The sequence below is a fragment of the Buteo buteo genome, chromosome 4 (assembly GCF_964188355.1).
Source record: "Buteo buteo chromosome 4, bButBut1.hap1.1, whole genome shotgun sequence".
Lineage (NCBI taxonomy): Eukaryota > Metazoa > Chordata > Aves > Accipitriformes > Accipitridae > Buteo > Buteo buteo.
Genome location: NC_134174.1, coordinates 40,027,911 through 40,098,901, shown reverse-complemented (window position 1 = coordinate 40,098,901; position 70,991 = coordinate 40,027,911). Strand labels below are relative to the sequence as shown.

Here is a 70,991-nt window from a genome sequence, read left to right as displayed (position 1 = left end):
GATTTATTTTCTTTAGCTACAGCATGAAGATTCCATTTAGCTTTGCTTCATGTTTAACAAAATCAGCATTTCTGAAAAAAGCTGTATTAGGCTTCATTGTGTAGTAGTTCCTCACATGCATATAGAGGAAATGCTGTCCTAAGAAGGATAAGCTGTCAGTCCATTTTAGTATGTGAATAGTTTGCTGCTGTTCTTTTGAAAGAGAGCCTTGGAGTAATGGAAGGGAAATTATTGATGCCTGCTTCCTGTGGGAGAAGAATTTGACTGTATGTACCCAATGAACTGCACTGGAGCTGTTTAAGCAGTTATTTAGATCTGTGATGGTTTTGGTTCTTAATAAGCTGAATAGTTTGATAGCAATAGTTAAATGAAATTTGAAAAAATGGACTAATTAGAGTAAGCCTGAATACTGTCTACAAAATTCTTCCTATTCTGTATTTCATCCAAAGTTCAGCCTGTAGTATTTGATGATGCGGTTTTCTTTGGCATCTCTCTAATTTAGAAATTGCTTCAACTCAGAGCCATTCCTCTGAGTCATCTTTAATATGCTTACCTAGGGCTTCCCCAGATTCAATAAAAACACAACTCTAATGGTTTCCATGTGAGTCTAATGGCTACAATCCAGAATTCTTTCTGGGTTTCACTGGCCTCCGTATTTAGTGTTTAGGATATTGCTTATCTGGCTTGGTAGATCTTTAGTCATCTTTTTTTTCACCTGTCTTCTCCCAGCTGAAGTAACTTTCATTCACATCCCATAAATCTTTTAGGCATATAACGTTTCTCTTACTACACCTGAAAAGCTGTAACTTAATAAGGATTTCACTAATGCTGCTCTTCTCCAGTGTTTTTTCAACTTTAGTTAACTAGAGGCCCTGCAGGTTGTCTGTTGTTAGAACAATAGCTGGCATAAGCAGAAAAGCACTTGCCAAATCATCTCAGGGTGCTAGCTTCATTTTCTGTGAATGTTCTTGGATCGTAATAGTAAAACCACAGGAATGGGGAATGACATGGATCATTTCCTGAAGAGTTGTGGCTTGAAATGCAATTAGCCTTACCACTCCCCCTTTTACTTGTCTAAGCAGCCTCCCTTCCCTCCCTAAAGTCTTGAGTTTTAAGCCTCACCTGCAAGATATGTGAACAATCCCTGATTTAAAAATGCTGTTTTGGTAGTGCAGCATAGCAAATGGTGAAAGTTTTCAACATCATCAGTGCCCCATTTCACACCACCCATTATTCTGTCCTATTGTCAACTGCTTATCACCCAAGTAGAACCTTGATTAAATCAAGAGCAGGGAACAAAATGCATTAAAGCTATGCCTGTGTTTAATACACAATCATTTTAAGTATGTACTACACTTAAGTTTGACACCTTATGCAGTGGCAAAAATGACAGCGGATGCGAGTAAAACAGGTGTGGGGAAAAATGCTTGAAAACAAATACATTTAAACACATTACTAAAAGAAGGCAGTATTGGTGTTTTGGTTTCTTTTTAACTGGAGAAAAGAAAACTCTCTACGTTCCTTAACCAATTACTAGCTTTGACAAGCTTTATCTAATGAACAAAATGTTCAGGCAAAATCTATATGATGTCCTTGTGAACTTTTAGTTCTGGCTCAGTGACTAAACCAGTATTATCAAAAAGAGCGACATAGAATATAACTTAGTTCTAGGAAGAAAGACTGATCATGAGTGAATGAAGTCCTTCCCATTCCCATTAGAAGCACATAAACACATTTCAGGAAATGGAACTTGCAGAAGTGATGCTGTGGACTTGAAATGTACCTTGATTAGTAGAATGTCTTTCTGTTGCATTTGTGTGATGTTTGCCCTTGTCAGTTTAAGTCATTATTTAGTCATTCATTTCAGATACTCAGTAATTGTGCATTGGGTTGCTTTGTTACATTGCTTTTCATTCAAGTTGTGATGAAAGTTAAAAAGTAAAGATTGTAGATGTCAACACGGACACAGTCCTTATCCCCAGAGATGAGCATGACCCCTTAAAAAGAAAGTTTACAAAGAATTAAATGGAAACCGTACATTGAAAATATGAAATATGTAGTTTGTGGCCCTTCCTAGGTTGATGTGTTGTATAAAGACCAAGAATAAATGCCAACAAAGTACAGATATGCAGTGTTGAAATTGTGTGATAGTAAAACATTAGTATTTTGCTCTAGCAGAAGAAAGTTGCACAGACAAATAGTTCAATGTAGTAAGAGGATTAAGAGCTTAACTGTGAGGTTATGGTTAGAGCGTGGCTGTAAATCTGCTAGATTAGAAGTTTACTGTGCCCAACTACTTATTACCACCTTACCACTGGAAGTTGCAACTGAGGTTTGCTGGCATGTGTATTTGATTCCTAGCCAGGTTCTGTCAAAATGACCCACATTGGCATCAACACTTTTAATAGCAGGGTTATTTTGTTTTTCTAACCCAAATGTTCTTCTAGCAGAAGAGGTCATGGAATTTTTCTCTTGGATTTTAAATATTAAGAGCAGCTCATCTACTGGAGAAGCTCAAATTTGTTAGAGAAAGCCCAGTTTTCTTAATGCTTGAGCAAATGATTCTGAGTAACAGCTAAATCAACCGGTAAATCAACATGTTATTTTAAACCTTACAAATTGGTCATCTCCAAGCTTTACATACTTACATTAAAAAATATTTACACTGTTTTTTCTAGCTACATACAATCAACTTGGTGAGATATGTTGAGTATAGAAAGTAGCTGTCTTAAGGACAATGTAGGACACTTTATTTGTATTAGTAACACAAGCAGCCTTGTGCTTACTAATGACTTGTATAGATTGCAAGATGCATAACTACTATTGAAGCCTATAGTAAGGAATTAAACATGTAAATTTTGTCCCAACAACTTGAAAGAGAAACAGAAACACTAGAAAAGTGTTGGCTGCCTGGATTTTAATAGAAACTATGTAGTACCTGTGGGTGGTTAACCAGGACTGCTGCAGAATGACTTTTCCTCTGATGTCCTGATCTTGCAGAGGTGCAGTTACTGCCTTTTTGATGCTGTCAATATGGGTATTTTGGGATGTTCAAGAGCCTGTTTCTGCTTATAGAGCCTGAAGCTTGACCACTATTCTAGTGGCTTCAATAGTAATTAAAAATAACTCTTTACTAGGCCTCAGTGACCGACCTAGTATAAGAAAAGCTAAAAAACTGGAATAAAATAGCAGGATAGGTAGCACTGCAGTAAACGGGACAAATAAAAAAACTATAGGCAACCAAGAGATTCAATTTTGCTTTAATTACGCTTACCTGACCTAAAGATATTAAAGACTGACAGACAGAAGGACTACTGACCTCATCCACTGTTTCCAAAGGCCTTGGTTATCTGTCCTATTGTAAATGGTAGGCTTTTCTGTGATTCAGTGTTTATTAGGCTATTGCCAAAAGACATTTGTGTAAGCATCTGTATACCCGTTAAAAAGACTTGCTAATTCTTTCTTCCTGTTCTTGTCCAGATGGAGGGTGTTGCACCAATCTCTTCTTGGTGTTCCACTGTGAACTACTCATGTGGGTGAAACTGATTTCAAAAGGCCTGTAGGTCCTTTGGTTTATTTCGTGACTACTGCACCCTGATCTTACTTTTAAGATAAATCTAAGATCCTGTGTCCAGGCTGGCTGTAGAAAGAATAGTGCTTTTATTTCCTGAGAATCAGGATGAGGTTGCAAGCACCACCACCTGAGTACATATCCCTGTACAGTCTCCAAACAATACATGGCTTTTGCCTGGTCTAGTTGAAACCTATGTCAGTCTGCATCTGGGTGCATATGCCTTTAGAAACACATGGGTGAAAAGTTCAAGCTGTATTTTTGTGTATCTGCATCTACTCTTATTGGCTCAGTATCGAAAATCTTAATTAGTCTGGAAATCCTTCTACGGACATAGCATCTAGATCTTGCCTTAGCCCACCGCGGTCTGTTTCCTTGTCGCTTTTGAGATCTCCTGTTTCCTGATATATTAGACAAACTGACTTTTCTAAGCCATTTGTCTAACAACGCCCTTGGTCTAAAGCTGATCTACAGAAGCATGATCCAACAAGAAACAGAAATAATTAACTTCTGAAATAACACACAGCTTTGTCATTCTGTATGTGAATTGAAAGTTTCGTAATGCTAAATCATGTTTTAGCATAGATACTGATACAGTGCATGCTGGGTGACTTATGCACAGGCATGCTAGGGAAATTTAATTAACTGATATACAAACGGTTTGCAGACTGATACTCTTCATTCAGTTTAACCGCTATAAAAGTGAATTATGAAAGCAGGAAGAGAAGGGCTCAATGTGCTTTTTAAGAACACTATTCAAAACCTGAGAACTAGAAGATTAGATGTTGTTGCCTGTTGCTCTGTGAAATATTCTTTCTGTGTGTGTTAGGGACTTTATTAGTCTCTTTTCTTTAACAGGAAAAATGTGTGAATAACATCTGAATAGGTGTATGGAAAAGCAAAACTATTGCAGATCAATCATAATACGATTTTATCAAGAGGGAAAAACAGAAAGCCAAAGTCGTCAAATTCCTATTCAGCTTTCCTGCCAAAATCTCCCTACCTTTCTAAAGCAATCAAGGCAAAGGTAGTCTAATAAGGAAGTCTAGTAAGGACAAAGTAGTCCTTGCTGCAACTCCACTTAAGCAACACAGCAGCTTTTCATGGAAAGCAAGCCTTTCTAGAGAGGTAGGCAGAGAAGGTTAGATTCCAGTATTTTCATGACACCATTTTTCTTTGGGTTCTGTGTCTATTGGAAGTGTGCATGCATTCAAGGGATTTCATGGCTTTGTAAAGTAGGAAGACATTCTTGGGTGGAATCCAGATGCGCGGGCTCAGATTTTTCTGCATTTTTCTTTTTAACAGTAGGGACAAATGAAGTCAGAGTCACTTCTGTGATTAACTGCTTATTGTTCTTGCCTGATGCCTTGTCATGGACTCCTACGCAGAGCAAACAATAAATAAAAAGAAGTTTTCATCTTGTGATAGGTGGTGGTTTTCCCCCGCAGGAACACTGGCTACCTTTGAATTGTGAAGGCCAACTGCCAGATTGTTAGAGGTGTAACGTGCAAAAGTATCATTAAGAGAAAAGTTTTTTTGTTTTGTGTGCTTACCATGGCAACAAAAAAATAGAACTGCAATTCTACCATTGCCAAATGTTGACAGCTGGACCCACAACCGTTATAAAATTCAGAAGAAAGGAATGTTGACAGCCTGCAGAAATGAGGGTTTTAATTACATGCTGATGGCTGACAATTTGTCAATCATGTTTTTGTCATAATGTTTTTCTGAAGATTGCTGTGTCACAGTAGCAAAGATACATTCTAATGCTGACTGCATTTCAAAAACAGCGAGAAAGCCACTTGAGCATACGACATTTGGTGTTGACAGAGAACCTTCGCACACTGGTTAAGGAGGAAAAGTACAGATATTACTAGGTTTTGTGTATTTCCAAGGAAAAAAAAGCAGCCTCAAACCCTGCAGTCCTCCCAGATGCCCCAGCTTTTTCAGGTAGTCTGGTAATGCTGTTTCTGCCATGAACTTTCCTTAGGTTATTTTTTGATTGCTTCTGAGTGTGAGTGACTTCAGTGCTTTTTATAATCCATTTGATTTCTAAAAGCATGTGCATGGATAAAAGCATAGCTACCACAATTTCGGGCAAAAAGACCCAAAATCTTTTCCCTGCAACTGCCTGAGACCGTGCCATTCTGACATGTGCTAGGCAACATGATGCAATGGGATGTGCTCTTGCAAAACGGCTGTTTGGCATTGCCGTCCCGCAGCGCAGGGCTGCGGGGCTCTCCTGCGGAAGCAGGGCAGCCTGGTCAGGGAGCAGCCAGCCTCTGGGAAGCCCCTGTGGTCTTCTGCTCCGAGGGGTCTGCCGGGGTTCCCGGGCAGGCTGCCCGGTGATAGTTTCTGGTGCATCCCAGCACAGGGGCACATTGCCTCCAGTTTGATCTGCGCTAGAGCAGAACCGGGACGCTGTTGTTGCTTCCAATTAGCAGGGAAATTGTTTTGTGGTGAGGTTACTCAAAAAAACAAGCTCTGCGCTATAGATAAACAAACTGCCAATAAGGGGTAAACTGAGCAGGTCTAACCAGAGTGGCTGGTGACTCCCAGTTGAGAGAGAGATAAGAAAAGGCCATTCATTTGGTCTAGCTAAGTTTGGGACACGCTGAAAACCAGTGGCTCTAGGTGGTTTGGAATGTAGACTCTCTGGTAACATCGAAGAGGTTATGTTCCTTCTCCCCAGCTGCTCTTGTGTAACTGAGCAGACAGCGCTGTCGCTGCTGCTACTTTTTGTTTGTTTTTTGGTATTTTAAGTGCCAGCTTAACAGGAGACCCCAGGGAATAGTCCCAAGGTGGTGAAGATGAGTCTTCTCTGCGTTTCTGGCTGGAGCGGTGCCTCATGACCACAAGGAGCTGAAGAGCGCGTTCTTCAGTGGTGTTGTGACACGTTATTGGCTGGCTTATCTGAGCAAGTATATTCTTGAATGTAATATATATGTAAGTATTTTAAGTGCCCCATTAATCAGATTACTTGAGCGATAAGCTCCCTACGTTCTCGGACTTCAGTCCTTACGGTTTGTTTGGTTTTTTTTTTTTTTCCTTAAATATATTTAAGCACCGTAGCTTACAAAACAGTTCGTTCCTTTCCTGGCTTAGCCAGAAGCTGAGGAAGGTCCTGGTGAGGGGAGCGCGGGCCGCGGCAGGGAACGGAAGGTTTTTATTCACTCCAGTCCCTGAGGGCGGGCTAAACCGCCTCAGCGCCGCGGCTCAGCTGCCCCCCGGCGGCGCGGAGCCCCGCCGACGCCGCTCCGAAGGGCACCCGCGGCGGGCGGTCGCGGCGCCTGCGCGGAGGGCGCGGGGCCGGGAGCGGCGAGGCGCCGCGGCAGCGTGAGTGCGGGGTCGCGGGGCGGCGGGGGCGGGCGCCCGGCGGGGAGGGAAGGGCGGCGGCGGGGATGGGTGGGTGGGCTGCCCCCGCAGTGCCGCCGCGCCCGCGCCGGCCCCCCGCCGGCCTGCTGCCCCGGCCCCGCTAGCGCGGCGGGGAAGAGGCGCGCAGCCCTGAGACGAGACGTGAAGGAGAAGGGGGGGTGGGGGGGCCGTGCGAGCAGCGGGACGGCGGCGGGCTGCGCGGGCCCGCCTGAGGGGCGCCGCGGGCGGAGCTGCCCGCCCGCCCCCCGCAGGAGCGCCGTGGTGGCCTTTGGCCTGCCGCTCTCGCCGTCGGGGCTCTGCCGCTTCCCCCGGCGTTTTGCGGTCCGGCATCCTGCTTACGCCTGTCCTCGTGATCGAATATGTCGATTGATCCCTGCGCTCTTACGTGACTTAACCAGGGTGTAAGCAGGCGCAGCGAGACGGGCCAGGGGCAGCGACACGCTGCGCTTCGTTCCTCGTGTTGTTCCCAGCCTGTTGGTTTGGTCTGGGGTGCGATGGCGGTGCTGAAGAAATCCACTGACTGAATGCTCCTTCAGGCTGCTTCAAGTTCCAGTTCGGAGCCCTCCCAGCCTTCCCTTCTGGAAGCACAGGGACAATTTCCCCATCAGACAATTTCCACGCCAGACCTGGTTCGTAGCAGACAACAGAAAGGGTAGACCAGGTTGTGGGGAAATTGTTCTCAGCCGGGTGTATCTACTGAGACTAACGCTTTAGTCTCATTTATGCACAGAGCTGCCCCTGCCCTATGGGTCGCAGTTGAAACCTATATTGATTATTTTGTGGTTTTGCCTTTTGTAACAAATAATTTTGCTGTTAGGATTTCGGTGACACGAGGAACGTGAAAGTTAAAATACAGGCAAGGCCTAAGAATCCAAAAAGGTGGGAAAATAATTTAAGCTTGAATCTGCAGGAGTTATGGCTGCATTGGAACAGGAGGGACCACTTGCTGCCTAGCAGGTCGCTGGGTTTTTGGTGAACACTGGTTTGCGTCATTGCATTATCTGTTGGTATTCCCCTTCTTCCCCCACCTGTGCGGACTGCCACAGCGTGCGGCTTTCCTGCTCTGGATCCCAAGCAGACCCAGCAGTGAGTTTAGCCTGTATTATCTTCACATAAGTCCTTTTGGCAGTTCTGTGCTCCAGGGACTTCCTCCCATCTCCATGGTATCTCCATTTTGCGGATTGAGCAGAGATTTGAATTTACGCATACATGGTATCTAGCTGCCTCTTCCCTCTGAATACACCTAGAGAGCTGGAAGATTTCCAAAGTGGTGTACCAGAGCTCTTTGCTCGCCCTTGCTCAAAAGGAAAGGGTTGCTGAGATGTTTCTTGGGTTTCTTTAAAACAGTCTCAGAATGGGGGAGATTATTTGGTCTAACAACTAACTTCCTTTCACAGGAAGGAGTATGGTTTGCTTGTTTGACACAGCAACTTTAACTAGGGCCAAACACAGTGTTGTACTGAATTCAGTAATGAAATATGCGCAGACTGGGAAGAAATCTGAAAAGATGACTTACTCTTGACGCAAGGAATGGTTTGTTACAGGATCTTTACAATAGCGAGAAGAAAAGAAAAAAATCCCTCATGTTGTGAGAATTACCTATATTCATGCCATCAGAAACGTTAGGAGGCTTCTTTTTGCGTTGATTTTGGCATTTAAAGGACAATTTAGGTTGGAAGGGACCTCTGAAGTTTCTCCAGTCAAATCCACACTTGAAGCAGGGCTAATTTTGAAGATCAGTCAGGGTGCTGTATTTTATAATACTTAATGGTATTTAAAAGCTCATGAAATCTTGATGAGCATGTTACCAGGTTATTGTGAATTGTAAATTTTCTTTATAGGAGTTAGATTACAAAGATATTTGTAATCATATGACTCATTTTTGGGGGGAATGTCTCATAAAAAAATAATCAGCTCAACTTGTTTGGGATATGCAAGTTGTGACAAAGCTCTGAAATATTTTTAGGCTCGATATGGAATCTCTTGGGTTAGTTGGGAGGGAAGGAAAGAATAAGAAGTGGTCAAAGCCATTTTAGACTAGGGTCTATGTGCTAGTGCAGTCCAGCTTGTGAGAGTGCCCACTGAGTGTTTCCACTTTTGCTCAGCTGTCTTCTTAGGAAAATTATGTAAGTAAATCTGTGTGGTATCCCGAGTTTTACTGACAACTTGAAAGCACAGACTTTCCAGGTTTTTTTGACACAGCTGCAATGGTCCTGTTTACACTGCTAAAATAAATGTTTAAGGATAGCTATCCTCCTGATGACAATTTTCTCTGATTGTGGGTGGGAGGGAAATGAGACATCTAGAAAACCACATTTTAGCTGGTCTTCTTGACACAAAGTGAAGACCATCAGCTGGCACTTAAAACAGGATTAAGACTAAGCTTGTTTAAATTCTGGTTAGCTGAGTACTAACAGACCACAAAATAACTCACTGTTATCTTGGAGATCTCTTGTGGTCGCCACAAAAAACACACAAAAAGATGTTTTTTTCCTTTTTACTTTGGCCTCTGCTCTCTGTAAAGAGAAGTGCTCATTCTTTTCTGGAGGTTTTAGCAGAGTTGAGAGCTTGCAGATCTGATAGTTCCAGACAAAATGATGCTCTTTAGCAAAGGGATGTTGCCACTAAAGCAGGTAACTGAGCATAGAAATGTTGGGTTAATTCACCAGTACAGCGTCTATATTGAAACTATTTTCTAACGCTATGCATTGTGATGGCTTTTTAATTGTTTCCAGGGTTGTTTGTATTGTTTTGCCATGCAGTGTGCCTGGGGGGGGAGGGAGGGTAGAAGTAGAATAGGCTGAAACATAGAGAAAATATTGTAAAAATGCAGTTCTACAGAAGAGCACAGTTTAGCATGCAGATCTTAAAGTTTAGTGCTGTGATCCCAGCTTCAGAAAAGCTTTCTCTTAATTGCTGTTCCCTGTACCCACCCACCCCATAAAGAGGGTAATGATGTGTTCAGTTAAAAAAAAAAAAAAAAAAGTTGAATGATTAAGATACCTTTAAAACAATCTTGCTGTGGATTGGACAGCTGTTCTTTCGTAACTGCCGCAGGGTGGCTGTGGCAACGTATTTCTCAAAGACTCTTGAGAGCCAGGTCCTGGCGGAAAGGCAAAGGCTCCAGCACTGGACTCCTGCCTAGTCCTGCCCACTTGCCACCCGTGGCAGCACAGTTTGTCTCTTCTCCTGCCCACGCTTGCATTCAGGGGGAGCTGGTGGTGGCTGATGCTTGTGCTGGCTGCATGGGTTCTGGTGAGTGCGTGCACCTAAATTTAAAGGTTTACGGGATGCTCTGTTTTGTCTTCTTCTCCTGGATTATCGCTTACGGGATTCATTTGTTGTATCTTCTTACTGTGGATTGTGTTTGATGTTTAAAAACTCACAGAGTTTGATCACAAGGCAGTAGCATTTGTATTTTAAGGTGGGGTGAAGGGTTGTGAAGTTATTTTGAGCTTCAGATCTCCTTAATAAAAAGCAGCTAAATAGAACTGAAGCTGCTAGTTGCAAATGGTCAGCTGTTTTCTGTTTAGTCTCTTCACTTGGGGTTCAATGACATAGATGTGTCAGGGCTCAGCCTGTCTCGTTAGCGAATGTTTTAATAATCCTGGCTGCTGTTTCCTATACATATTTTTCAGAGTGGCTCACTGGTGTTTGCTCAGCAGGGGAGGAATTTCAGTACCACCATGTAGAGCTGCTTCTTCCATTCCCCTATTTTTTAAATAGCAAAAGATTCGCATATTTGAATAGGGTTTTTTTGTCACTGACTGGAAACCAAAGAGTCCCAACTAAACTAAAGAGATGTGTTGACTAAGCTTAATGATATCCTCTCTATCAACTACCACTGGCTGGAAGCTGGCTTTTAGTTGTGCTAATGATGCTAACAATAATAATAATGCTAATAAAAATAAAAAGCTATGTGAGAACTACTCATTAAGCAGTTAGTTGCCACAAATTCGGCAACATTTTTGTACACAAATGACGTGCACAAGGGATAAATACTTGGATTTTACCCCCCCCTCCTCTTGTAACTAAGAATTAAGAGAAAAACAGTTCTTGACCAGACAAGATTAAAGTCTAAAGAATAGTTGGATAATCAAACTCTGGGAAGGGAGCAGCGCTATAGCCTTTTGGGTATGCCACAGAGATTTTAAGTCTTAACACAAGGATATTGCTGCATTACAGCAAAACATTTTGAGTTACATTTTGGTCATTCCAAAGGCTGGGGTCAGGATGGTCTCTGATATGAGTCAGAGGCAGATATCAAAAAATTGTCATTACGGTATGAGTTTATGTTTGAAAAAACTATCTAGAGAAAGCAGATATGGTCAAGGAAGGTTTCCCTTGGTTAGAAATCAGTGGTGAAATGGGGGAGAATCTGTTCTCTTATCTGTGTTATGTTTGTGTAAACTAGCCTTGTTTCCTGCTTGGGATCATGGATTACTCATGTTTCTAGATACTGTGATACTGTATTCCTTGGAACCAAGCACGCTGTTAGAAGAACAGAGCGATCTTTTTTTCAAAATTTCTATTTATTTCTATCTAGCTATTTCTGCAGGTAGGCAGTTGGTTGTATTTGTTTGTCAGTATTCTGGAGCTAGTTTTAAGGATGGAAAGGGATTTTTTTCCCAGAAAATTCTGGGCAGAAAAGCAAGGAGCTGCTTCTGGTTCTTACTTTATGAATTCTGGCAACAGCTAGCTGTAGGGTTAAAGATAATGTGTGTCTCTGGTTTATTGCCAGTCACAGTTCAAAACAGTAATATTTTCCTATATTTATGAGGGGAAAAAAACCCCTCTCCCATACAAAAGTATATACAGAGGGCAACATTTACCAAAACAGTCTATCAGGGAATAGGGTTTTGCAGATGGCTCTGGAAAAAATTCAGTTCTTCATATTGTATAATACTAAAGTTGGGTGAATGCAAACCTACACCCCTTTGTAACACATAACTGTTGTGATGTAAGTGTACACTGACTTCTTATACTGCCAAAACTCCAATGACTCTTGTACCAGTTATTGCTCAGAGCTGGATCTTGAATTTTGTCCATGAGGCAGGGCTAAGTGTGCTTTCCTGCATCCTCATAACTGATAGTGCCTCACTGGAAGGTCGCTGTCAGCCCTTCCCACGCTTGTGAAACATGTGCAAGTGTCAGGATTGGGCTGTGGGGGATATGTGGATGGATGGTGGTTAAATAAAATTGCCACCGAACCAGAGTCACTGGTAACAACAAGCAGTGTTTGTATAAGTCTTGAGCATGCATATGTAATGGCTTCCATTGCAATGTTATCTATCAGTTCTGATGGGTGTGAGTTTAAGTTGTTTGTTCCTGATGTCATTTCTGCTTTAGCCAGAGTGGAAATTGGTTAGCATATAGAAGGTCCTGTCCAGGGCATGTTTGTAATGTTGGATCACTGTGTCTAATAAAATGGTTGCAAATCTATATATTTCTGCCTACAGGCATGACTGATGAGCTCTAATTTTGGCTTGGTGCCTGCTTTGGTTCTAGTGTGGAACTGTAAGGAACAGGAAAGGTTACCAGTTATGGTGAACCAGATACAGATTTATATTTTTTTTTTAAAAAGTCTTCTGTGGTATATTTATGAAGTTCACTGTTTAATATAGATTAGTGGGGGAAAAAAAACATTTAATCTACAAACGCTTCTTTCTTTGAAAGAAACCACTGTCTTACTGTAATAATTTAAGTTACTGGCTAACATAGAGATCATCTTGTTAGAGGCTTTTTATTACGCACATATACTTCAATCATCTTTCTCCCCATTGCATCTGAGCACTTTGATCATGAATATTTTTGTCAGTCTGGTAGCAGGAAAAGGTAAGAATATCTTGTTAAAAGTTTTGATGTGAGTCAGGCACAGAACTGGAATGTAATCTAGATCTTCTAAAACCCAGTTCAGTACAGTAATAAATATACAGATCATCTCCAGTTAAACCAAAAATATCTGTGTGAGCTTTTAGTTGTTGTTTCAATCCAGTTCCTCCTTGTCTGGCATCATTGATGTCCAGTGTTAGATCTGCTTTCTTCTTTCTCTTTCCAGAAATGTCCTTCCTGCCTGACTTTGGGATCTTCACCATGGGCATGTGGTCTGTTGGTCTTGGAGCCATTGGTGCAGCTGTGACAGGGATCGTCCTTGCTAACACTGACTTATTTTTGTCCAAGCCAGAAAAGGCTACGTTGGAGTTTTTAGAGGAGATAGAGCTAAAAACTTTGGGATCAGGTAAGATTCTGGGTGTTTCGGCCCACATTCTTCAATAATTGGGCTTTTACAAGAAACTTTGTAAAGCCAGGGTTGGAAGAGTTTTTCTTAGTCTTTCCTAGTTATAACACGTAGTTGGGTGTCATCGATAGCCGATAATTCTGGTGAAGGAAGAGCAACCAAAGCTGGTATTTCTGGATGAAACATGACACACTTCTAAAAATCAATAAAGCAATAATAACCTGTTAGGCATATAGATTTTTTTTTTCTGATGAAACTGTATTTGAATGTGGAATTCTCTGCAGTGCTTTATGTTGGTCCTTAAAGCATTAATCGATATAAACAAGAATGGCTGATACTATTGTTGATGCTGTTTCTCCTGTATAAACAGAACAAAGAACATTCAAAGCAGGTGAACTATGGGAGAAGAATGGTGCAGTGATCATGGCTGTGCGAAGACCTGGATGATTTTTGTGCAGAGAGGTACTTACTGGGCTTGGGGATTAATAAGGAAGAGTTGAGCTCTACTTGCATAGATTCCCTTTAAATAAATTATTTTTTACATCTACCAGGGACCTAGCCTATGGTATCTAGAAAGGGAGATTACACAAAATCCAATTGGTAATGAGTTATGAGCTAGTCATACTCCATATGTCCAAAATAAATCTCTGTGATCGGGTAGTCTCTGGTCAAAAGCAGCCCAAGACTGGACTGGCAGAAAGCCATCAGATAAAGCTTATCAGCAAAAAAGAGGTGTGCATAAAGGGGAATCTCTTGCTGTTCTAGATGCTGAACGTGAGTCAGGAAGGTAAGGAGTCTGAAGACAAGGAGTTACTGTTCCATAACAAGGCGGGTGAGGAAACAAAATTTGATCCTTAAGTTGGCATTAGGCTCCTTGGACGGAGGTGGGAGTAGATACTTAAAATAAGATTTGAATGTACTGTGTGCCTGGGAATGGCCATAACTTACACCTTGGCCATTATTTTTCTCATAGCTATGGGGAAAAATAGCTATTATGTTGTTACTCACTACTTTATAACATGGAGTAATTAATATTGCAACCACTTCATTAAGGGATCTGTTCCCATCAGTAGTAACTGCTTAAGTATGTGTAGAATTCATGGAAGGTTAAAGATTAAAGTACTTTGCTTTCTGAACAGGTGTAGCATAGGCAGGAGGAGATAGCGCTGCATGCCTGACTCTGTGCCTTTCCAATACAGTCAGACAGGAATTCATTAATGATTTTTTTTTTTTTTAATGCTGACTTCCTAAGTAGAAATAAAGAACCCAATTCAAAAAATTGTGGTTTTGAGGAGAGAGAAATTTAATTTTCTAATTCTTATTTTTGGTTCAAAACTTCAAATTTTTAACAGAGGCAGTCACACTACGGATCAGCTAATTAGGACAAAGAATTGTTTTGTATTTTAATTGTGAAAGTGTTTGAAAAAGCTTTTAAATTGTCTGAACTGAAGTTATTTTTGATTGTTGTACACTCAAAGCATTTTTGTGAGTTCTCCTAAGAACACTTCAGTTGCCCCCCTTTTTTTTTTTCCCATTAATGTTTCTTTGTAGTATGAAAGCTGCTTCTTTCCCCAGTGTTGCTGACTGTGAGCTGGTGGAATGGTTCAATACAGGTGACTTGCCATATCTGTTAACTTGCAGGCAGTAGTTTTTTGTTTGGGTTTTTTTTTTTTTTTGCAAGAGACAAAATACACTTGGTTCCCACTATCTTACACCTTGGAAAGGATGTTGAATTTTGTCCTCGTTGACAGCATCGAGAAGGAATATATACTTCCAGGAATATATACTTCCCTGGACACAGTGGTGGTGTTGAAAAGTGGCCATTCTGCCTTATGGATCACTGACCTGATATCAGTGGTGGGGACACACTTCTATTATCCACTGCAGAGGATGTCACAAATCCTACTGGAATGATGCCTTTGGATCCTTGAGAATTGAGGCCTGTAGACTTAAGAAATATGGACTTTTTTATCTTTATCATCTGCATCCTAAATCATCAGTTTCCCTTTTTGTTATTTAAGATAGACTATCTTTAACAGGACTGCACTTCTACATCTCACAGTCTGGATCTGGCCAGGTAATGATCCAATGCTCCAGTCATTGTGAAAGTGCCATGGGCTTGCTAGATGTTGTAGGTATCAACTCAAGCAGTCTAAAATAGCAGAAGAGCCATAGTATCAGAGGGACAAACTGAAATGGGAATTGTTCTTTTGGGTTGTCCCTGCCTTGGTGGAGAGAGGAAGTATTCTGCTAGGGTGTGCTTGTCTGCTTTTTACAAAAACAAGAAAACAGTTTCACAGACTAGATGAAATGGTCACAGCCCTATGGTAAAGCTATACAGCTGTTGTGTGATATGATTTGCCCACAAAAATAAACTTTTTTGTTTTCTCTTGTATAATTTTTAACTAGCAGTAAAGCAAAGCAAATCAGGTCTAGTGCCAAGATGCTGCTTGAAGTCTAAACTCTTGAGAATTTTAAAACTTAACTATGCTCTTACATCATTCCTGCTCTCTCCCCTCCCAAAAGCTGAGCAAGAAGACACGAAATAAACCCCACCAAACTGCTGAAGTGCCTTTCTCCAAAAGGCTAATCAAGGTTTGATGGTATTGCTGTCTCTCCAGAGACAGTGATTTCTGGCTTTACAGGGGACCCCACTGCACTAGCATCAGTTCTTAGATGTGCTAGGTCACAATACAGATCTTTTTTGTTTTGTTTTTGTTGGTTATGAGAGTTTTGAACTATATAGAAAATCCCAGATAAAATTGTTATTAACCCCCCTTTTAGGAAGATAATAAGGCATTTTGTTGAGGGAAAGCAGAAAATAATTACCAGATCTTTAAGAACAGAAAAGAGGGGAAAAATCTAACAAGTGTAAGCTATGATCCTTTAACTCTCTGTCATAGTTTAACCCCAGCCAGCAACTAAGCACCATGCAGCTACTTGTTCACTTCCCCTTACCCAGTGGGATGGGGGAGAGAACCGGAGGGAAAAAGGTAAAACTCGTGGATTGAGATAAGAACAGTTTAATAGAACAGAAAGGAAGAAAATAATAATAATAATAACAATAATAAAATTACAATAATAATAAAAGGATTGGAATATACAAAACAAGTGATGGACAGTGCAATTGCTCACCACTTGCTGACTGATGCCCACTTAGTTCCCGAGCAGCGATCTGCACCCCCAGGCCAACTCCCCCCAGTTTATATACTGGTCATATGGTATGGAATATCCCTTTGGCCACTTTGGGTCAGCTGTCCTGGCTGTGTCCCCTCCCAACTTCTTGTGCCCCTCCAGCCTTCTTGCTGGCTGGGCATGAGAAGCTGAAAAAAAATCCTTGACTTAGTATAAACACCGCTTAGCAACAACTGAAAACATCAGTGTGTTATCAACATTCTTCTCATACTGAATCCAAGACATAATGCTATACCAGCTACTGGAAAGAAAATTAACTCTATCCCAGCCGAAACCAGGACACTCTCACTGCTTACTACTCTGTGTTTGCTTGTGATGCTGATTCATCCTTTTTCATTTCCTCTGAAAAAGATGGAGTAGTGAACTGGAAAGCTGCCCTTACCCTTTCACCTACTGATGTGTTTCTCTAATGTCTATTCTCCTGTCTGTTCACTCCTATCTGTCTGCTACTTGATACTCGGTAAACTCTAGATGTCCTGCAAGCCTTTGAGTTAAGGCATTTTGGTTAGGTGGCTGAGGGTGTTCATGTAGACTGTGTCCATTTTTTAAAGCATGGAGTTCTTTGTAGGAGTTTTGTCCAGTAAAAATTACCTTTCTCCATCAGAGATGAGAAGAAACATGTTTCAGTGTGCACTCTGATCTGTTGGAAAACTCAGAGGTCTTTGCACAGACTGTGGGAGCTGGGATTCCTTCAGCAGAACAAAAAACCCAGCTGATGAGTGGTGACACCTTACACTCTTACACACCAGCAAAAGCAGTATTGCTTCTGGGATACTGAAGGTGTATGAAGAAATTCCATGATTATTTTCACTGGGGGATCTAGGAAGGAGAATGCATCTTCAGTCCATTACTTGTTCTGGACTTGTATAGCCTGCTGCTGCACAGAGCTCTCAAAATACTTTGCAAAAGGGCTGATAATGATGTATTTCTAATTGGAAAAAAGGATTAGAAATTCTGGCCTGGGAACGTTAAGTGATGTGCAGGCAGTATCTTTGTACTGTTCCATAAACACTTTAAAAGATAGTTGAAGCCCTAGCACAGACAAGGTATATCTACAGCTCTGAGTTAAGAATATGTTTTCTCCAGGATTGTAATATTTTATCCAGTAAATGCTCAAAAAAATCTCCTTCCTCTGTGCTTAATGAAGAAAATTCTAGTAAATCCAGTGAATACCTGCCTAGGAGTAGAGCTAGCTTAAATGTCTGATTCACAGATCTGTTTCTGTTTTGTGGCTCAAGCTAGAATTTATGTATGTTTCTGATGCTCTTGAAATTCAAGGTGAAGCTTTCCAACCTCCATTTACTGCCTGAAATGTTTGGGTTTTTTTCCTTTCTTAGGAGGCTTCTGAGCTCTCCTCTCTGAAACCTCAGCTGTCCAAGCTGGGTGTCCCTCTCTATGCTGTTGTGAAAGAGAAGATAGGGACTGAAGTGGAGGATTTTCAGCATTATTTCAAAGGAGAAATCTTTCTGGATGAAAAGGTATAGTGAAGTCAGTGTTCTTTTGTTTAAAAACAAGCTTATGAATGTCCTCTTTGGAGAGCTTGTATAAATAATACAGATAGAAAGTGGTCTGAATGAAAAAGGTTTTAGCAGCATTGTAGTTTAAGAAGTTAATTAGCTTTGCGTTTCTATATATATCTATCTCTCCTGCTCAGCTTACAAACTGCTCTGTAGCTATGCACTGATAACATGCTGTTGCAGGATTATTCCTCCCCTCCCCTTTAACAGGTAAACCATATGGCCTATTAATTTTTATTCCTTTCTTCCACTGGCTGTGTGACTTACTGATGTTTATGATGTATGAATCAAAGTCTGAAGGTGACAGACATAATTAATTCATGATGTACAGGCCAAATTGCAGTAATGTGGCTTGTCCCAGTACATTGTCACATGCTGTATTGCCAGTCTCATGTCTTACAAAACCACGGCCCTGGCTTACTTCTTAACCCAGAAGATGCCTTTAGAAATCATTTGGCTTCTGAAGGAAAAAGAATACGTAATACTCAAAATCAACTAGAAGATACCTTTATTTTCCTTCATCACTCTGCCTGTGTGAAAGAATCGGGCCGATTTAGAAAAAAACGCAAACCAGCCCCCCCCCCAAAAAAAAACCAAAACAGATTGCTGATAAAGTTTCAGGACTTGGCACCGCTGTTACCTCTTTACCAGCATTTTTATTGCCATACTTCAAAAATAAGAAAAAAGATCTTTATCACAAAGGACCCTTGTTGTCAGCAATAGGGATGTAGATATATATGGGGCTTAAATACCTGTGGATCAGCTTAAAGTCCACATGAATGGTGGCAGTACCACTAGTTGGCTGCGTGGATATAAGTGGTTAGGTAATGCCTTAAAGAAGTTATTTCAGGCACAATTTCTTTTTAGTTCTGCCTGGTTAGCTTTTGTGTGTTGTGACCTTTCTTGGATACAGGGTTGGCTGGTTTCCTAAATTTCATTTGGGAGGAAAAGTCCTTTTCACTTTGTTTGCTGAGATATTTTGTTTCCCTGCAGAAGGGCTTCTATGGACCACGTAGACGAAAAATGATGATGTCAGGCTTCTTCCGCTTTGGAGTCTGGCAAAATTTCTTCCGTGCCTGGAAGAGTGGATATAGTGGTAACCTCGAAGGAGAAGGATTCACCCTGGGAGGAGTCTACGTGATTGGGGCAGGAACACAGGTACTGCAGGCCATCCAGGAGGCTTTTATGTCTCCTGTGAGACCAAAAGTTTCTTTTCTGGAATTGTTCAGTTGCTGGTCAGTTGATCTCCTGTAGGGGAGACTAGTGTATGAATTTCTCTCTTGTGTCTTTGACTAGGGTGTTTTACTGGAGCATCGTGAGAAAGAATTTGGAGACAAAGTCAGCCTTCCATCTGTCCTTGAAGCTGCTGAGAAGATAAAACCACAAGCTTCATAAGCGGAAAAATAGTTGCGCATATATCTGATCACAGCTTGAAATGTAGAATGCATCTGTTTCTTGAACATGCATTTTAATTGCTTCTTAACTATTTAGTGATCAATGCAGAAGAAAGATTCTCTATTTAAACATAGAAAATGATTAAAATCCTCCTGCAGGCTTTGCAGCCTTTCAGGTGGTCAGGATTTCAACTGCTCTTTTGTGTCTGACTGTATTAATGAAAGGCTGGGTCTAAAATCTGACCTAGCCTAGATGTTTCCAGTCAGAGACAGTCAGCTGAAAACTTGTCTACCTAGGGGAGCAAAACTCTAAGGCTGGAGTAATGGAGTACCAGCTGAGGTTGAAGGTTAATAAAACTTTATGTAAATGAAATGCCTTCGCTTTTTGCTTTTTCATTAACATGTAAACACATCTGTGTTTCTAGAAGACTAAATCCTGTCTGTCTAGATTATTCTGAGATTCTGCATTCAAGATGTGCCACTATGTCTACCTACTAAGTTTTTTGTTAGTTAACTACTGGCTCTTGATCTTCCAGCTCTTTGGGTGATTCCCTGCAATGAAGATTGAAGGCATCTAATGTTCACTTCAGAAGATAATTGTAGCATGAGGGCAAGTTCCTTCTCGTGTTTAAGATTCTAAGAGAAAAGGGAACAATATCAGAGAGCGGATTGGGTAAAGTTTCCACCCTGGCTTGTGTTCTGCAGTAGAATGGCTGGGCTGTTACTCCTAAAAATAGAGGTAGTGTTGCACAATATGATCCGTGAGACCCAGTACCATACGTAGCCAAATATATGTGCCTAGACTGAAGTATGAGCAAGACAGTATGAATTTTCCAAATGTGCTGATGTTTCAAAGTCTAAACAAAATTTTAACATTGCATCTAGAGAGGATTATCAAGTGTTGCGTATCCTTCGTTAGCTGGTGTATATAAAAGGTTAGGTGACTTCGGAAAAATGCGCAGGCTAGAATGTACTAAGCCAGCAGAAGAATTAAAGGGAAGGATTCTTTTGTCCTGGCAGCATGTCAGTCTGAACTGTCATTCTGCTTTCTTTTGACCTTAAAATCAATGAAACCTTCATGTATCATTGCTACTGAGGGCAGGGATGCTTTGCACCTCTGAAACTTTGGTAATATGCCTATTTTGGCTCTGTGTGCCAGTGCCTATCCATCTGTATTGTTGAGCTGTGTGCAAAAAAATGGTCATACATGATGCTTACTGTATGAAACCTAAATCCCCAAAACTCTTAAAACTTCACAAACACCAAGGCCTGGCTTTGGTCTGTGTTAAATCAGTTATGCAGGCTTTAAAATCACATCATTATGGATGAAATTCTGACCTTTTTTTTTTCTTTAAGTATTTATGTCCAGGCAGAACTAATTTTAACTAAAAGTATTTATGTGCTCGTCAGAGTCTGTTCTTCACAGTTCCCTGCAACAACACTAGCAGTGAGGAATTTGAGTGATTCATATGTTCACAGAGATGTTTCATTTGAAAACTAAATGGAAATTGGACTCATGTATGCTACGGTTAGGTGAAATTTGTGTTTGACTGTTTTGGGGGATGGAGGAAGGAACAGGAGTTTGGAGAGCAGGGCAGCAAAGTCTACAGCAAATTGACTACTTGATACGGACTTTATAAAGGCTCTCCGAGGAGTCATGGACAGGTGCAGAGCACCATGTATTGTCTCCATGTTCTGAGCTACCTGGGTAAGTATGCCCATAAGATGGTGTCAAAAAGTTATTGGGTGCTCAAAGGCGTAAAATAACTGGCTGGAGGTGAGCTCCTCTGAATGGCATCCAGAGCAGCCAGACAGCTGTCAAAAGTTTGCTCCATGAAATGAAGAGTTGTGCTTGAGGACTTTTTGTCCTGGGTTTTATCACTGAAAGGAAGTACCTGTATCATGAGTGCTTGCCTGACACAAGGCACCTAAAACTCTTCCTCTACAAATCTGCGAAGTTCAAAGCATTGTGTAAGTGGCCACTTGTCTGCAGTAGGCATATTGTTACTTTGGAGTGCACGTGGTAGGAAACACAAAAGATGCTAAAAGAGATGGGTGTGAGCTGCTCTTTCTTACAGTTGCAAGATGGTACTAACAACAAAGATCTTTCTTACAACAGGATGAGAATTCTGGAGCATGGCTCCTGTAGAGTTTTGACTTTTCTTTCCAGTGGGAACTGGAAAGCTTTGCCGTTTGCAGAGAACAGATCTTGTGCAGAGACAGGCAAAGAAGGTGCTGATCTTAGACCTGGATTTCAGGCCTTGTTCCAAGGGCTGTTTGAACATTTCGTATAAACATGAAATGTGAAAGGCATAAACAGTCCTTGGAGAACGGGATGGAACCCAAATAAATTCCAAGATATTTAAGATAAAGTGAAGTCCTATTAGAACCTGCTAAATCTGGAGAACATCTACTTAACAATTCTGTGTATGTGCAATTGAATTTCACCCACTCTGTCAGATCTGGCCACTGGTTCTTTTGTCAGACTGCAGGAAGTCCTAGATGATGAGGAGGATGGCACAGCATTGCAGCCCTGCTGTTAGCCCACCCAAAGGGACTGTTTTGTGATCTTGGAAACGGAAGCAGGAAGCCGTCATGTTCAGCATTTAGAATGTTTAGCTGAAGTACAAGGGCTGTTAAACTTACAAATCACTAATGCTACAACATGATGAAATGGTCCTTTAGTGTAGAAACATTTTTAGAAAGACCCATGAAGTCCTTTTGAGGGTGTTTATTAAAATACTCATGGAAGACTGAAAGTTCTCTGCTCTTGTCAGCTTCAGCAAAGGCATATAGACGGTAACCACGTCAGACCTAGGTCTGGGAGAGTGTTTTCCTACTGTTAACAGTGATAGTTCCTGTAAACAGCTATCAGGATAGTGTACTTTTTCAGTCGAAAGCTATGTAAGCTTACACACATTTCAAAGTTTTCTAACCCTGTCTTTCAGAGATCAAGTCAAAATCTGGAGCCATAAAATGTCCAAATGGTATTTGAAAATGTTCTGAAGAATTATTATTGATAAATCTGATCTTTTTTTAGGCCAGCCTTGGGATTATTTGGAGTTGACTCATCCATTCTGAACTCCATGTTGACAAAATACAAATGGAGAGGATAGAAAATACATGGTGCCTAGGAGCTAGGAACAGCTAATAGGAATTGGAAATGGGCAGTCTTGAAGAAATAAAAATGACAGCAAAATAGTAAAGGAGGAACAAATGAATTCGAAGTGAATTTCCAATGTTGGAGACTGCAAGGTCTGACTTTTATAAAAAATGTTTTCTTCTTTGAATGTAGAATGTTCATTTAAAAAAAAAAATTTCATAGTTGTTGATTTTGTTGTATCAACAGCTACCTCTGCTGGCCCAGTTCCTTATATGCATTTAATGTTTTGATTTTTTTTTTCTTTTACCACAACATGTACACAAAATCTAAATCACTTCTCAGTGCATTGAATATCACATCACGGTTCAACACTCAGGAAGTTACTGGAGACTCTTAATAATTGAAAGTTTGTTTGTTCTGGGCTTGAGAAACAAAACTCCCTGTAGTAATTTCTCTTCAGTCAACTTTCTCTTGTTTGTAAGCCTGTTCATCTTTTTTTTCAGCACAAAAGCAGAGTTAATAAATTTTAAGAAGGAAAATGCTGTGAAGTCAATGGGGTAGGTGTAATATAGGAAGGTGCTTTTTACTCGAACTTTTAAAAATACTGATTACATTTCCTATCTGTGGTGTCCTTTTAAAACCATTAGAAAGATGGTCTGCCGCAGAAGGTGTTTTCTGTTTATTTCCTGTTCTGCATTTTTGTTTCCCCGTGTGGGTTATCCATTCCCACTGCCTGCAGTTGGTGCCGTTTGCGAATATCCACGAAGAGAAGGTAATGCCAAGGGATCCCTGCCATTTTCTGATGCGTTGCCTGTGATGCACTGTGGTAGGAAGAAAAGAATGAGCAGATTTCTTTTTCTCTCTGAACCGCTGGATGCTGGATGTCACTGCTACCCCAGCCAAAATGAAGGTCAGCAGTAAACCAGAGTTTTTTCTGCGGTAAAAGATTTGGGTAACAAAGATGCCAGGAACAGACTACTGTAGATTCCGATTAGGCTAGAAGAAAGCCGTTAGAAAAGTCTCCTGCCATCTTTTTACTTGCGTGGACGTTTTCCTTTTTAATGTAAGAAATATAAAGGAAGGATATACTGTATTGAATGATACAGTCTATGGTATACAGATATTTCTAAATGAGTGTGGCAGGAATAGATTAGTAACAGGCTTACTGTAATCCTTACTAATGTCTTATGTTTTAGTAATATTAATTTTAGATACTGCCAGTGTGTGAGTGGCTCCCATTATCCCACAGACTTCTGTCAGAGATTGATTTAGCGGAGCTGGAGTAGACAGGTGCAATAGCCACTTGGTAACAGCGGAGGGAGCTGGGGAGATGGAGAAAATACTGTGGAGACATGATGAGTAAAGTTAAATCAGTGATTCAGTCTAATCCACTCCAATTTTTTTATCTGAATAGTTCCAGCCTAATTTATTCTTCTTCTAACTGATCTCGAAAATGTTATAAAGGTTTTCCCTAAAATATTTCTACTTTCTCTTTTAGGTCCAGCTACTGATTTATTTGAAGTTTAAATTGTCTCAGTAGCTTCTGTGGGCTTTTTTCCCTGCACCCCCCTTTCTCTCTCAATCTCAGAATTATCAAAGCCACGTGATAATTCCAACTTTAACTAAGTGCTAGGGCAAATTAGAAGACTTTTAAAGGACAGTAAGTTCGGCAGTAAAGGGGTGCAATAATACTGCAGGAATGAAAATGGAAAATCTGATTTTTTAGTGAACTTGTGCAGGCCGATGTTCATGTATGGTTTGTCAAGGTTTTTTCCTCTGACCACTACAAAACATTTCCTGAAATTAATGAGTGATCTGTTATGAGGAGTAGTTGGTGGAAAATGGCATGACCAAGGTATTCACCAATTCCACTGTATCTGCTCTGCGTTATCATTATCATCGAATACAACTTCTCAGTGGAATAAATTTCTATTTATGCAGGGAGGTTTGTGGAAATCAGAGTTAATGTTTCTGTGATGGATGAGATTTTTACCCTAATTTTCTTGGCAACACAGTGAAGCACACAGAACTGAGATAATGTCAAAGGCAAATAAATGGGACATAGGTTGTTTGAACTATCTCTATGCTAACAGTAAATGTAGTCAATTCAACTGCTCTGCGAACTGCTAACACTAACCATTTTACAAGACTATTTTAAATTGCAAGAGAACCTTGTTTTACTGACGAATGCCCTTCCTAATTCCACAGTCCTGACATAATAAAGCTGCTGAATTTCCCATTTCCCCTGCTGAATCTTAGCAGTTACTATTTTTCCCTCTGTCTTCCCATCTCTTACAGAAGCAGCACACTGGAGCTTTCTGCCTTGGCTCTGGACTTTCTGGAGATGTGACTCAGTGCTCTGTAAGATAACTACTTCTGAGTTGGAGAAAGGATCTCTTATAGTTCTTTCTACCACCTGATAATCCAATGACCTTTCCTAGCTCCCCTTCCTCACTTGGATCCTCCCTAAAATTTAGCTGATTCTTCTTCTAGCATCTTCTTTCAGCTTTACCAGTCAATTCAATTTTACTTCCATTTCTAAGAAGCCACGAGCAAGCTTGAGGGGGCCTGCAACACCCCCCCCTTTTTTTTTTTTTTTTTTACATTTCTTTGAACAACTGCATGTAGGGGATGGGAAGAAGTCTTGATAACGCAACCAGCTGGTGGGTGACACGCTGGTGTCTATCCGCTTTCTCTTACTTCAGATGGGTGTGGGTGAGGGGAACTGTGCATTTATGCCATATTGATTCTAGCATGGTTTTGGTTGTTGGCCTTGACCTAGTGGCGAATTATCACAAAAGAGAAGAACTAAGCTCACATCATTTAATTGCTCAACAGTTCCTTCCACCCTTTAGCGGAGCACTCGGTGGGTTTGCTGCTGTCCTTGTGAGCAGCACTCGTTCCTGATCCAGGGGGAACAAGGAATTCCCAAAGTCCAAGCCCTGCAGCGGGTGAAGGCATTGTAGAGTATGAGGAGGCCTGCAATGATGCCTCCGGTGTTGACTACCTTCCTTAGCCTTGCCTTCCTGCACACGAATGTATTTTCATAGTGAGGCACTGAAGAAAATAGTTTTGCTCTGTATACAAGGAAGAGAGTGAAGGTGACAGAAGCGCTTCTCTGTGTCAAGGGAGATCGAGAAGGGGAACAGGAGCAGTGGGCCGCAGTTAGGAGCTAGACCAGACAGGGAAGGGGGGGAGGTCCCACCGGCCCGGCGGTGACCGCCTCAGGTGTGAGCTGTCGCTGGCTCACCACATGGGTCTGAACACCGCGACTCGGCCACTCCTTCTCTTCCTTTCCCTCCTATCTTCTCGGCACCTCGGAAGAGAGGCTGAAAAGCCCTGGGACGCCTGAAGACTCGAGGTACTCTTCGGGGTAATTTTATTATTTTTTTCCTTCCTTCGCCTTCCGGCTTTCCAGGAAAAGCTCGACTGCGCCTTCAACGTTGCCCTGAAAGCGCTGGCCCTGGCATGCCGGTTCTCGCTCCGAAAGTCCCTGAGGGGGCAGGAAAGGCGGCTGGAAAGGCGGCTGAGAGCACGGGCGGGCCGCAGCCGAGCTGCCTCGGCCCGGCCCGGGGGGCGGGGCAGCCTCTTCCGCAGGGCGGGGGACGCGGCCATCTCGTCCGCAAAACGAGTCGAAAATAAAAAAGCCGAGAGCCTTCCTCGGCGGCCGCGGGCTTCCTTCGGCTGAGCCGCCGAAGGGGGCTGCGGGGCGGGGAAGGGGCGGCGGGAACGTGAGGGGCGGCCGCTGCCCACGCTGGGGCGGGGCGGGGGCCGCTGGCGCTCGCAGCCTCCGCCCGGCCTCGGGGGTCCCCGCGGGGCGCCGCGGCTCCCCCGCCAGCGCGGAGGACGCCCGTGGGGGCCACGGCGGGCGAAGCCGCCCGCGAGAGCCTGGGGGTGCGCAGGGAGCGGGGCCTCCCGCGCGTCGCCTTTGTGTGGAGTACGGCTGCGTGCAGGGGCGGGCGTGGCAGGAGGGACGGGCGTGCATTTCCGCGCTGCCTCGGCCGCCGGCGGGAGCGCGGTAGCGGCGGGGCGGCTCGGCTCGGCTCGGCTCGGCGGAGAGGCACCCCGGCGCCGGTGGCCGGCCGCGCTGAGGCGGGGAAGGTCCGGGAGCGCCGCCGCGCCGTGTCCATGGACTAGCCGAGGCGGCGGAGGGACCCCCGACTACGCCGACCGCCGCCTCGCCCTCCGCCCAACTTGGGGAAACTTGGCGAGCAGGCTGCTGCACCCGGTGAGTCCCTGCCCGCCCCGCCGCCAGCCCGGGCATCCCCTTAGCCGTCTGCCCCCGGGGTCGCGCCCCGTCCCCGCCGTACGAAATGCCCCTTTTTTCCCCCCCGTCTTTAAGCACCGGCCCCCGTCTTTGACACCCCCCCCCCCCCACTCCCCGGCGCACGGCTCTTCCCCCGCAACATCCCCCGGGAGCTGGCAGCCATTGAACGGAGCGGGGAGCAAGCGCTGCCCGGCTGCCCTCCCTCGGGGCGGGCAGCAGCCCTCAGACTTCGTGAGTTTCCCGAAAACGTGGGGCTGTGGCGAGCCTCTGCCATTGTCCTCGTCCATTAAAGGAAGCCGGAGAGGCCGGGCGAGGCTTCCTCTGGGAGTTCACGCGAAGTCGTTTCGTTGAGTGAGGTGCCACGAGGGAGAAAAATAATTTTTTTTAAAAAAAAGGCCTTTCGGGGTGCTGCAGCAGCGGGGCGGCGTTTGGCCGCTCCGTCCTCTGCCGGTGCGCCGACTGCCGCCAGCGCCTGCCCTCGGTCCAGGCATTGCTGTTAGCAGAAGCAGCTGCTCCGTGTGTAGGAGGGTTGGGGCCTGTAACTTCTTCTTTGAATTTTGACTTTAATTACTTGTAAGCTGTGTGAGCGAGGGACCTCTCTGACACCCTCAGAGATTCCTGCTGAAGCAGGCCCGGCCGCTGAGTGCGGTGTCACCCGAGGTGATGCCTCGCGTTTGTTTCGGCTCCTGTGGGGTTCCAGGATGGGTGACTGGGTAATTAACACATCACCAGTTCCCGTTTGGTCATTTACCTTCTACCTGATCGTCTTTGTCGTTTCAGGCAAATGTTTTATTTCTGGTCTGTGACCCCTACGGAGCGCTGCTGAGAAGCTGCTGCACACAGACCTTATGAGGAGAGTTCAAGTAAAATGCATTACGCACGGTTAATGTGGGAAAAGTGTTCTGGGTTTTTTTTTCCCTTTGTAAACTTTTTTGTTTTAAGGGAGAGAATGGCCCTTGTGCATTCTAGGGAGAAGGTTTAAGCTAAGCTAGAAAAGGCTTGGTATTATGGAGGACCCATGGTGTTATACCGGCCTCACTTCAGTACTGGCTTTTTATTTTTGTGTAGGACAAACCACGATTTTACACTTTCAGAGTATCTGCATAAGGCTGTTAAGCATACATCTGACTTTACCTCACATACTCAATGTAGGCTTAGTGGTTTTATTTTGAGCCTTTCTGAATAAAAAAAAAAATAAATAAAAAAAGCTGTAAAAGTAAGTTACTTCTGTTGGTTTTTCCTTCCTTAGTAGGTCTTCAAAGGTGGTGGTGGAGGGAAGGACATTTTATGATAACCAGGAGGGTAAGATTTTTCCAGCATTGCCCTTTTTTTTTTTTTTTTTTTTTTTTATTTTTTGCTTTTCCATAGAGACACAAAGTTTGTGACCTAGAGCTCTGGATAAAATGGAAGGAAACCCATTCCTAGACAATGGAAGTACGGGGTCTATCTAGTTCATTGGGGCGATGATCTCCTTTCTGGCTATCTCCATCAGTGAGTTAGGCATCAGTACTCACATGCTCTTATGACTTCCTGAGCCACTTTCTACTTAAAATAAATGTGTGAAACTTTAAATGCTTGTGTGTGGATGGTTGAGATGCTACCACTGTCTGCTTGACAAAGGAATTGTGTGCGGAGAGAAGGGGTCAGGTGGCAATTCAAGTCTAGTCATTGATGAGAAGTAGGAATGAGCTGTGGGGGAAACTACGTTGCAGCTTTTGTGTTTTGGCTGGTTTTTTTTTTTTAAAAAATCCAGGACATCTGTGTTGGTGGAATGGTGTTCTTTATCCTCTGGCTAATGACATTGGAAGAAGGTACTTTCAGGGTGTGATGTGTGTCCTTTTATAAAGCTCTGTTCTTGTGGGGAGGGAGCAACATAGTGGTGATGCTTGTCCTTAGAATATTTTCATGTTCAAAATTACAATGCCACTGAAAACAGCAGTTTTTAAAAATAGCTTCCCAAAAGTTTGGAAATACTTTTATAATAATGTTGAAAAACAACATGCAAGTAAGTTATGTGGTTGGCATTTTGCTTTATTTTTGTTGATATCACTCATAGATGGACTTGCTAAAGGTGAAGCCTAGAACTAGATCAAAATCACTGAAAGTTGCTCTTCTGTGTCTGGTGTGTGCTCTATGATTTTTTAGTGTAAGTTGATCTAGTTAGCTTTCTTTGTAGCTTACTTTGTGTCAAAGTGTCCCCAGGAAAGAAGACCAAATCAGAAGAAACCTCACTTGAGTCTTGAGTCTTATTCTTGTCTGTGGGCATAGGCTTTGCCTGACATTTTAGTGCATTGTATAATAATTAATCTTATGCTGTTTTCCTGTTTAAAGTCTCTTTCCTGTCCTCCCAACCCTCTCGGCGGGGGGAGGGGGGCGCGGGTGTGTGATGGAAAAGAAAGAAAAGAATTACTTGTTAGGAACGGTGTCTGTGCAAGAGCCTTCAACATACCTGACAGGACTGAAGGGGAGTATGTTCTGGGCTACCTTTTGCTAGCTTTAGGCCTTGCAATACTTAATGAAAGGATCATAAAAAGCCCTTGCTGTGAGCCCTAAAATGCTATCTAGTTGGGGCAGTTTCTTTGGTATTGAAGATGTGGCTTTTTGCTCTTAGATGTAGCAAGAAAATTGTTGTCATGATGTCTTATGAATTTGGTCATGTTCGGATGCAAATGTGTAGATAATCTGGATGAAGAAGTTTTTAGTTGTAGGCTAACTTCTAATGAATAACTGAGGAATATACTTTTTGATCCCTTATAGGTTGTTTGGTCTGAGGCTGACCTCCGATTTTCTTAGAGGGTAGTTACATTTAATTTATGAAGCTTTGGTTTGTGGCTACCAGTCAGCCATTACCTGTAAATTGATGTTTGGGGAATAAAAAAAAAAGCGGTGGTGGGGGTGGAGATTTTTCTGCTGACAAACTCCTGCAATTAATTCTTATAGTCTTCTGTGAAGTTTCCCATTGTGTATTAGGTGTGGTATAGTCTGAGTACTGCTGAGCATGAATAAATTAAACTCTTGTTCTAATCCCACTGTGTTAGATTAGAAATCTCATTGAGGTGGGGCGGGGGAGGGAAGTGGAGTTCACTGAGCTATTGTCAACTGTTCCCACAGATCCTCCCTTTATATAATTTTCTGCTTTTACAAAAAAAATTTCCACTTGAGTGGGGTATGGTGAAATACGTGGGTTTCAGACACCAGACAAAGGAGACATTCATGCCTCACCTGTGAATCAAGAATGTTTTTAGTTGTGGGCTTTTTGTGTCATGCTGCTTTGCATTGTGGCTTCCTGGGTCAAAACTTCCTGTTTTTGGTAGAACGGACTTTTATACTTTGGCATCTGTGGTGGGTTTCCAAGGCTCACGAGCTGCAATTCACAAAATCCATGAACGTGCTATGGTTCTCATGTTGCTTTAAGTTTTGAAGTACCTTAGATAAAGTAAATCAAACCCTCAAACAAGAATTTTCTTTACTTCAGAGTAAATGTTGCAGGCTATCACTAAGGGGGAATTAAGAAATGGTCCTTTTCCAGGTGGCCTCTGATTGTATGTCCAAAGGATGGTCATGTGTCTTCGTCACTAGTATTGCACAGTCCTTAAAATCTATGGCTTTTCTAAAGCTGTAGTGTTGGTAGCTTGCATGAGGGTACTGAAGCAGCCTTCCAGCCCCTAGCACAGCTTGGGCAGGAACAGGATTCTTCTTCTTGACCCTTTGGCTCATGCTCAGTCAAAAGCATCTGATAAAGGAAAGGTTAAGAACAATGTCAGAGATGCTCAGAGTGAGGCTTATCAAGGTTAGATATGTTTGGCTCTTAAAGTTTAATAGTTTGGGTGTTCCCCTGCCCCTAATCTAGCAATCAAAAAAAGAGGGGGGGAACTGAACAGTCTAGATTCAGATGACTTCATTTTGAAAACAGCCACAATTTAAGTACTTATACTTGAACATCTTATATTTGATTTTTTTGCATTGTAAAGCTGCTTCTCTTTTTTTCTGGATGACTGAACAAACCCTGTTTTCACTATGGTCAATGAGCTGAAGAATCTATTTTAGGCATGTTGCAGGTGAGGATTACAGCAAAGGATTTAACCTGCAGAAAATGATGATCCTCAAATATTGACAAGATAAGGGATTGCAATGTTTGCAGTTGAAACCACTGGCTTCAAAGGCTTTTGCTGACTTTCTTTACCAATCTGGCGTAAATCTTAGAATTTAATCCGTTTGAGAGAGGAGAAGTATCATTCTGCTTGATTATTCACACTTGAATTCTGTTACCACTTATGCAGAAAACTTTCGGCAAATGAAAATAAAATATGCTAAGCAAGATGAAGGATATCCGAACCCAGGGCTGTTAGGATTTAAAAGTAAGTTTATTTTCCTTTCTGGTTCAAAGTGTGCCTCAGCCCCTGTTTGGAAGGGGGGACCAGCGCTTGTTTTGCTTCAGTGTTTCCTGTCTCTCTTCCTTTTTGAGAGCAAAGCAATAGTGTTTTATCCCTTTCCTTGTAGTAAAGCTCATACATGATATGTGTAAGTGAATACATTTCTGTTCTTATCCAGAGTACCTGCTTACATGTGTTTCTTCTGAGAGCTGTTTCTGTGCCCTTGTCTTTAGAAGTCTGTGCAAAAGCTGAAAATTTTAGGACTGTCTTCATTTTTAATCTGAACCTGAATGTGAAAGGCAAGGGTGTAATAAACATAGGCCTTTGCTTCCTCTTGACCTTTGCAGTCAGTGTTGTTGAATGTTGTCCTGGTATTACAAAGGAGCTTCTCTCTGTTTTACACTCCCAGTCTAGAGAGCAGGCATTTATAACAAATTGATAAGGGTCTTCTGTGTGAAGACCTGTGCTGAAGCCCCCAGTATAGTTGGGACTCTTCCTGTGGCACTAATAGGCTCAGGCACTTGCTGAGCTCGTGTGTGCATATGAGCTTTTGGCGCTTTTTTTATGGGTTGTTTTATTTTGGCTTTTTCATTCTGTTTCAGACAGGTTGCTAGTGTACAAAAACAAATTTGTTCATGTGGCCTAACAGCCCTTTCCAGAAGTCGTCTTTTCCTGTTGTATAGGTTTTTGTTTCCTGCTCAAAGACTAAATAATTGATACTTGAGTCTCTCTGGAAAGGTGTTTTCTCTAAATAATTGATGGACTTAGAGGAAACAAGGCGGCTTCCAGTTGCTGCAGTCAGAGCTACAGGAAGCAGAATGAAGCACAGTATTCAAAGGCAGCTAAATGCTGTGAATTTTAATATTTCAAAAGAATGTGATTTGTTCTGCTTGGCGAGAGCTGTCTACTCTTGCTTTGGGGTATAAAATCAGTGCTGAAGCATGTACACTGACATCTAGAAACTCCTGGAATAGAAAACAAAGTTGAATAGTCTCAAGTAAATTGCATCTGAAGGAAGACACCTGAGATGTTGGACTTTTGTCTCTACACGACAGCAGCCTTCTGACTGCCAGGATATGGAGCTGATTCTCTTGTTTCTTTCCCCTCAACAATTTGTTATTAAATGGTGCTCAGGGAAGTACTTAATGTTGTGTGGAATATGAATGCAGTGGTACAGCTGCATATAATAAAGGATATGAAACAGTAAAGCTTTCTACCCTGACCTGAGTATTACTTCAGTTTGTCTGCATAGTAAGCCTATGGAGACAGAAGGTTCATCTAAAAAGTTATCTGACTTGAAACTGATGGGTAGGCAGTTAGTGAGATGACTCTCAGAAGACAACAAGGTGGCTTTCTTTGCGAAGTGCACAGTGTGCTGAGTTCGCAAAGGGTATTTTGGTGAAGTGGTCATAGCAGTCGTCTGCTTCTGCAAAGCAGAAGGAGTTCAACGGAAAGACTTTGTCCAGCTGGGAGAAGTGAGAAGGGAAGGTGTTGTTCAGCTCTGTTGGGTTAGTTTTTGTTTTTTTTTGAGCTGTTCTGCTTGTGTAACCAGTCATACTGTCAGCCTGTTAAGATGGCAGTTTCATGTGTTCTCACTTTTTTTCTTTTCTGAAGGTATTTGGTTTTTTTCCCCTTTATTAAAGGCACAGATTAGGAAGTGTTTGTGTCTAACCGCCGCACCTTCTAATTCTGCTGATGCATTTGCTGTTAGCTATTGCAGAGACTGACGTCTGCATTGGAAGGAGCTCCGACAGTGTCACTTCACGGCCTCTGCTGCCCTGATCTCTTAATGGCACCATGTTGTTCTTGGCGTAATCCTGAGAGGTGGAAAGCCTGTTTTTCCTCCTTCCCCTGGGGCGGATGCAGAGTCTTCTAGTGAGACAGTCAAGGGTTTCTCACGACCCGACCCACCTCGCCTGAGCACTGGCTTTTGGGGGAAGGGCTGGAGCTGTTCAAGCATGGGCTTGGCCTGGAGCAGCTTTGGTCTTTGTCTTTTTAATTCTCTTTCCTTGTGTTGTGGTAGCATGTGCAGGGTGCTCTGCGAACCTGCCTCCTATGTCTCCTGAAGCATTAGTTTATTTCTTTGTCTTTGGGCTGAGACATCTAGTCTGCTGAAGAGCTGGCAGTGGTTAGGGTCGTGAGGTGGTAAATGCTGTTTTGTCACATCTCTAATGTTTTCCAGTATTGTGTTAGAGGTTTACCTGCTAGTTGGTTTTTGAAAGTTGCGGAAGTGTGTTTCTTTACCAGAAAGTCAGTTGATACGGAGAATAATTACACCGGTTTTGAGCTGTCAGTGTGGCCACAAAGAGCTATTTTCTCTTGTGGCCTGTAAGCTGGTGATGGTCCTGCTCAGCATGTAAAATAAGGTTATTCTCGGTGTGTTGTGAATGCAATTGGTGTATGAAGTGGGGGGCAGCAAAAGAAAGCAAGCTTTGAAAGCATTGTCCCCAAACCCAACAGGCATTAACAACCCACCCTCCAATAAGTAGCATCCCCGGGTGCTGGGAGGGTGCCTCATTTGGAATGAGTGTTCCTGTGGTGTTTGAAAGCATGGGTCCTGTTACTTGGCATGGGAAGGGAGAAAAAATTGAGGTTTTATGGATTCAGCTCCACATCATGTCTCCATGATAAGGAGACAGCATTGTTTAACCAGAACAAGTGGTGAATGTAACTAGTATTGTACAGATACATGCATTCTTAGCATGCTCATTACTGGAGATCAGATGTCAATATTGGAATTCTTTTTTTTCCACTTAAAGATACCTTGATCTGGTTTAAATAGTCAAATATCTTTTATTATACATAATATATAAATACATATATAGGAACACTCAGTGTAAAGGCTAAGAAATGTGGTGTGGATGTGGACAGACTGCATGTTATACTCAAAGCAAGGAATGTTTTTAAGAAAAAAAAACAACAAAAAATCCAAAACAAATTATGTGCTTGTCATTTCTTTAGTTTATATTTCTATAATCAGTCTCCTGTTTTTCTCTCTTATGAAAAAAGAAAATGAAGGGATATCCTTTTTGGCTTAAATGTAACTGGAGACTTGAACAAGTGGCATTCCTGGAAATGGAGGAAAGCCACAATGTGTCTAAAAGTGTAGGATGTTCTCTGAAGAAAGAGTGGATTTGTCAGCAAAGAAAGTTGGTAGCTTCCTGTCTTTTCTCCTCAAAGTTGTGACTTATTTTTGTGATACAAAGTGGTATAGCAAATGGAGGACCCATTTTGTTCTTGAAATATTTTGGTCTGTATGGAGGTATGGGAGGGAACAGACAACATGTATGGAATAGGTTCTGTTACTGTTGGATCACTAAATAGAAATAAAGTTATTCCCCAGTCACTAAATAGAAATAAAATTGTTCCCCAGCCTGGAAGTTCTGGCTCCTCAAATAAAATATTTACTTTGTAAGGGTTCCAAAACCTTCTGTTGGAAAGAAGAAAAAGTCAAATTACATGCTTGCTTTAATTTGAAAACTTGAGTTTTCCCTTGCTACTGTTGATGTTATAGGGAGTGGGTATATATATGCTCTCATGAGAGGTATTAGAAAGCAGCTGAGGAGTTTTGATCAGCTAAGATTATTCTGGCTACTTGTTCTAAAAGGCTTTGCTCCCTGGAGTGAATAAACTGGTCAGAATGACTGATGCTTCTATGTGTTTCACAATACCTGAACTTCCTGTGAAGTAAAAGGAAAACATAGCTTTTTGGTTTGTTGTGTATAGTAAGTTACAACACAGGCAAGCTCCTGTTCAGGTGAAACTGCTCAATAGCTTTGTTAGAGAAAATTTTCATAGACATGAAAGATTTTTCCAAACTTTCCCAAGATGTTAATGAGTCATCCATTGAACTGTAGTGACAGCGTCTAGTGTTGGTTTCGCTTATCCTGGTGTAATCTGACTTGAGTTTTAACTTGCATGTGCATGGGTTATCCCACAGTGCTTTCTAGGATAAGGTCAGTGAATGCCCTACATCCTGTACTCCTGCTGTTGCCTGCAATTCTTAAATACTAATAAAGAGCCTGGCAGCTTACAAAAAGAACCTTCTCTCTTCTACTGTCTTTCACTCTTTTGGTCATGTTTGGAAAATTGCTGGCTTTTGGACTAAGTTTACTTGTGACATTTCCTTTTCTTTCTGCTTCCTGTGCTATCCCTTGCTTTAAGTCAGAATATGGAGTGTACACTTTATTAGCAGTTGGCTACTTTGAGCAGATTTCCCTTGAACTAGGTAAGAGGCCTGTGCCTTCTAGTTGGCAAGCACTGCTCTATGTTGGAGCAGAAAGTCTCTTATCTGTTCACTTATTACTTCAGTGAAACTGAGGTCAGTGGAGCAGACCTGTAGCATAAACCTAGTAAAATTCAGTGGATAACTGAGTAGAGTTGTACCTCTCCACAGTGGCGATAACTAAAAATATTTGTAGTTTGAATTTACATGGTCAATACTTGCATTCTGCAGTGTCATTGGCTTTCATTCTGAACAGTTTGTATAAATGAAAGTATGGAAATTTTGGAGCTGCTTTTTATTTATTTTATATATATATATATTATTTTTTTTTAGCATTACTAGTAGCTTTTATAGCTAAGTAGGAATAAAGACTTTAACATGTGAAAGCAAGGCCAGCCAACTATATCTCTTGGTAACTTCTGTGTGAAGAGCATTGAAAAGTGAAATTGTTAGAACTGCTATTGTTCTCTGTCACTGTTTTTTAATTGCTGTGAAAGCGATCCCTAATTCTCCTCGCCTTTTTCAAGTCTTCCTTTAGTGTCTTTCTGTTCATTTAAGAAATCAGGTGGAGCTGAAAACATCACATGAATGATAGTGTGAATAACTCCTTGAATGTAGAGCTATTATATGGAAGTATTGGTGATGTTAGTCAGGTGGGCAGCTCAGAAAAGGTTAAAAGATTATACTTCTTGATGCCCATGTAGATTATTTTTCAGAATTTAAGGTGTCTACATTCTGAATGTTAGTTTAAGTTCAAAGTACTCTTACATGGTATTTCAGATGCAATTCACCCACGTAAAAGTAGTGGCTTGGCCAAAAGCACATATATAAACTTCACTGTGAATTGTCTGTAGAGCTGGAGTGGAGCTCTTCTGAATCGCTGCTTCCTTGTTTTGGATTTGGGAGCACTGGGGTATGTTCCTTACAAATTTTCCTAAGTTGCAATTTGTGCTGTAGTGAATAAAGTCTGGTCACTGAAACCTGAAACTCTTCCCATTTACAGGGGATTGGATCTGCTCTGAGATTGTTTTGTAGAGTTTTTGTTGGAGCAACTTGCGCTTGAAATAGTCTTCAAGTACTTTGAGGACTTAGTGGCTTCAGCACACTACAAAAATAAGAGCCCCAAATGATAATGTCTTAAGAAATATGTCTGGCTTTTGTCATGTTTTCCATTGAGTTCACAGATTTGTTTTTTCCATTGAGTTCACAGATTTGTTTTTTCCATTGAGTTCACAGATTTGTTTTTTCCATTGAGTTCACAGATTTGTTATCTGGCATTATTTTTGTAGTAAAACGGGGATAACCTATTAGCAGTATCTGTCTTGCATCATGAGTCTTTCGGGTTAAAAAATACCCTTTTGCTGAATAATCCTCAGGTTTCCTCTAAGAATGAGCAAATATTTCTCTGCTGTTCTGAACTGCAGCAGAAGTAAATACACTATACTTGTATTCCTTAAGAGAAGCTTGTATTTTCTTTGTGAGGCCCTAGTCAGAGTTCCTTGGAGACAAAATTACAAAAATAAAGATGACACATGCTTGCAGGGAGTTCCTGAATCATCAGCAGGGCTACTCTCTCTGTTTCCAGGAACAGATTACTCGGTAAGAGCTCTAAATCCTGTCAGTTTTAGTTCCCTTTGTGTTGTACCAGCTCAGTCCTTAAATACAAAGATTTGATGCCCAGCACCCAGATATTGTACTGAAAATGTTCATTAGGACTCCCTCGGTGGTCAGCTTTTCTCTGGGATGTGGAAAAAGCAGTCTGTAGGTGCCTCTTAGTTGCTCCATTTTCAGAAGGTCCTAAGAGAATTTCTGAACTACTTCACGAACTGCCCCCCCTGTTGGTAAGAGGACCAAAGAAAATGGCACCATGTCTTGAATGCACTGATGCTTTTTGATATTGATTTGGTGTTGATGAAGTAATGGAATTTAGTCATATCAAACAATAGGCCAAAGTGCATATCCTATTTTAAAAATTCTTCTTGCTCTTCAGTGTGTTCTTCTTTTGACTTTGTTGATCTGCTTCACCAGCTTCATATAGACTTGATGCTTTGTATTGATGAATGATGGGGGGAGCAGCCAATAGCTTACAAAATTAATTTTTTTTCTTTGTTTTCTCTTGTCTTAGTTCTGTCCCTGTTCCCCCAGCTTCATCCATTTCAATGTGTTAGCTTGAAGTGTTGTGTAGCCTGTGGTGCTGGTTTAGGCTGGCATTGCAGGGGTGCTGCATTTCCACAAGCACTCTTAGAAGCTAGCATTGCTTCTGGCCTCCCATCCTTGTTCTCCTGCCACCTCCTGACTGCACCCACACTGGCATTTTATGAGCTCTGGGGAGATAGATTGGAAGGCTTAAAACTGTTTTCTTCTTGGCACGTGGTACAAGATCACAGGATTGATCTGAAGATTTGCTACATGATTTGCTGTATGATTGTTTGCTCCACTGAGTAGGATGTTTAATGGTTGTGGATTTTAGGAGGGTACAGGGAAGGAGATCAGGACTGCATATGGTGGCAGTACTGCCTGAACCTGGAACTTCAGTGTGACTTGTGTCTCCCTTGTAAAGTTAACACCTCCTGAGGGTCAAAAGAATTTGTGGACCTAGATCTAGAGATGTTAAATCTAGAACAAATCTGGAACACTAATGCACATCTTATCTGTGAGGATTTCCCTGCATACATGAATTAGATTGTTTAATATATCACAGCTTCTGTTTTATGAGAGTTAAAATCTATAGACTATGAATGTCACTGCTGTAGCATTTTGAAGGTAAGAGTGGAATCTGTGGGTGTAGAAATGCTTTGGAAATGGCAGTAGTCTCTTGATGAATGACCATGTTTTTTTCCCCTCACTAAAGCTGTAAACACCAAGACAAAATTATATATTCTGCCAAAGCAGCACTGCTCTGTTGTCATGGGTGGGTGATAACTGTCAGCTGACACAATGTGACTTGCTTTGTCTGAAACACTGTAGAGAAAGTTACTAGTCTATGCTGCCCACATACTTTAATCTTCCAAGTGTTTTGTAGTATTGCCTAACCATAGTTATGTAGCCTGTGATGTAAATTAAATGAAATACTGATGTAGCAGATTTCTGGACTGGTAACAGATGCCTCCTACATTAGGAAACATGACTGCTTTTAGGATAAACATGGGGAAGGTGGCTGTGTGGCCTTGAGTGGATTGCTTGGTATGTTTATTTGTAGGGTTAGGGGAAAAAGTCAGACACACCTACACTTTAGATTTATTATGTCAGAATGTCACTCCCACAGCGGTAGTGATTACACTGTGCCGTATGGTGTGCGGTAGTCTGTCAAGAAGAACCAAAAGACTCCTGATGAGCATAAGCAAAGAGATTAAGTCAAATCTGCTCTTAATATAGGCAGGTGTTTCAGAAGGTAACATCTGTCTGGGGAGCCGTGTGCTGTTATAGGACAGCTTCTTGGAACAGGGAACCAGTACTGGTAGTACTAGGCCCCTTGTCACTTCAGAGCATTAAAAAAAAAAAAAAGACGTATTAAAAAAAAACATTTTGCTTTTTCATTCTGTGAAAATACTGTGATTGGAATCGGCTGGGACATCTTGCTAGTTGTATGGGAAAGTAGGGGCAAATGTCTTACACACTGGTGGTCAAAACGATGAGGTACGTAGGGAATGGTGCTTATCAGTAAGGGTACTTTTGATGCTCTTATTCCTGTGAATAGTTTCACTGAAGTTGGAACTTGAACAGTTGGATGCAAGTCCCAATGTCACGGAGGGCAACCTAACAAAAAGTAAGACTTCAGACTTGTATTTTAGGTCCTGAAATGGTATGCTTGCCTTTTTGCCCCAGATTATATTTTAAGCCGTTTTGTCTGGTAGAACCCCATTTTTATGGAACTTAATGATGTGCTAGCTAAATGCCACTTGCTGCCTCCTCTTGTAGTAGTAGCAGCAGCAAAAGCAATGTTTTTTATTAGTAGTATGTGCATTTTACAGTTGCTGCTCCTGTCTTTTGCCAGGATCCTGATTTTCATGGTGAGGGAGGCAGAACAGTGATGGAGGCCTCACTGTGCCTGCATCTGGAGAACATGTTTGCACTGGCAGCTAGTGTATTGCTGTAATACAGGCTTACACTGGTGCAAATGGAGTCTTGGACTCTGCTCGGATTAGTGGGGTTCGTCTGTTGTCTCCTAATATTCCCTCTTTTCCCTCTCTTCCCCTGACCCATCAGACTTACTGACTTGGACAAGTGTATGAGTATTGATTGTTGAAATATAAATTGCCTTTTGGAGCTAGAGACTGAAATGAAGAAGTTGGGAAAACCAAGTGTTCATTCCTTCTCTTTTATTCTCTCAGCTGCAGGCTTAGAAAAGCATGTCAGAAGAGTGGTGTTTTAAACAATTTTCTTTACTATGTCTCGTAATAGTAAGATTCCTAAGTGTTGTCTGTGAAACTGAGTGGGTTGAAAAGGTCTGTAACTAAAGCTGAACCAGGGCATGAGGAAACAAAACTGTACTTCTTAGGAATGTATATTGCAAAACTCATCTTATGTATATGAGTGGGTCACATACATCTAGGAAAGTCCTTTCCAGTCACTGCCTGTACTGCCATAAAGTACAATTTTCTTTGTTTTAACAAAGGTTAAGTGCTTTTTGCTATAACTGAACTGTGAGCATTAGAACCTAGTTATAAGGTGAGGTTTTGGAAGGCAAAAAAACTTGTTTTCAGTGTTTGTTTAAAACTGTATGGAAATCAACACCTGAACTGTGGAAACATCAAGGTCGGGTGTTAATGGTGAATGTTTATGCTCTCTAGCCTCACAAATTTTGCAGGTATTGTTTCTGTAAGAATGTGCAGTATATCCTTTAATCTTTCTCCAGACTCTGCCATTTCTCTGAAACCAGCTAAGTAGTTCATTCTGTGTGTTCAGTCCCTTTACTGGGGCTATTGAGGAAAAAAAGTTTTAGTTCTGACTTAACTCAGTTTTACTCTGTCTCATGGATTTTTTTACTCCATCTTATATGGAATCAGGAGGATTAATTCCTTCTTTTACTGATTTTTCTATTGCTACTGTGTCTGTCCAGATGTGGTAATCTAGAGTTGCCTGTGGGTAATGTATCTTAAGAAACCTGCATAGGTGGCATATGCATGAAGGCTACTTAGGTGATGTCTGGCTTTATTATATACAAATTAACCTACTTCATGTCAAGTCGATCAGTATGACTTGTATAATACCTACCAACTTTCAGTAGGATCTGAAAATTCCTTTTATGCGCATGCAGGCCATCTTAGCTTGAAAAAACCAAATTATTCTCTGTTCACAAGTCTTGCAGTCTTACTTCAGTATGCCAAGTCACATGATTTTGCAATTGTTTTTTCCATAACTGCTTAAAGCTATGGAGTATTCTACCAAAATGTACCCTCATTAGATTTTTCTACATGGTTTCTGCATTTCTGAAAACTATTTCCATTTGGTTGTGCAGCAAAGGAACTTCCTGGCTGGGCTTGAAGAGGGACAGGGGATGTGTCTGGACCAAGGAGGCATTCTCAGTCTGCTTCTGGATGGAAGCCAAGCCTGGCATGGGGAGACTTATGGAAGAAAAATAAAAGTCTGTTTGGGATCTCTGTCCATAGTCTTGTGGGCTGGAGATGCCCATTGTTTCTCCTTGATCTGTTTGTGTGTGTGTAGTTTTAGCTTCAGGGGAAAAAAAAAATTAAGGCAAGGCATGAAATATTTGTGTTGAGATTTCAAAAAAATAAGCTCCTCCAGTGAGACACTGGTGGTAGTACTCCATAACTGTCCTGGTAAATAATGGGTATTTTACTTAAAAGCTAAAGCAAGCTGTTTATTGTATTGAATGGGATTCTCAGCTGACAAGTGTTTGATTCTGTTACTTCTTTCAGTGGGAATGGTTTTTACAACCAGGTGCAGATTGCCTTCTAAAAAAAAATAAATTAGTTTCCCTTCTCATAGCTGTGGATGTCGTGGAGATCTTCAGTTCTCTGTTCCATGGTGCTTGGTTTCAGACTTTGCTGGGTAGTCTTGGTTTTTGCATGCTGTTTGTGAATGTCCAGGTCAGCATAGTCCTTGAAGTCTTTTCCTTAGTTATGAGGTGTTTGAAAATTCTCTGTGCTTGCATCCCTGTTACAAGCCTTTCACTGACATCTTATGGGAGGAAAACGTTTGCCTCAAGCAAGCGGAGGTTGAAACGTGGAACTGCTTCTTGACTATCGTAAGCAGCTCTTGTGCAGTCAGCCCTCTAGAATGTGGGGGCTATGCGAGTGCTTTGTCTTTCCTGCTCCGGCTCTCGCTTTAACAGCTTGTCCTCTGGGTTTTTTTTCCCCTATGCATGGCATTTCTGCAGAGGTGGTTTAGTTATGATACTCTGAAGAGCTGTAGTTCTCTGAAATATTTGAGCAACAGTTGCAGTTGAACCTTATCTCTAGTGTATATAAGGAAGCAAGGAAACCAAAATCTGCAGAGCAGATCAGCTGTTTAATGGTGGGGCTTTTGTTCTTGAGAATAAAACCTTTTACAGGGTATTGATTTGGTAAAGAAACATTGAAGTATGGAGAAGACAGAGTACAACTGCCCATTTTATTTAGCAGTCTGTAGACACTGAGATTTTCCTGGTAACCACTTCTAACATCTTGCTAGCTGAGTTGGATGTGCAATCCACAGGGTGTGTTTAAACTTCTGTGTAAGTCCGAGCAGCCATCTGTATAAGTAAAATGGTTTTAAAGGAGTGAGAAAGCGGATGAATGTCAGCTTGCTGATGCAGATCTTCCTAGGCTAACTGTATAGCTAGTTTCCTTTTTGGGCGTCCTTCCCTGTTACCACATAAGGGTGCTTAAAGAAGATAAGGATTATTAAGCAACAAATACTTGGAGGGAGTTTAGGGTCAGCAGAAGTTTCTGAGCTGACTTTGAACATGCCTCTGAATGGCATACGTCACAGGTTACTGTAGTCTCGTTCTCAACAGAGCAAGAGATCTGGAAAGAAATTCTTTATTCTTAAAATATTTCACTGCCTAATTCTTCTCATTCTTTCTTTTTGGCACAGACGCTCTGCTATAGAAGATGCACTATTACCGATATTCTAATGCAGAAGTCAGCTGTTGGTACAAATACCTGCTCTTCAGCTACAACATTGTCTTCTGGGTGAGTATAAAATGTAGAAACTGAAGTAGCTTAGGCATACCTCAGTGTCATGGTTTAAGCCCAGCTGGTAACAAAGCACCACGAAGCCACTCGCTCACTCCTGCTGGCCATTGTGGGATGAGGAGAAAATACAACGAAAGGCTCGTGGGTTGAGACAAGGACAGGGAGGGATCACTCACCACTTATGGTCATGAGCAGGAGATGGACTCAACTTGGGGGAAAAAACAAAATCAATTTAATTTACTACCAATCAAATCAAAACAAGGATACTGAGAAGTAAAACCAAACCTTGAAACACCTTCCCCCCACCCCTCCCTCTCTCCCGGCTCAACTCTGATTTCTCTACCTCCTCCCCCCCCAGCAGCACAGGGGGACGGGGAATGGGGGTTGGGGTCAGTTCATCACGCATTGTCTCTGCCGCTCCTTCCTCCTCAGGGGGAGAACTCCTTGCTTGTCCCCTGCTCCAGCGTGGGGTCCCTCCCACGGGAGACAGTCCTTCACAAACTTCTCCAGCGTGGGTCCCTCCCACAGGCTGCAGTCCTTCAGGCACAGCCTGCTCCAGCGCGGGCTTTCCCATGGAGTCACGGCCATCTTGGGGGGCATCCATCCCCCCGCTCCGGCATGGGCTCCTCTCTCCCTGGGCTGCAGGTGTCGTCTGGTCCCCCGCTCCCCTCCGTGGGCTGGGGGGACAGCCTGCCGTCTGGTCTCCCCACGGGCTGCAGGGGCAGCCCCTCCTGCGGCGCACCTCCTCCCCCTCCTGCACTGACCTCGGTATCTGCACAGGGGTTCCTCTCGCGTTCTGATCCACTACTCAGTGCAGGCTCCCTTCTTACAGACGTTATCCCGGAGGTGATACCACCGTCACCGACGGGCTCGGCATTGGCCAGCGGCGGGTCTGACTTGGAGCTGGGGAAGCTTCTAGCAGCTTCTCACAGGAGCCACCCCTGCAGCCCTTCCCCCGCTACCAAAAAAACCCGCCACACAAATCCAAACCACTCAGTTTTATTAACTTCCTCTGTTTGAGAGGACAGGCTGAAATATTTACCTGAAAGCAGGAAGCTGATGTATGGTATGTCCCAAGTGTTTTGGAATTGAAGAAGCCTATCCCATGTGAGAAAGTAATTCTTATTGAAAATTATATGGATATTGATTCCTCACAATCTTTCCCTTCCTTGTCACTTCCTCCTATCTTACCTTCCGAGCAAAGATAAAGGGGTAAAGCAGATAAAGCTGGTTTTCTTGTTTGTTTGTTTTTAATGGAGAAGGGAAAGATCTGCTTGAAGGATTTGTCAAAAGAAAATAGTACAGTCTCTGCTGTTGCTGAAAAGGCCTCTGTCTTTTGAGTGATGGAGGCCATTAAATGCTGGTTGTGTTTGGGCAAAGGTTAAAGCTACCTCTTAGTGCACTTAAGTGGTATGTTAAGTTGCTTCCCTGTTAAGAGAAGTCTCTTCTAATATCTCCTTCCAGATCATCTTTGATATCTATGTTGGGGTGGTGTAGCTGTAAATACACTATGCAGAAGAGAAGAAAGGAACTGCCGCAAAGATGTGTCCCAGCTGGCGTTACACCATAGTCAAGATCTTAAATGTCATGCTCTGTTCGCAGCAAAATTGTCTGATACTGTCTTGAAATACTTAGCTAGGGACTAGTCTGCCTATGATGTTTGTTTAGAATTGTGAATGTGAAAAGGGTGCAAAAACAAGTGTGTGGTTTTAGATGATGGTCAAGATCACTGAAGCACCTAACTACCTTGGAAAAAAAGCCTATTCAAAGGTTAGTGCGTAGCGTTGCATTAGAAGTAGTTAACATGTCTGTGAGGGGAAGGTGAAGCTAAGGATGCAGTTCAGATAAACTTGATAATTCTTTTCAGAACTTACAGGTCAAATGTTAGGAGTTTGCACCTGAAGTCATGGAAACTGTAGTCCTAGATAGAAAGATGGGGTAGTCATGGAGAAGTGCAGATACAGTGTCTTGCCTTGTGCTAGTAGCTTGTGTTAATGTTCTGATTCAGAGTTGAAATATTTCTTAGTACGGATAGCCTCTTCTAAAGATGTTTAGAACTTTTCAAAGCTGAAAGGATCAGATGGTTAGAATGAAGATATGGTATGTGGTTGAAGCTACTTATTTAAGGGTAAAAATTGATCCTTCTGATCCCGACTTGTCTGAGATCAGTAGACATGCTACAGAAGACTATATTCCATTTGTTTACTGGGTTCCTTAAACCATGTAAACTTTTTATTACCTAAAACTTAAGATACACAGAATTATTACCCAAATCTGTATTTAACTTCAGTAAAAAAAGGGGTTTTGTGTCTGAACATAAGTTACAGGCTGTAGAATCTTGTTCGTACTTGTCAGTAATAACTTGGTATTTTGCTTGATTAACCCACATAAACTTCTGGTAAACTAGGTTGGTGTTTCTGCCCATTTCAGCTGCTTTGGCAGTATTTAAGGTAGAAAATAAGCTTTTTTGAAAGCTGCATGTATGATGGACAAAACTCTGAATTAATTTAGAATCATAGAAAAGTCTAGGTTTGATGGAACTTCTGGAGGTCATCAGGCCCAATTTTCTGTTGAAAGCAAGACCCTTTTAGGGTAGAAAAACACTGCTCAAAGGGAAGAGCTGGGAGTCTTCTGAGTTTATTACTCATCAATTTTCTGCTGTCTTCAGCCTAATAAAAATGTTAGAAGGCTAGGTCATACTGAGACTGCAATGTTTGGGTATCCTTGAAAACCGCAGAACTTTTTGCTGCTGTGACCAGCTCTTGTTTATTAGTGCAACGTTTTAACATGATACTGTACTATTAAGCCACAGGGGAGTTTATCCTTGTGTGGATAACACGGCAGAAAAGATGTGTGTGGTTTGTGTAGAAACTTTTTTCCAGTAAGGGTTAATTGGCAACAATATTGCCATAGTGCAAATGCTTGTTAGTGATGATTTTTTTGCCTCTAGCAATTGACAGTTCCTATTATGGCCTCATGTCAAAATGTAGGTGCTCAAAGGCCACCAGCTCTGTAGTTATTTTTATTCTTCCATATAGTACAACTCCCATGTACCTGTAGTAGATTGTGGTACAATGAGAAGTGATTTTTGTCAAGCTGTTCTGGTTTTCAGAGAAATCACTTTAACTGGATGGATGCTCTTCAGCAGATAGTGTGGCAGTATGTGAGAAACTGACACTTTTTTTCATGAATATATTAGGATTGTTCTAGTTGTCTTTCGAGTGTCTCATGAAGTGAGTCTGTTACTGCTTTTAATGGGTAAGCAACCTTTGAAAAACTGAAATTTTTTGTGTTTACTGGGAAGACTCAAGAATTTGCCTCTGCTTTTTCACAAGAATTAATTTTGTCTCTATTTTCTTTTTCATTCCCTGCAGAGTCATTACATTTCACTTTTTTCAAATTTCTTTTTTTATTGTATTCTGTTGAAATTGATGATGAAGATCCAATGATTTTTCTTAAAGAATCATCTTAAAGAAGAGATGCAGAAAAATTGAGGAGAATTTGAAATACAGTTTGTGTGCTTCAGCTCATCAGTTGGCTGGAGGAATTGGTTTTCTGAACAGGTAGTACCTCGCTCAACAAATGGTCTGAGGCTTCTGCTGAGAAGTTATTATCAGGCTGACCTGGTAAATTATGTGTAACTGCAGCTCTTTTGATAAGAGTTCAGCACCTTTAGTTGTAGAACAAGCTATGTAAATGTGGAGTGGGAGGGTAGACACTCCTATAGGCAATGCATGAATCATTTAGCTGACACAGTGATTCAGGAGCCTATGACATCCTGCTGGCTGGGATGCCTAGTCTAACAATCTCTTTAATTGGACAAATCCATCGTGTGTAGAACAAAGTAAATTTTCTATGTGCCTTAAAAGAACTGAAGGACTACAAAATCAGAAGGGAAATGTAACCATGACTCTAAAAAGCAGCATTTAAGGAGGGAATGTTAGTCTTGATTCATCTCTCTTGGCTTGCAGGACAGGTGCTTGTGGGAGCTTGTTTTGTGAGTGTTTGTGTTAGTGAGGATGGGTATGAGGGATGGTATTTAGATAGGTGTGCGGACAGCCTTTTGCCCACTTAAGCTGTTACTGGAGGTATGGTAGTAGCTCAGCTGTGTCTCAACTTATGATACAGTTTATTCACAAGCCAGGTAATTTGCATGTAAATAGAGTTGCATTTATTCTTCTGTTACGCTTACTAAAGATGCATGTTGACTTCCCTGTTGTAGCTCTAAAGGTAGTATCAGTGACTGTATAAACTTTCAAGTTAAAGCATATGGTGACTTAGTAGTTTACAGAATATTTAAACTTTTTAGTGGGTGGTTACTTTTCAGTTTGTGTCATTTTTCAAATACAGTTCACGTTGGTGTGGAACAAAATATTGAACTCAAAGAGGACAAATATAACCCTCTTAATGGCGAGCTCACAGTTTAATCAGCCTTTAGAAATTTGCAAATCTTCATTCTTTGGAAGGTTTTTGGTTGTTTGTTTTTTTTTTTTTTTTCAGATGGGCAACTTGGCAATAGAAGGTTCAGTTTTGATGGCTTTGAGTTAGTTGTGTACAGCTGGCTTGCGAAATCACTTCTCTATTCTTTGTGATTGGCCTTCCCTTGTAAGAAAGGGAATGGACGTCATAGGAAGGCTCTGTCTTCCTAGACATGATTTTAATGTGGGATTACTTTTTTTTCATCTTGCTTTTTAAGCATGCTAGTAAGATTTAACTTCTCCAAGTACACTTGTTTTTATAACTAGTGATGAGGCAGTATTGCAACCATTAAGATAGCCCTGCAGGGAGTGCTCGGAAGTTTAAGTGAAATTACCCTATTACAGCAAGGCTAGACCTCCTTTTGAGTTTTAAAGCTTTTTTTTTTTTTCCTCTTTTTTCTCCTCCAAATAGCTTCATTTGTCATAATGAAATTAAAAGACTGCAGTAATACAAGGTGAAGCGCTTGATTCTGGCACCTTTCTGTTCCAAGTCATTTTGCAACTGAGCGAGCCATCTGTGAAAGCCTCAGTGGAGGGAGGAGGCAGGGGTGTCCTGTCTTATGGTGCAGCACTGCTCTGTGCCTTCCAGCCTGCATTTGGGAAGGCCCAGGGAATAAAAGGCAGTGCCTCAATCACCTGTCTCTGGGTGCTTGCTCCTTTGTTGCCAGTTGAACGATTTTTTTGAGTAGTCCAAGAATTTCACCTCAGCCAGGACATGGCTGTTTCAGTGAAGTGAAAGATTGCATATGTGATCTGCCAAAGCCTTTTAGGTTGCATGTGAGCTCACTGTCTCTCAGATTAGTTGAGAAGAGAGGGTAAAATAGCTTTTAGCTGCTGTCATCTTGATTTATCTTCTAATGCTCTGTAGTTTTGTGTGTGACTCTTAAGGGGTTTTGGAGGAAAAATAAAACTTTTCCGTCATGCTATAGAAGATGTGACATTTTTGCCCTGAACATGATGATGAAAGGCAAAAATTCTCTTAAGTTCTGGAAAAGAATTTTGAGCTCATTTTTGAAAAGTAAGAGAAGACCCAGGCTAGCATAAGATTTTCTTGGCTTTTGGAGCGTATTTTGTGTTTCAGGAACATCTAAAACAGCAAGGCTGTGCCAGGAAGAGGAAAGAATCCACCACCAGGTGTTTTCCTGACCCTGAGAGGAAAAGTCTGGGAAGAGACAAGGGTAGGAAGGAAGGGCTGTAGGCTGCTGATTGCTCCAGCATGGGTGGAGCTACAATGTAAAATAGGGTTGTCCAGGGGGTAGAAAGTGTTCTCTGTAAGGGTAACATTTTGTACTTACAAAAGGGAGCACAATAGGAATGCATTCCCATTGCCTTTAATCAGACATTGAGGCAGGCTGACCCAAAATTAGTTTGTGTACAAGGGTTGTCTTGCAAGAATTATGTTTAGCTGCAACCTAGATTTGAGAAACAAATTAGACCTGTTTTCTCAGTTAGTAGGCTGATTCTAATAGCATAGTCAAAGGAATTCAAAGTGTGGTTAGGAACAGATAATGCTTAAGCTAAGTGGTCTTGTGCAGTGTCTGTGAGTTGGCGTCAGTATTGTATGTCTCCTGAATGGAGTTTACAGCTTGATGCAATGTGTTAATAATGTGGATTTTTCAGTTCTAAAGCAGGAAATGACCAAATGCTGATTACTAGTTTTAGTTTCCTGTTCAAAGGGATACAGTTGGGCTGCTTCGTGTATGTTTCCACCTAACCTTTCATGCAGTATATGGCTGAAATGACTCTACGGCATAGGAGTGAATTGGGTAGTCCAGTTTGTTCTTGCTTACACATCATCCAGATTCTGGTGAAAGGTGAAGTTCAAAATGCCTCTCGAAATAGCTAGCTTGCTCACTCTCACCCTGGGAACACTTTCAGTTAGCACTGCTACTTCTCAGCTGCCTCTTCTCCCACTCATGTGGTCAGTTAGTTCAGTGAGCTGATGAAGGTTAAAACTATTCTTTCAATTCAGGCTGGATCAGCTCCCTGGTCTGCCTCATAGCAGTCTACTTGAATGCCTCTGTGCAGGAGTGGTAAAGCGAGGGTATTTTCCTGGTGCTAATTTTCTCTAGAACTCTGTATTGGGTATCAATCACGCTAACTTCTGAGTGAGTTTTATCACTGTGGTGTGTTTTACAATAGTTTTCAGTGAGATACTTTAAAGAATCTTGCACATGGTATTTAAAGCAAATAGATCTTTTTACTTCCTTGCAAATTGGTTGTCTTGGTTATTGTGCCTGTAAATGTAGTGGCTGATGGCTTTGTTTCTTCTGCAAGTACATCATACTTCACTTGTTTTTGTTAAAGAAACCTAATGTGTGTGGTTTGGCTGCTTCTAGTGAGAATTATGAACCACTTGTCTTAGCTGAATGAAGTTTTAGGTTTATCTATGTTGATTCTATGAGACTAGGTTTATTTTTCTGCTAATTAACTCTGTTTTACTTGTAGATAGTTTGCATAGGTGCTGATGGAAACAACTTTGCAAAAATAGTGTAATTTTGTGAAACTGAATGCTTTATAAAAACATGAGAGCAATGTTAGTGTTCAGAGGTGAGAATGAAGCATACTAGTGAAAAATCTACTTAATCAAGAATCTATTACAATTTAAGATGGTAATTATAATGAAAGGCTGCCAGTGGACACCCTGTTTGTATATTCAATAGCACAGTATTAGTGTTACACTAACATTAGTTTGTATGCAGAGTGTGGAAGATGTGCGTCTTCCCAATTCTTTTTTTTTCTCCTTATTTCTTTAGAAAAAGTTCCCAAAGATCCAGCTGTATGTACTGTGTAATTTACCCTGATTACTTGAAATTATACCAGCTGTCTTCACCTGTCTCCCAGCATTCCTGGAACATTTGGAATGAGAAAGGGTGAAGGATGCATCAATTGCATGCCCTGGGTAACTTCATGACATACAAGTTTGACTGATCCCCCCGCCCCTTTTGCTTCTTCATCTGCAAATCACTGAGTTAAGATTTAGGGGTAATCTGGGTCAATATTCTGTTTATATCCATGTGGTTTTTAATAGTATTTTTCAAGTTGTACTTTGATCCAAATCATCACTTTAAATGTTCTTAGCTTATTCAGAGCCTGAGATAAGTAGTCATAGTGCTGTTGCTTATTAAGCAACATCAGGAAATTTAAGTTATTTAGTACTGCTTTGTCCAGTTGTAACTTTTTCTATGTATTGGTAGTGGATTTGGTTGGTTAATCTGTGTGCTCAAGCCCTAAAATATGCCATATAATACTTCATGCCTAGAGACAAATGTCTAACATCATTTGAGTACAGAATGACATGAATGACACTTGGCAGCCCTTTGTGGCTTTCCTTTCCCCCACTCCCCAGTAGAGTAAACCCAGAACACCTTGTGGGTGCTGGTCTCTTCTGTCAGGTGGCTGGAGATAGGATAAGAGGAAATGGCCTCAAGTTGTGGCAGGGGAGGTTTAGGTTGGATATTAGGAAAAATTTCTTTACTGAAAGGGTTGTCAGGTATTGCCCAGGGAAGTGGTTGAGTCACCATCCTTGGAGTTACTCAAAAAGCGCATAGACAAAGCACTTCAGGACATGGTTTAGTGGGCATGGATGATGGTTGGACTCGATCTTGAAGGTCTTTTCCAACCTAAATGATTCTATGATTCTATAACTTCATTTGCCCTGAGTGCAGTTTAGGGTCAGCAGGCAGTGAACCCAGCAGTACTTAAAATCTATGCATATATTTTCCTGTGTGACTGTAAGAGGGTCTCATTTTTACTTCTTGCCTGTGCTGTGTGGAATTGCCTGTGATGCCCATTTAGTTCATGGGAGGTGTTGCATTCCCTAGAGGAAATGGCTCCTTTTTCAAGGCATTTTTTCAGTTGTTGGGATTTACTTGTCAATGTGTGTAAGGCTTGGGGCTGGCGGGAACATTATTCCTTTATATACAATCATAGAATTATTTAGGTTCGAAAAGGCATTTAAGATCATCGAGTCCAACCATAAATCTAACACTGCCAAGTCCACCACTAACATGCCCTTAAGTGCCACATCTACATGTCTTTTAAATCCCTTCAGGGATGGTGACTCCACCACTTCCCTGGGCAGTCTGTTCCAATGCTTGATAACTCTTTTGGTGAAAAAATTTTTTCTAATATCAAATCTAAACCTCCCCTGGTGCAACTTGAGGCCATTTCCTCTCATCCTATTGCTAGTTACTTGATAGAAGAGACCCGTACCCACCTCACTACAGCCTCCTTTCAGGTAGCTGTAGAGAGCGATAAGGTCTTCCCTCAGCCTCCTTTTCTCTGGGCTAAACAACACCAGTTTCATCGGCTCCTCCTCTTAGAACTTGTTCTCTAGACCCTTCATGAGCTTTGTTGCTCCTCTTTGGACATGCTCTAGCACCTCAATGTCTTTTAAGGTTACATGGACGTAGCAGGGTAGAATGCCATTTTAAGTAATGAGGGGGAGCTGCCCTCAGTTTGTAGAGAGGTCACTTTAGTTTGATTATTGAAATTGGGTATTAAAGACGAACTGCCTGAGAATGAAGAAAGGGAGTAAAAGACTAGAGCAAGGATCTCTTGTTCATTTGGATGGATATAATTCAGAAATATTTATTACACAAACATATGAATTGGTGTAGGGTTTGTACATTGTCAATTAGATTTGTTGCTTATTGAAAGTAAGTGGATGGACCATTACTTCAGCTTAATTCAAAAGGGCTTAAACAAGGTAAGGATTCAAAGACACTCTGTATCTAATTAGAGCATAGGCTAATATAATGAGCCTTGACACTGAGAAGTTATGAAGAGTCAAGCATGGCTACTGTCTGGGGGTGGTATGGTAAAATGACTAAATAGGGAATAACCTCAAAATGCATTAAATATTCTGAAATCTTCATTAGTTTGCTGGCAAAAGGTTTAGAGCAAGTCATTGGGACAAGGATAACTCCCACTTGTTGCTACTGGGTGGAATTGTTAATTTAGTGCTATGTGCTTCTAGAGTAATAATAATCAAATTGAAATACTTCTTAAAAGTAGCTTATAAAATGCAAGAATACTATGGAATAAAAGCACCCTAAATCCTTTTCGCAAGAGATTGACTCATGGGGAGGAATGTCCCATTACTGTTGTCTGAGATTACAGACAATATCTGTTCTACTTGAGCAACAGTGCTACTGGCTAAGTGTTTGAGAATGTGTTGATTAGTATATCTAATTAATCTTTTCTTTTTGTTTTAGCTAGCTGGGGTGGCCTTCCTTGCAGCTGGTCTGTGGGCATGGAGTGAAAAGGTAAGGGTAGAAATGACTGGTCTTACTTTGGCTGCCCTCCTGCCCCCAGCCCTAGTAAAACTACTTCCTCAGGAAGCAGCAAAGGTTAAATGTAGCATCTGAGCTCAGGACCATGTTCAAATGATCTAAACTGAGTTCAGTTGGAGTTTCATTCTTGTCCCTGATCAGGTGTTAAGCTGTAGCCCTTGACATTTAGACCTTTTTAGTAAACTTATAAGAACAGGGTGCTAGGGAGAATTTAATCTTTATGAATGGTCTTTATGAACTGGTTCTCTTTTGAAAGCATGTTTTCTGACATAGATTTATCCACCCACCTCTTTTTGTTAAAAACAAGAAGCTTTTGGGAGGAATGTGAAAGATATCTCTTTATATAAAAAAAAACCAAACCAAACCAACAAACGCAAAAACATGTGTCTTTGGGACCATCTTTCTGAAGTATTCCAATCTTCAGGGCATCTGTTGTCTTCCACTTTACTCCCCATGGAGTTGCTTAAGTGATTGTGTCTTCATGTAGAGGATCGAAATTAGAGAACATAATCTAGCTGAATAACACTGGTATTTTTGGCAAAGGTTTCTTCTAGCTGAATAACTTCCTTAGAGGAAGTCTGTGCAGACATGTACCTACAGAGTTCTCCTGTTACAAGAGAGGAGATGGTATAGGTATGGAAATAAATGGTGCAGACCCTTGTAATGAATCTAAAAGCATGGCTTTAAGAGGACTGCAAGCAGTAGGAAAAAGTGACAATCACTATAGGTTTACTTATCTGCATCTTAACTAACAGTGGAGAGCAGGTTCAGTTGTGCTGCTGAGTAGGAACACTTTAATTACCATCATAGTGTAACATTTCGTTAGTCAGAGTGCTTGTATGCAGCAGCTACCCACATACAGATTGGTTCTGGGATTCCTCCACTTTTTGGAAGCAAAAGAGTTTTATGATGATCTTAATGCTGAGGTATTTATTCTCTTCCCTGTTCCCTATGTGCATGTTCAGATTCTCACAACTAGATTAGTGATATCACTGGTATATAGTAAGCAGCCTACCTCCACACACCAAATGCATTTACCTCCTATTCTGTTGTTATAAAAGGATTTTTTTCCAACCCTTTAGGGAGAGTGTTCAACTTGTCTTGAATTTGTATTCTTTTATGTTCAGACATTATCTTCTGTTCTGTAAAGAAGCACATAGGATCTGTGTGGTTGGAAATGACTAGGTCATGACTACCTCCATTTGCCAAATGGACTTTGTGGTACACTGAAGTTACTAAAAAGCAAAGACAGACTCTTTCTGTCTTTATTTCTTAAATTTTGCCTGCACTATTTCTGCTTTCTCTACTGTCTTGCAAGTAAGTGCTTCAAAGCTTTTCCTGTGGTTTTGAACTTCTGAATGGCTCATAGCTCAAAATAACTATATGTTATTTTTCATGTCTGTTGTTCTGTGGACAGTCTTTCATACTAGTGCCATTTTTCAGCCATAGTGCCTGTATGGATCTGTCTGTTACCAGATAAACATCTTGGTGAACAATAGATAGGAAGTAAGAAAAAAACATTCCAGAAACTGTGCTGCAGTGGTAAACCCAAAGATAAAGTACAGGTGGTGGAAGAGTTTTGAATGTCCTAAGTGCAATGTGAAGTGCGTTGGGTCCCTTTAAGTTCTTTGTTTTTTCTTGTCTTTTTCTACTAGGACTACACTTCAGATTGATTCCTAAGCAGTGTTTTTTTTCCTGGATATAAATTCTGTGCATCTTCTAGCTGACAATATATCGAAATGAGAATGTTGATTTGTGAGAAATGTTGAAATTACTATATGTAAAAATGATACCCATCCTGATTTGTGTTACCTTTTTGAGTCAAATCCAGTCTTTAACTGGCATGTCTAATTGGCCTATACTTATATCTTGTAAGTGGGTTTTGTTTTACATGACTGTTCAGCATAAGTTAAATTGCATAAAATTTTAAAAGTCTATACAATAAAAAATGGATAGATGTTAATATCTGTCACCCAAGAGATATTGCAGAAATCACTAAGAGAAAGTGAATTGTAATAAACTGTTAATAGAAGCAAGGTGAATAACACTAAGCCCTCTCATCAGGAAGGCAGTTTTTATTGGTAAAACCATTTCAAGAAGGACACAAAAGAAGATCTGGGAAACTAGAGGCTAGTCAGCCTAACTTCATTCCAGCAATGTTCATGGCTAATCACAAACGGAGAGGGAGCAGTATACTTCAAAGCAGGACTGTTACTTAGAGGGACTTCAAGAGCATGGAGAAATGGGTTGACAGGAATGTTATGAAAGTTTATTTTAAAAAAAAAAAAAAGGCAAAGGCAAAATCCTGTGCATGAGATGGAGTAACCCCATGGATCAATATGGGCTTAGGGTTGACTGCCTAGAAAGCAGGTTTGTGAGGTAAAACCTTAGGCACCTGTTGATCAGTAAGTTGAGTATCAGGTATGCCCTCATGTCAAGGCCAACAGCATACTGGGCTATATTAGCACCAATGTGGTCAGTGGTTTAGGGGAGGAGCTTCTTCCAACAATATTCATCACACTTGAGGCTGTATCTGGAGTACCATGTCCAGTTTTGGGCTCACTGTGTCAGACAGGTCTTTTCCAACTTTAACGTATTCTATGATTAACTGTACTTATTCCTTAGTCTGCTGATATTTGTTTGTGTGTGTACACAAAGGTATGTAAACTGTCTAAAGGTATGTGCATATAACGTGTTATAATCAGTGGCAGTGTGATATTGTGACAATCAACATCCAGTTTACGGAACTTGATTGTAAGAAATCAACTCTGTCCTTGTCAGATGTATTTTGTAGTTTCCATAGTAGCGCATCTCAAAACAGTAACTGGTTTGGCACTTGTTAATGGGTGGTATTAGAGTTTTTTTTTTTTACAGACAATCCATGTTTGCCCTCTGCCAACACTTCAGTTGAGATGGTGACATAATGCTTACAAACATTAGAAGAAAGTGGAAAACAAATTAAGCATGTACAGTTGAACTCTTAATTCACTGTTCTAAGTGACTGAAAGGAAAACTTAAAGGCTGAGTTTTATTCTTGGATTTTTTGACACTGACTTCAGGTATCTGACTTCATTTCTGTATACCTGTAGAGAATCTAGGTGCTGTTGTAAAGGGCAGCCTGTGCTTCAAAGGAGCTTTTACCATCCTGCAGATGGTACAAGCAGAAGAATCCTTAGAGAGATGAATAAGGTAGAATGAGATAGTCCCCCTGAATTAATGCTTGTTTGCATCCTTCCTTCAGGATTTTTCACTTAACACCTTTTGTTAGGCAAAAAAACCCCTACAACCTTCTTATCAAAAGAGAACACTGTAAACATCAAATGTGTATGTGAAGAAACTGTTGTGAACCAGCAACATCTGAGGGTGAATAATAGAACCCAGTTCCTGCCAACTTTTCTTCATAACATGCTTTGATCAGAGGAAGTTTTCTTCCAAAAGATGTTGCTTGAGCAAGTGAGATTGTCTGAAAAAAAGCTTGAGTTAGGGTGTGGGAAGGAGATGGCTGGAAATAGTTGTGAAATTTTCAACATCCTGGTCACACAGTGTTTGGTTTCATAGTGTATTGCTTCTATAAAGACACTGAATTAGCCTAGCTAATCTTGGCATGTCTTCCTTGATTGTGGGGTCTGAGCCAAGGTTTGATTAGGTGGGACTCTCATAATTAACCCAGTAGACCAGATTTGATAGCTGTGAGGTCTTACAGTTTGTAAGAATGGAAATGCGTCACTGGTGACACTAAACTAGAAAAGTCTTTGCTTCCCAAGACTTTCTGAAAGCTTGGAAATCTATGAACTGTGACCACTTTTTAATAGGCTGTTTCAACTGTTAGTCACCAGCTATTGCAAGGCAATTCTGAGTTCTACATTTCAATTATTTTTTTTCTTTTCATCCCTTCAACCAGTTTTGGCAAAAACAACTCTATTGTCTTGCTGTTGCCAAATTAACAGCTCTAAAAAGATCTGTTATGGAACACATGAAAGATGATGAACTCCTGTGTATCACTATAGTATTGTTAATCAGTGTCTTTTCAGCAGCTGATGAAGTTTTTTCATGTGCACATTTTTCTTCTAATTTTGTATTTTGAAGATATATTTGTTAAGTAAGTATTTAAATATGAAGTGATACGGATTTTTCCAAGGTGTCCTCTTAGGATGTATATTCTTTGCACTTAACTCTAGCACAAACACTTGAGTAGCAAGATGAGAATTTACATTCCTGTGACAGAATTAGACTCCTTATATGAATTACTTTACGAGTCTCTCTGATATGTTTCTCTTACACTAAATGTAGTTAGCTTGAGAATACTTTATAAAGAAAAAACCAAGATATATTAAACATGTAATTATGGGATATTGTACTGTGTTGATTTTTCTCTGTTTCAAAGGGAAAATATTTCTTTATTAAAATGTTCTATGTATTGCTGATGAGTGTTTGATGAACACTCAGACTATTGCAAGGCTGCCTGGATGTCCCTACAAATTGGTCTTGCTAACTTTAAGAGTTTCAGCTGTTGGTCCTTTCTGTCTTATGCACGTTGCATCTTTTTCTTATACGTTACATGAGAAGCTTGTGTTACATGTACTTGATGGAATTTTAATGGTAGCTGGTACATAAACTTGATTTCTTTAAAACCTAATCTAGAAATGTTAAGGACTTCACTGTGTTAGCATTACATTTACATAGACTTAGAAATTCTCTCCTAAGATCTAGGCAGACAGGCTTAATAGGTAAGATTATTGTCAAGGTAAGTCGTACCTCTGGATAGTTAACAAAAAAAGAAAGTATTGCTGCTAAATTAGGCAAATTGCAAGTATCTTGTGTGGAATAATTAACTTCCTTTGGTGTAAGAATTTTATCTGGGCTGAAAGGAGAATATTTAGATTATACTTCTGTATTTTTACAAGATTTTGGAGGAGCATTCGTAAGACTACTCAGCACTAGGAGGGGTACAACTAAAATGTTGAGAGGAAAAATCTGCTTCCCTTGAAAACCAAAGCAAGATTTTGTTCCCATCCCTTAAAATGTCACCCCAACCTGCTTTGTCGTTAAAAGTCTCTCCCTTGAAACTAAGTGAATAGTCAGTGATAGTATTGAGCTTTTGGCACCATCTTGTGGAAGCTTGTTTGGCAAATAGACCTACGAGAATGTAATCCGAGAAGTTGGCTGCATTGGATTTTACTTATTAAAAGAATGAATAGCTATGCCTTTGCATTTGGGTGAAGAAAATTGGTATTGTCAGTAACCATTTTACAACAAGACTTTTCCATGTGGGTTGCTGTTGGCAAACTCAGGGGTTTGTAACCAATTCATTTGGCATCATGTGGAATCATGGACATCCAGAAGGAATTTTAAATGAAAAACATGCTTATAGTTGTCACCTTTTTCTGTTATTCTGTTTTTCTCTTTCAGGGTGTACTGTCTGATCTGACGAAGGTGACTGGTCTTCATGGTCTGGACCCAGTGGTGCTTGTCTTAGTGGTGGGAATAGTGATGTTTACTTTGGGATTTGCTGGTTGTGTAGGAGCACTGAGAGAAAACATCTGCCTTCTGAAGTTTGTAAGTAACATCATTATACGAGTGGATTATTATGCATTTGAAAGCTGGGAATGATGGGTGAAGAACTAGTAGCAAACCCAGATAATTAGTTTATAGAATTTGGTTTGTTACAATGTATATGGTAAACTTACTCCCCTGACTGAGTAATGGTATTAAAAGCAGTGTAGGCTCAAACCTATGTATATTTTTCCCCTTCCTGGAAAATGCTTCTTCCCTTATTCTGCTATACAGTGATTTTCTAGTATGTATACCAGAATCTAACATTGTGTATGTAATATCACAAAATACGATGTTTTGGAACATATTTAGTCAGATAGGAATTACTGAGAGGAGATGGTGTAGTGGCTTAGGGAGAACAAAATTCCTTAAAAACTTCTTCTAAATGTTTGGTGGACAAAACTTTGGGACTTCGGAAACTGATGTGAAATCTCTTAAACAGTTGTTTTTATACTGAGGCTTCTTCTTTGCTTTAGATCTGTAAACAGTTAAGCTGGACAAAAAAATTATAAAACTGGAAACAATTCAAGAAGTAACATCAAGACTACTTTAGTCCTGTGTTTTGCAGATTCAGATTTATTAATATTTTCACTGCTGTGCATAATGACTCTGGTATGGTGCTGATTTTACTGTCAAGTTCAGGTGACCAAAACAAAAAGATAACTCTGTCTCTTGGGGTTTCTTTACATTGTATTCTCATTTAACAGGCTGTGTTCTCACAGTATCTGTACTGAATGATAATTTTAAGCTAATTCTCTGTGTCTACTTCTGGTGGAGTTAGAGTAGGGATGCATTCAAAGTGAATGGATATTTTCTAATTTGGGACTTTTTATTATTATTATTAATATTATTATTTTTTACAGTTCTGTGGAGCAATTGTGTTTATATTCCTGCTGGAGCTGGCAGTGGCAGTTCTGGCTTTCCTGTTCCAGGACTGGGTGAGGGACAGGGTCAAGGAATTCTTTGAGAATAACATTAAATCCTACCGAGACGATATTGACCTCCAGAACCTCATTGATTCGCTACAAAAAATTGTAAGTTCATATCCTGTCACTTCTTTCATGTGTTCTAGGAGAATATGTAGATTTGGAAGTTTTTTCCTTTTTGCTACAGATTTATCATATTCTGTAGCTAATAGTGCCATGTTACAGATGTGCTGTTTTGTTCTTTCTGCATCAGGGAGGCAAGATATTCTGAGATACAGTGCTGTTCTAACTGTGAATGTGGAAGCTCTGCCAAGCATCCATCTGTCTTTTGATCTTCTTGACTTGTTCCCCTGTTCTGATCAGTGTTGCACTAGTTTAAGTGAGAAGTGAGCAACAAAAAAACTCTTTATCTTGAAAAAATTGTGCAATGCAACTGCTAGTCTGCACTCTTATTTTAGGAGGTGCTCCAGTCTTGTACAGGGATGCAGCACAGGGCCTTTGGTCTTCTGAGATGCACCTCATCTTGAAGCAAATGAGGGTTTTTATTAACTGGGAAAGGCTAGTCTCTAAGCAGGCAGTTGTCAAGGAAGGTTGAAACAATTTTACGCTCCTGTGGTCCTAAAATCTTCAGTTACCAGAAGACAGTGATGTACACTGGGAAATGACGAGACCTATGCTAGTAAGGGCCTGGTGACTTTCATTCAATCAGCTGCTTTTGTAATCATGCCAGGAAACAACCAGTGAGGGTGACTCTTCTGATTTTTACTTATTTGTGTGTGCTTAAAAAAAAATATATATATGGAGAGAAACAGAGTACGTATTTTAGTACCTCATGAAGAGGTAAAATGGTTGTCTCTTTTATTCCCCCTCCCCCACCCCTCCCCATATGAAAGAAGGTTGGTTTTGTCTGTCTTCCATCTTTTAGTAGATCATGTTTAGAAATCTGTGCTTACAGCTCAGTGTGATAGCAAAGGACGTTTTAGAGTGGATACCAGTTTGGTCAGCTGTGTATTACCAGCAGCTTACCCATCCCATTATTTTCATTCACTCTTGTGTACATTGGTATGGAAGCATCCTCTGACTAAGCTGCCTGGATGGATTTCAGTGCTGTTTTGCTTTAGCTTTCGGTGCTAAGGGTACCTTTTTTGTAAGGTAGGATGACTGCTGGCCATGACCAACACCAGTAATTGTCTCAGTGTTGTCCACTCTGTTGTTGTCCTTTCTGTTTATCTAGTTTCAGTGCAGTCAGCCTGGCTAATACACTAAGCTGACTTACAGTTGAACTCCAGTTAAATATTTTTCAATGAAAAGAAAAGGCTGAGCTTACTAAAAGGACTTCACTAGCCAGATTAACAAGTTAATAACATGAAAAAGGAAAGACCAGAAAAATCTCTGAAACAGCCTGTCATTGATCCATACCTGAAAATACTGTGGAAGGAGGGGAAGTGGATGCAATGTGGATTAGCAAGTGTAGTTTTGCAAGGGTTGAACAACAAGGTGCAGCAGCATGTTCAAATGCCTTTCTGAAGCCCATCTTCTAAGGAGCCATGCTCCTTAGGCTGACTTGCTCTGTTCTCAGTGTGTGCCTTGGGACCCAGATAGCTTTTTGTAGGCAGCTCCTTGCTCTGGCTAATTATGTTACTTTCAGGCCTGTAAGTGACCTTATAGTCTCTACCTTACTAAGGTAGATTGGCATGTTTAGTGGTTGTATGGCTTTTTGCAAAGCTGTAGAAGTGTGAGGGAGAAAGGACTAGAAAGACAAATAAGAGGTTCTCTTGCTTTCTTCATGGTAAATGTATTGGTGACCTAAAATAATTTTTTTCTTGGTGTTTTTTCTATTCTGACTATTCTGTTCAGCTCTTTAGTCATATTTTCTGTGAAAACTGTATTGTAAACAATTCTGCTCTGTTCACATCAGTGTCTGTCACAACTTGATAACTTCTGAATCCATTTACTGACTTTGAGTTTCAGTGGTCTTGCAGACAGTAGTTAGGTTAATACAAGTTTTGTGAAGATGGGCAGTGGGCAGGGGAGAGATGTTAGAGATATCCCAAGAGGATGGAACTTCATGAGGTACCAGGAAAATCTGTGTGATGGTATAGCATTTCAAGTACTAAATTACAGAGAGAGATATGTGCCCTTAAATATCCAAGCTAGTAAACTGCAAAACATAAATTAATAAGAAACTAGCTTTCATTACTTCCAGGAATTGAACATTGTTTGAAATGTTGGGTTTTCACAAACCTGCAATTATGGTAATTACATTACACTGTTCAGGTGAAGAAACTTCTGTGAAATATTTCTAGAGTTGAGTGATCTTTGAGCTAGTGAGACTTTACCAGTCTGGATATGGAAACCTTCTTATTTAAAACAAAGGAAGTATAGTCACAAATGTTTGGATCCACTTTTTACAGTAAACAAGGAGAAGAAAACTTGTTGATTCATGAAGATTTAAGGATGAAGTCACAAATTTATCATAGTTTTTCTAGTTTTGGAAATAACGGGGTACAAAGCATTTGTATAAACTATTTTGTTGCACCATTTATGGATATGCACTGATTGCATCTAGCAATTACATCTAAAGTGATAATTTTTATGATTTTGCTTGTCACACTGACACCTATTTCCAGGAGCAGTATGCCGAATGTATTGCTTTGATTTCATAAAGCCACAGTATTGATTACTCATTTTTTTTACTCTGATGTTGCCATTGATTCTGCACAGCCTTAGAGAAAGTGAAGATGATGAACAAATGTCATTCCAGAAAGTTAATTCAGTGGATAAATTGTCTCTAAAATAGCCCTAAATGCTAACTGTTTGTTTATCTGTTATAGAACCATTGCTGTGGTGCCCAAGGTCCAGATGACTGGGACTTTAACATATACTTTAACTGCAGCAGTGAAAGCAAAAGTCGTGAGAAGTGCGGCGTTCCTTTTTCCTGTTGTATACCTGATCCTGCTGTAAGTTGTTTCCTGGCTTTGTATTGCTCTGATGTTGTTGGAGAGGTATGAAAGGAAATACTTCCTGAATGAGGTGTGATGACTAGGGCTTTAAAAGGTCTTCTAAATGATCAAAAATTACTCTTGTGCAGATAAACTCTTTTCATGTTTCTGTTCCATCCTTTTTAAGAGTCCAAATGTGGCAACCTGTTATACAGCTGAAAATGTACTGTCACCAGGAATTCAAGCTATTTTTGTATGGCTTGAGTCCGCAAGTATTGGTGCCTGATTTTTTTTTTTTATTCCCAGTGCACTGTTTCCTTGAATTTCTGGCATCTGTTATCTAGCTTGTAAGGACCTGAGAGCACTGTCTAAGCTGTGTGTTTGTCCCAGTTATAATTAATGTTGCACCACCCCTCCACCAGACAAGTAGGAGTAACTCCATTTACTGATTGTTTATCAGCAACTAGTAAAGTGCTCATGTACAAACTCAGTTTAAAGCATTTGAATCAGTTCTTTGGTTTTGGCAAGATTTAGGTGCTTATTGGTTAGATCTGTTTACTAAACTTGAGGAATCTGACCCTTTCAGTGGAAGTGAAAATGTGGAGGTAGGAACTAACATATAATTCTTCATAGCATTAGTGGGAGTAGTTACAGCTCAAAGTCTGTCCAGCAATCCTTGTGCAGAGCAGATAGCCATTAGCAGGTTATACTTTTGTCTTGAAAATCAGCCAAGGAAAGACTGTCAGGGAAATATTCCACGTTCAGATTCCGCAGTAATTATTTTCTACTTCAATTTGGAGCAGTACTATTCCACTGCAAATTTTTCTGTTGCTGTATTTAAGGAGACATAAGTATGTTTAAATCTTTTTAATATGAGAATCTGTTCCTAATATTTCAATTTATAACACTATGCATTGTGTAAATTATGCTATAATTGTGTAATACATATGTTTTCATAATCTTATACAGAGAAAACAAAAAAATGTCTTAAAAGGAATGTCTTTGCACCTTTCGAGATAAATACTGTCATTGGGTTGTGTGGGGTTGTGATCTGGGAGGTATTTATCATCCTCCTACTTGGGACCTGCAGCTGGAGTGTTTTGTGTTCAAGACTAGGTATATCTTGGAGCTGTGTTATGTGTGAGACTTTGAACTATCAACTGAGGGGTCTCAAGTAGCTTGCAGCTGTTACTTGTTTTAACTGATTGGGATAGCAAGTTGTATACCACTTGAAATGATGGTGTTTTAAGGCATATTTCTCCACTGCAGGTGTAAATAAATCACCCTGGTACCTTTCTTGTTACATCAGTGTTATGTGAAATAGCTAACATGAAATCCAGATGTCTTATTGGTATGCTGGCAGTACAGTTGCTGTGCTTCATGTTAAAAAGTCCTTCCTAGTTCAAAGCCAAGTGATAGAAGAAGCTGGGATTTCTCAGGGAGGATGTTTTCCTGGTAGTATACACCTCTGCTTTGTCATTACTTTTCTTGTGTTCTGCTAGTGCTTTGCTCATTTTCACTAAAAATGCTTCTTAAAATGGCTGGTTCTGACAGTCCTGATTTGTTTGTCTGAATCTAAAAGACAGAAAAACTTCCTGTGAACAGAAGTGAGTAGAATTCAATTGATTTATTTTAAATCTTTTTTGCTTTGCAGCAAAAAGTTGTGAATACACAGTGTGGCTATGATGTCAGAAAGAAGGTAAGGTGCTGGGATCTTGCTGTCTGTCATAATCTGTGCTTGCATAGGCAAAACTATAAAAACAGTGGAAATGCTGATAGGTATGTCAGGTTAAAATTCTGGGAACTAATCCGCTGTGCTACATCATACTACAAGTAGAGAGTGGTAGAGATTTTCCTTTGTTTAAAGTAAACTTACATTGTGGGAGGGTGGAGGAAACAAGTGATGGAACAGGGAAAGGGAAAGGTGTGTTTCAAAAAGGGGTAGAACTTGCATTTCAAGTGTGCATGTTAATTATTAGTTATAATAGTCTAACTCTGAATTCTATTATCTGCTAGTTCTAATGTATTGTAATAACAGGATTTGCAGGAAGATATTAACATCAGTGTCTGATGTTCCCTGATTTAATCTGGGGATACATGTTATTTCTGGAATCTGGTTAAAAACATTACTGCATAAGTGACAAATCATTAGTTTAGCTATACCATGTGGTTGACTGATCTTAAAATAAACTTGAGCAGAAAAGTAATACTCTTATTCTTCCTCTCCACATTCAGAGCAAGAGTCAATGGGATGATCAGATTTTTGTCAAAGGATGTATTCTTGCTCTGGAAGCTTGGTTACCCCGAAATATCTACATTGTTGCAGGTGTCTTCATAGCTATCTCACTGCTCCAGGTTAGCGGTTTTTGTTATTACTTTGAATAAAATTTCAAGTTTGCAGATATAGACCTGCTGAAGGTAAAAGTAGTTATAGAGAGAGGTAAATATTTTGACACTGGATTTTTTTCAGGTATGAGAATAATAGGGGAAAAAAAATATAGGGATGAAGACTTAGAATGAAAATATCTGATATCAACTAATTTAATTCTCTTGAAACTGTTCCTCAAAGCCATGAAGGTCATTATAAAAATACACTAGAATTATAATACATACAGTATATGATGATTGTGATATATATTGTTATATATATTATTATTATATAAAATAATGTGATACAATAATATTTCTTACATTTCAATGTGCTGTGAGGGCGGGGAGATCTTCTGGTCATCTACTCCAGTAGATCTAAACTACAGCCTTCTATCACAAATGTGAAATGACTAAAATACAATTCTGTCCTCATGTTAAGATTATCGCTCAGGTGGCTGTAAGTGACGTGTAGCATACTGCTCAAAAAAAGTTGAGAATGGAAGAGCAAGGAAATTGGTGAACAGGTTGCGAATGTGATATTAGCAGAAACAGGTGAAGGAGTTGGTGTGACTTCTTCTGGTACTTTGTCAGTACTTTGTACATCAAAGAAAAAGAACCCAAATTCTCAGGAAAACATATCAGATTACTTCTTTCGAGGTGGATCCTACTTTCACTGTGGCAGTTGTTTACACTTACCTGAATTTCTTCACTATGGTACTGCTTCACTTCAGTGGGAAATAACAGACTTGTAAATCTACTACTATTTAACTGAAAAATAGTTGAGCATAGAGTGCTGGCAAAATACCTTTTCCCAGCCATGGCAAGACTGCCCTATGTTGCTTGGGTTTTGATATTTTATCACCATCTAATGATAGTGCTTCCGTGGCTTTGAGAGATGCTGTCCCTGAGGACAACACCTTCAGTTAGGAGGATGTTCAAGATAGGAAGTCTAATCTTATGGCGTGTGTTGACCGACAATAACTTGATGGTTTTGTTCTTATTCATGTCTTGAGTATCTGTGAAACCACTTTCAGAGTCACTTGTTTTTTCAAATTGTGTCAGTCTTGTGCATTAAACTATTTCATGGTGGGACAGAGTTAGACATAATCTGACTACTTCTAAAACAAATCTTTCAGCTTTTCCAAAACTTCACCCCAGTCTTTTGGTTTTTTTCCTAAGAATGTTTCAGGAAATGCGCTGAGTTATGAATTTATCTTCAGTTTACAAGGGAAGATTTCCCTGAGAACTTGAGTGAATGTTAAAATTTCAAATTTAAATGTCTTGGAATAGTTTGGGACTTTTCTCACTACTGTTTGTGACAAGAATTTCATTTTAGTACAGGTAATTGTACATTCTATGTGTATTTTAAAAAATTGATGAGAAAATTGGCTGGATTATCCAAAGTTGTGGAATGAATGAAAATGCCTGATTTGTAACTTTAGCAATAGGAAAGGGTGAGTGCTATAAGACTCAAATGTGGCTAAGTGGATTTCTTCCAGCTCTAGGGCATCTAGAAGCTTATTATTTTGAATGCTTCTGAAGTGTTACATGAAAACATCTTTTTCTCATGAGTTTTATTTCTTGTAAGATTCTGCTGCCTTTACTTTTTAGTAATAGCCATGCTTTGATGGATGATCCTGGCTATGGAATGATACCTGAACATACAAACACTTTATGAATGCGTATCTTTATTCACAAGAGTAGTTGCACTGACATGAGTACAGTGTAATAGGGACACAGAAGAAGTAGGTTCCCATTCTGCAATAATAACTCATCGTAATAGGCTCTAACTTTTAGAAACATCTTGCAGACTAGTACATTACAAGCTTTTCATCTCACAAATCATTTGTGTTTTTGTCTTTTTAGATTTTTGGGATTTTCCTAGCCAGGACATTGATTTCTGATATTGAAGCTGTAAAGGCAGGTAATGCCTTCTGAATATAAAAGCAGACGTGTTGCAAAAAAGTATGTTTTACGGTTATTGGTTGGACGTGAATGTGGAAGAAATGAACAGACCATGAAATACTCCTGTTATTAAAAGCCTTATGTGGATTTTACCCTGCTCGTGCTTTTTGTTAGAAGCTGGTACAAAAAAACACAACCCTCTGAACACACACCTGTCTACCTTTTTTCTAACAAGACAACTCGGTGCACCAGCATTGATCTCTGAGGAAGAAATGGGATTTCCCAAGATGGCAGAACAGATTTTAAAGATCGTAGCAAGGAGAGATGAAACTGCTGTAAACTTCCCTTGAAGGATTACTGTGAAGACTGTTCTATTTTCACTCCCAACTGTCACCAGTCTCAAAATGTAATCTTTTCAGAAGGCGTGCTGATTGCTTCAGAATCTTGAAATGTTTTTAATCTCTACAGTAGACGTGTGCAGTCATTTTATGGCAAAATACCCAGCAACCATAATCGTCATGGTATTGGATATTGGAAAAAAAGTCATAAATTGTCTAGTTCTTTAATTGATTTTCAGTTGTGCAGAAGTAGGGATATTTGTTTGACTGGGAATAATGTAGATGTCTCGGGAGCAGGAACTTGTGCTCAGCATCAGAGCTTGAGTAACCCATGTTGTTTTCAAAATGCAAGCCTTTTCTCAAGAGGGGAAAAGTCTGACTATCTGTAGCATTATATGTTAGAAATCTCCATTTCAGGCAAGGGGGTGTGAATCCCTGATGCTGTTTCCTGTCTGAAAAAAATGTAAATATTCTTTATTTATAGAAGAAAAAACTCTTTAAAAATGCTTAGCTTTTTATTATCAGTAATATCTTTAAAAAGTGCTGTCTGCAGAAATTTCAAAATACAGCTTGTTTAAGTAGGTAGCAAGCATACTATGTTAGCTGTTGATGGTTTTTGCCGTTCCTCCAGTTTCTCTCTCAACTGCTATATTGAGCTTCACAAGTCCTAACTGCTAATATCAGGACTGATGAAAAACATTTAAATTCAGTATTGATGCCTACTGAAATCTGTTTTTTTTAATGAGGGAATACACATCTAGTGAAAGATTCAAGTTGTTGAATTTTTAAATCTTCTGTAAAGCTGTTGAATCATCAGTTCTGCTTGTATTCTGATACATGGTTCAAATGCCAGTCACAATATGGTGAACCAGAATGATTTCTTCACAGCAATTTTCTACATCAAACAGAACTACTCCTGCTGAATTCATTTTATTTTTATCAGAAGAAAACTAAACTCTCTTCTTCCCGTCCTCCCCTCCTGGGGTTCAGTAAATGGATCTGTAGTTCAGTAAGAGTTCCAGTCTTCTCTAAAAGACTTTGGCATAGTATTTTTAGCTTTAAGATAGAAGTATGTGACTGAACTTCTTGGAAGTAGCTGTAGCTGTCAGTTTTACTGTGGGCCATATAACTAACATTGTTTACTGCTTCCAGTGACACCAGTTTTTTCAGGGAGAGCAGGTTTATTTACAGTGCCTAACATAGTGTAAATTTTAGAAAAGTATATATTTTTATAATGATATTTTACTACATGTAGTCTGCCTGAAGGATTTAATACTTGTATTTCCAATTAATACTTGTATTTCCAAAGTATATGGCTTTCTTAGGAAGCCAAACTTAAATCTCTCTAATGTCCTTTTTTTTCTATTGTGCATGTATTAATGAACATTTCACTGGCAAAAGCTGATCAACAGTAAGAATCTTTGTGTCTCTACTGATTGTCCAGACATCCTTCTAGCTTTTAATCTGTGAAGCACTTCACAGACAATGATGTACTTCTCATGTGTACTTCACTTCAGCTTTCATAGTTCTTTTTCTGGCCAGTGATTGAGACACTACAGGAAAAGGAAGCTTGTCTAAGGATGGCTGACTTCCTTACAGGAGCAGAGAACAGTCTGCTATTACTCATCTGAAAACCTGAAAGTAAAATTGCTAGAAGTGCACTGTGATATTTTTTTTTTATTTTTTTAGCTTTGATATACAACAAAGAAACAATAGCAGTAGACCATTGAGGGGAGAGAAAGAGGCATTTCTTCTGTAGAGCCTTGAATCTGAGGTCTGTGTTACTTATTTGTTGACTCTAGTCCATTAGGAGCAGCCAAAAATTTACTGCTGTTTTGCAAGCAGCAAAGCAGTGTCCAGCAACCTTTGCTTTAAACTCTGGTGCTTGAAACTTTACAATGCCTCATCAACCAACTTACTCTGTTAAGGTTATGTGTAATAATCTGATGTATGAAAAATTGGAGAAGGATGCTTTTTATTTGTAACTTTTTATTCATAAAACATTGCATTGAAAATTGTATCTAGGGAGTACGTTTCCCTTTGCCACTTTTTGACACAGAAAGCTCCTAATGCTGCGAAGTAATTTCAGCAGTTGGCGAAAGTCATCATGGTGTCAAAGGTATCTGTGGAGTTCATGCACTGAAACTAGCTGCTGACAAGAGCCAGTGTCATGGAGCAGGATTCCAGCGTCTGCAAATCTTGCCAAGTTGCCTGAAGACAAATGAATACTTGGTTTCTTTTTGAACTACTGTTTGTATGTAAAATAGAATTTAATTGAAGTGTTGTCTTTCCACGGTTTATTCTGATTGGCTTTGGCCATTTTAACACCAGCTTTGTATCAATGCTCCAGTTATTTGGAACTGAATTCAAGACATCAAGTTCAACCTATTTGAGGATCTTTAAATTCATGGATTGATTTGTTTTCACTGTGGATAAACTTCTCTGTGCTTATTCAGTATCACTTTTAAAACCCTGGGGCTCTAGGCTGGTTTACCCCTAGACATTTTGAAGTGCACCCCTATTGGTGGTATGCATGGCTAGTGTAATTTCAGACTTGGAATGGGAATACTTTCTTACCACTTTCTACTTAGTTATATTTAGCACCTTCTCTGTGGACCTGCAGCGACTTCATGGCTAAACATATAGGTTATGGTTTAAAAAGTCTTGTCATCAAAAGCAGTTAGGTGTGAGCCTGCCTCTAAAGCCTTGAAGGAGAAGCAATTCAATGATCTCGCAAAGAGAGAGGCTTTATAAATTGTTGATGTTGAGATTTCAGTGGTTGGATTTGGAACAACTCCACAAACACTACAATGGAAACAAGGTTTTTAATGAAGATGTCAAATATGAGATCAGACTCGAATAACTAGACTGAGAGAAGGAAACTTTTCAGTCTGATCACTTTTATTTCTTGGAAATGGGCACAATTTATTTCCGTGAAGCAATGTATTTATTTGCCTGTATGTTTGACAGTGCAGCTGCCCTTTTGTTTCTATTATTATACCTGCATTTGGACACAGTTTCCCTGCATGTGAAGAGGAGGATGAATATAAGCACTGAAAAAAGTGCAGTGACAAAAGGAGCTTCGGTCGCCTCCTGAAAACCTGAATATTTCTTCCTGAAGGGTCTGTAGTTTGGTGACCCTCATACAGTGCCATGTGGATAGACTTGTACCTCCAGTCCATTGAGGCTGATGTGGCAATTGGCTTATATGTAGAATTGCCTTGGGTTTTTTTGTCTTCCCATTCCATCCTTTCTTCTTCCTTCTTCCTACTGCCTGTGGGTTATCAGGCAGCTTGAATGTTGTTTAGCCACTGGAAGGGGAGGTTCTGTCTCTTCTTCTGATGTGGTTTTTCTGAGTGACTTTCAGTATATTTTTTTTCCTCAAGCCTTAAATTTGATTAAATAAAATTTAATGTTTTGTACTCCTGGAGTTTGATTTCTAAGATTTCTTTTTGCTTCCAGTCACTAGTATTTCCCTCTCTAAGGTTTAGACGGCTACTGAGACTGCAGTTTGTGGATAACTACAGAAATGGTAAAAGCCAGCTGGTGTTTGTGTGTATATTTTGCTGAAACTCTCCTGATTTTTTATTTTTTTTTTTCAGTCTGGGCTGCTGAATAATAGGTAACAATGGTGCTTTTCTCTCTATTGTTAATGCAAAGCCATGAACAAGTGAAGAGCTGTAGAATGGTGTAGAGAAATTATTAAATCTCTAACTGCTCTTTGCACTTTGCCATTATCCACAGTTATCGCTACTGTGATTTGCACAGTCTGTGGTTTGTCATGTCTGAGCAATGTTCCTGAAACTATTAAGAGTGCAGAAGTGAAGTAACTTCCAGGTTTGAAGATGAGGCTTGCAGAAATAGGTTTGTGTATGCTTTTTTGACCATTTCAATGTTTCTTTAATGCATTAAAACCTAATTTTAGTTTTAATAAGGTCAGAGAAACATCTAGCCAATAGGTAGTGACTATACTAGAATAACACAGTATCTGGAAATTAGATACTCTAGAATGTTAAGGCTGGATCACTTCTAATAAGAATGACTTAACTTCAATGTGGCTATTTGGTGTGTGTATATATAGAACTTGTAATAGATCCTGATATATCTCATACTAATGCCTGGTTTAGGCAGATCTTACTCTGAAGTTGCAAGTCTGAAGCTATTTCTCATTTTGACATTGGAAGTGTGTAGGATGCCCATATCACTGTGTGCTTTAAGCTAGAGGAAACTGCACATGGTTCAGCTCTTGTTTATCTTTTCTCCTACTACGTGGTCAAAACCTGCTTGTGTGTTGCCAAGCAGCTTGTCTGGGGTGGTTTTATGAAATTCCCTTTCTCAAGAGTACTCCTGAAAGTGATATTTGGTGGTGAATGTAGTGGGCTAAATAGTGTTAACAAGTTTTGCAAGTGGGAAAGCTTTTGCAGGAACAAAGCTGTAATGTTTGTTCACAGATGAAAGACAGTTATACTTGAATTGTTTGACAACAGGAGGCCTTGTTGACTTTTAAACATTACCTGGTTTATAACAACTTTTTAAAGGTCAGTACTCTTCTGGGGTTTTTTTCTCAATAGCTTCTACTGCTAGCTAAAATAACCCCACCATTGTTCTCTAGCTCTTCAGTATCTACCACTACAGCATTTTGAATTTGATCTCCTAGGTCTTGGCAATGTGTCTCTGCAACATACTTGCAACTGCTTCAAAAAGTTCCATAAGAACAAGTGTGCAATAGATCCTGTTACGTTTTTTTAATCAAGTGACCATTTTAAAATATGACAGGTTTCTGTA

The 70,991-nt window shown here is 40.5% G+C and overlaps 2 protein-coding genes across 8 annotated transcripts; both read left to right on the top strand.

Moving 5' to 3' along the window:
• Positions 1-10,069: 10,069 nt before the first annotated feature.
• On the top strand, positions 10,070-19,663 carry PRXL2A (peroxiredoxin like 2A). The gene is made up of 6 exons (XM_075025610.1): positions 10,070-10,201; positions 13,005-13,184; positions 13,555-13,646; positions 17,717-17,857; positions 18,890-19,054; positions 19,193-19,663. Exons 1-6 carry the CDS (start codon positions 10,192-10,194, stop codon positions 19,289-19,291), a joined length of 687 nt encoding a protein of 228 aa, XP_074881711.1. The 5' UTR covers positions 10,070-10,191; the 3' UTR covers positions 19,292-19,663.
• A 5,846-nt stretch (positions 19,664-25,509) lies between these two features.
• Positions 25,510-69,636, top strand: TSPAN14 (tetraspanin 14). 7 transcript variants are annotated; one of them, XM_075025603.1, is made up of 11 exons: positions 25,833-26,621; positions 27,441-27,523; positions 27,910-27,962; positions 42,297-42,394; positions 52,095-52,145; positions 57,582-57,728; positions 58,589-58,759; positions 61,486-61,611; positions 63,248-63,292; positions 63,829-63,948; positions 65,830-69,636. In XM_075025603.1, exons 4-11 carry the CDS (start codon positions 42,314-42,316, stop codon positions 65,899-65,901), a joined length of 813 nt encoding a protein of 270 aa, XP_074881704.1. In that variant the 5' UTR covers positions 25,833-26,621; positions 27,441-27,523; positions 27,910-27,962; positions 42,297-42,313; the 3' UTR covers positions 65,902-69,636. The 7 variants fall into 7 exon arrangements, with proteins under 7 accessions (XP_074881708.1, XP_074881709.1, XP_074881710.1 ...); XM_075025605.1 differs by lacking the exon at positions 27,441-27,523; XM_075025602.1 differs by having other exon boundaries at positions 25,834-26,621; positions 27,441-27,962.
• Positions 69,637-70,991: the final 1,355 nt, after the last annotated feature.

What these genes read in the sequence shown, in the direction of transcription:
- TSPAN14 (XM_075025607.1), top strand. Translation starts at nt 42,314, where the DNA reads ATGCACTATTACCGATATTCTAATGCAGAAGTCAGCTGTTGGTACAAA. An exon ending in GTTGTATACCTGATCCTGCT is followed by an intron (nt 61,612 to 63,247) that starts GTAAGTTGTTTC and finishes TTTGCTTTGCAG; the next exon opens with CAAAAAGTTGTGAATACACA. An exon ending in GCTATGATGTCAGAAAGAAG is followed by an intron (nt 63,293 to 63,828) that starts GTAAGGTGCTGG and finishes CTCCACATTCAG; the next exon opens with AGCAAGAGTCAATGGGATGA.